The sequence below is a fragment of the Chelonia mydas genome, chromosome 6 (genome assembly GCF_015237465.2).
Source record: "Chelonia mydas isolate rCheMyd1 chromosome 6, rCheMyd1.pri.v2, whole genome shotgun sequence".
NCBI classification, from domain to species: Eukaryota; Metazoa; Chordata; order Testudines; family Cheloniidae; genus Chelonia; species Chelonia mydas.
This window is the reverse complement of record NC_051246.2, coordinates 128,719,480-128,791,568: the sequence shown is the minus strand read 5'-3', so window position 1 is coordinate 128,791,568 and position 72,089 is coordinate 128,719,480. Positions and strand designations below refer to the sequence as shown.

Sequence of the window (72,089 nt, the reverse complement as noted above, 5' to 3'; positions counted from 1 at the left end):
AACCTTCTAATGCAATGTAGACGTACACTCAGTGACTTGCCCTGATTCACACAGGAAGTCAGTGGCAGGACCACAGATTGAACCCAGATCATCTGAATCTGCCTTAACCACAAAACCGTCTTTCTCCCTCTGCTTTTTGTCCTGGGAGCTGTCTCTAAAGGGCTCAGAGTCCTTGATGACCTGGGAAATATGACCCAAACTCAGGTGCCGTAGCACAGCCCACGTTCAGGGTGGCGGAGGGACCAACACCTTTGCCAACTCTTGTCTCCTGCTTGATTCTCTTCCCTCTCTCCTTGTGTCTTCCTGATGGTAACACGGCTCCCTGGAAGACGGCACCTCTGTCCAAGCCCCTTGACCAAAATCCTATTTTACACTTCAGCACCTCTCCTTAGGGGTTATGAGGTCCTCTTTTCCTTGAGGATGCCTTCATGAAATTGCCCAGGCAGGAGTAATCTCAGTAGAAATGAGTCATTAAATTCAGAGACAATGGAACTGAAACAGAAGAATTGCTTTGCTTAAACTAGATTATCCCTTCTCATAAGCTCACCTGGATACGTCTTTCTCCTTGCAGTAACAGAGACAGAAAAGTGAATAGCTTGTGTTTCCTGAATGCAGTTCTCTCCTAGGACCACCCTTGAGCCAGTTTGTCCATAAGACTTCCTGTCCAGATACGAACTCACTCATGCTGTATCCAGCACCATTTTTAAGTCCCTCTGACTGACTCAACCAGCTCATTCTGATAGGCCCCTCCTGGGTGTCCAGGCCTTTATCACTCAGCAGAGGCCAGCCAGCCAGCAAGGTGAGGTTTCCTTCACATTTACACCAAAGTATTTGATCAGAAGACGTATTTGCAGGGAAGGCCCCATGGTTGTCTCCTAATTACCTCTGGAAGCTTTCCTCCCACCTGTCTGTTTCCAAGAGTTGCATGACAAAAGTGTCAAGGATTTCCATTTCTTTACATTAAGTCCATTGGTGGTTTAGACGCAACAAATCCTGCATCTTGGCAGGGGGTTAGACTAGATGACCCTTGTGGTCCTTTCTAACCTTGTGGTTCTCTGATCACCTCTGGATCTGCATCACGGTTCCTTTCTATTGGAGCAGTTCACACCATCTTGCTAAATGTACCCAAGGACAGAGATAGCTGAGATATGATCCATTTTAAATTTGGGTTTCAGAGTATCAGCCGTGTTAGTCTGTATTCGCAAAATGAAAAGGAGTATTTGTGGCACATTAGAGACTAACCAATTTATTTGAGCATAAGCTTTCCGATGAAGTGAGCTGTAGCTCACGAAAGCTTATGCTCAAATAAAATGGTTAGTCTCTAAGGTGCCGCAAGTACTCCTTTTCATTTTAAATTTACTTCATTCACATTTTTGATGATAAAACATAGATTAGCGACAAACCCTCGATGCTGTGTCACAGCCAGACTGGCCATTTCTTACAATAGGAACTTCACTGCAGTGGTTTCTGTTCCCTGGTGTTCTCTTCTCCTGGCCATGTGCTCTTAATTTTTCCCTTCTTATCCTCCTGGGTGAGTTTGCAATCCCTGGTTCTCTTTATTTCTGATCATGGTACATGCTAATTGAAAGGCTTTCAATTATACGATATAGCAGAGATACCTAATAACAGAACAAAGGTTTTCTTTACTCACTCAGATGTGGTTAGAGAAAGGAAATTAACAGGGGTAAGAGCACACTCCCTGGGCCTTAATTGATGCTGTCATGATAGGTAGAAAACTGGGGAGTACACACAGTAGCTAACTGGCTAAACACACATCCCACAATCACAGGATTACTTATTTTAGATGGGATCTGGGAAACAAAGACTCAAGTGTCTTCTGCAAACAGAGCTGCTCAACCAGTCTGTCAGTATGCCAAAGTCTCTGGGATAAAGTACCTAGAAAACTGGTGGGATAGAAGAAAGGAAAGGCTTTTTCTTCATCATAGAATTTAATGTGTGTGTGTGACTGTGAAAGTATTTGAAACCCTGGAAAATAAAGATGCCTTTATGTTACTGAATGTATTTTTTCATGGTTTCTGCACACCCTGGGACAGGGACTTTCCTTGTGTTCTTTGTCTATACCGCACCTAACACAAGGGGATGTTAATCTGGTTTAGTGACTATACACCACCAACAAATTTTTGACTCGAGCTGATCAAAAATTTACGCATTTTTCATAAAGATATCCTCCATAAATATCCATTTTTTTTGTCCAAACAATTCAAAGATAGAAATCTTTCAACCAGCCTTTTCCCCCCACTGTTTTAGTTGGAAAGAACAGTTTGAACTCCATGTCCCTAAGGCATCCCTCTTTGTTCACCACTAGAGATCATGCTCCTCTCATACCAAGGGCCCATATTACTCTGTAATTCTGCCTCTCACCTCCAGAGCTCCTCCATGTGTCGGGTGTGGTGTTGCAGGGATTTTTGTGGTCCAATGCCCCCATTAGTTATTCTGATGCCACAGTGCTATGTTCTTGTATGTGGCCAGATCACTTCTCAGTCCAGTCCCCTTCTGGGGTTAACAGAAAGGTCCCAAATTGGAAAGCCCGGAGGCTTTTAAGTCTGGGCCCATGATACTTGGCCTCTTCTCCTTCTGATGCCTATACATTTCCTCTTGGTCTGGGGAAGGGTGAGGGAACCCAGGCCTACTGGTTCCTCTGGGTTCTAGCCCAGCAACCTTGTCCCAGGTGGATAAGGACTGCTTCCTCCATTTCTCTGTCCTTTCCCTGGAGTGCTCCTACTTTTGCCAAGCCTGTTGACATCTTCCCCAGGTCTCTGGATTCTGCTCTCCCTGCTTGGGATCCCTGCTTCTTTGCTAGCTGCAGAGGTACCTCCTCGAAGCAGCTCTCAGCCCTTCTCACAGCCGTTGGGGTGCGACCAGTAACTTCTGTCTCTTGCTTTAGATTAATCTGTGTATACTCACCACAAGGCAGGAGATTCCCCCGGCAGCCCTCTTCCTGAAGCTGGGGCTGTGCCTTAAGTCAGCTGCAAGCCTTTGGCAAGTTTCCTTCAGTTTAGCACCCTGCCCAATTAGCCTCCCATTGTGGATGGTTCAGTCGGCCAGTCCTGTCCCATCTGTGTCCACCTGGTGTGAGGGAGGGGGCAGCCTTTATGCTGGTCCCTTTCTCCCAGCTCCTTCCCAGTTGGTTGGCTGAGAGAGGAGCCTTGACCCACCTCCTCTGCAAAGCTTCAGGCCCTTAAAGGTACAGTGCCATAATTCATTCCCCAAGCGTGCCCTTAGGTGTTTCTCTACAATCTATTGGAGCCTTTCAAAGCCTTAAAGGGCCATGCAGCTGATGGGGTGGGCTGACCTATATGTGCTACTGCCCTGATGACTGCCCTGTCACACATCCCATCTGTTTATCTTTACCTCTCTGAGTGCAGACCTCTCGACTCTGGCACCCACTTCCTCGACAGGCCTGACAGAACCCAGGTTTGTTGACCCCCCCTAGGGCATCGCCTAAGCCTTGTGCTTCTGCCTGGCTAATTGTATTGGAGGTGTCTTTTTTCATTCATCTCTTTAATATCAAAAACAATTTTATTCTACATGTATCAAGAGACTCTCGTAAAGGGCATCAGTTTTAAACTGCAAAATATCAGCCATATCAGAGCCTCCATCGTTCCCGCTACAGAAGACTGGGGTGAGTGTGTCATTGTTGATCCACAATCAGCTGTTCTCATTCCAGCTCTTAAATGTTGTGGGAGGAAAATTCTGCCACTCCCAATATGTCTTGTGAGGTGTCTTCTATGGCTGGCCTGCAAATGAAGTTACCCTTTCCCCTTGGTATTCTCTCTTCTGAGTAGTGAAAACAAGCCATGACAGGATAGAAAAAAAACAGCTCAGTTAATTAGGTTAATTTTGATCTGTAAATTAAATGAAAAACTATTCAGATGATCAGATTTCGTCACAACGTTCTGTATTTCGTCACAACGTTGTGTATAAGAGAATTAACATTCAATACAAATCTTATCCATCTCTAATGCAATCCTAATCCACTAAAATTGATAGCCCCAGGGAGACCATTCTAAAAAGAGCATAGGCGAGCACTTCAAAACTGAATTCATGCATCGAGAGAAGTCAAGCTAGCCGCAGAATCTGGGTGGGGTGGGGGAAGCAAAACCTGCGTCCTCAGTAAGGGAGGGATCACGATGAATGGAGCTTTGGGTTAGATATGTTGTGGGCAGGGTTAGAAGATTACAGCAAAGAGGGTATGCTGATGCTTCGTATTCTTCTGCCGAAACAGGTGAAGGGGGTTGGTGACGCTGGGTAAAATCACATGCCTCCATGACCAGCAAAAAGTATTTCTGAACCCCAAATTAAAAATTAAGGTGCATGGTACTGTAAAAAGATGGTCCTTCCCCTTTAAGGGCTAGGACTCCTGAGGCTAGCCTGCCCAGTTCAATCAAACCCACCTATGCCATAATTAATGGCATCTTAGCCAGAGGGGGCTGGACTAATTGGGGTTAGCCTCAGAAAAGGGCTGAAAAATCTCCATTTTGTGGAGGAATCATAGGAAGCGAGATGGGGTCTTCGCAGGAGAGACTGTGAGGGGCCTCTAGGGCAGGAGACAAGGAGTCAGGGCCCTATTCCACAGCCAAAGAGAGACTCAAAAGTAGCCCAGAAGGGGCTAGGAGGTGAGCCAGAGGACGGCTGAAGAGGAGGCCATGCCTTTTTGTCTATGTGAACTTTTGTTGGGCTTTTGTTACCAGGAGGGGTTTGGATGAGGTGGGACTTAGCTGGAGGGCTAAGTTGTGGACAGCAACAGCCCATTGCAGGGCCAAGGAGGTGATCAACAGGGGGTGCTAGAGGTATGGACCCCTGCAAGGCCACGCGATGTTATACTGGCACGTGGAGATGATTACAAGCACTTTGTGGAACAACCTAAATATTACGTTGTGCAAATGGAACTGACCCCATCCAAGCAGTCAGCTGGGTTTGAACCCAGGACCTTCGGCATTAAAAGCTGGAGTCTTCAGGATTTGAACTATAGGACTAAATGTGCTATCTAGCAGATTTGGAAATATCTTACCTGGACCAGCCACTAGAGGGATGCAGAGACCCCTCTCTCTTCCTACGGGGTGCGCATTGGGTAATACTTTGTAGATACTTCCTTGGCAAAGTAGTGAGTCAAATATAGGGCCCCTTGATGGGGAGAGAGCTGGCCCTAGGAAACCTTGAACTCTGGAAGCACATTCCCAGAGCAGAAGTTTGGGAATGAATTTGTCAAGCTCCGTCGTCAGTAGAATCTGAGCTTCTCTGTGTTTACCAGTCCCCTCAGCCATTGCGTAAAAAAGTACAGTCAGAGCTTCAGAAAGGTGTGGTGAGGAGAGACAGGCTGTATGGAGATTCTAGTACCACAATCATCAACCTTCCCTTAGTTTGCAACTTTGTCTAGGGTTTCTCTTTGCAAGAAGGACAGTCCGGACCCAGCAAATTGTTTCTAAAAGCTCCCCCACTGAGGCCTGCATGTATAGTTTGCTAACGCCGTGATTTGATTTCTCTGTAATTTAACCCTTCCTAGAACTCAGCTAATTCACCTTGGAATAAATCTTTGACTCTAGTGACGTCACTGGGAGCTTTGCCATTGATTCCAGCAAGGCTAGGATTTCACCCCTTTTTAAACAACTGAAGTAGGAGTAAATGCTCTGGAACAGATTCACTTTTGTCCTGTGCCTTGTGGAGTTGCTTCCTCCGGGGCCAGCGGGGCGTGAAATGCGCCCAGCCTGCTCTAATAGTGCTGTGCACACATTTTGCACTGGTGAAAATGATGATACAAGGTGCCTGGTGATGGTGAATCCAGGCAGATGTTTTATCTGTTTCAGGCTCTTCTGAAAACAAGAAATCTTTCCTTGTGATTACGCTTTCCAACATCACACACCGGACTGACTGGTTTAATAAGGACCAGCTCATGGACGTGTCAACAAGATTACATTTGTATGAAATTGTTCACTGATTAGGGGCATAAACATTTTCAAAATCCTATCCAGTTGTCCAGGGATATAGTTAAAGCCTTTGCTGGGATCCATGTATTTGCTATCAACTTTGTAAGGCAGTTTTGTGTTTCCTTTTAAAAAAGAAAAGGCAAGAAACCCCCCAAACAAACAAAAGCTCATTAGACTTAGGAAATGAATAAACAGCTGAGACGATTCTGCCGACCAACCTTCCTCTGAGTTTAAAGAATTCTGCCTGGCCAGAGGGGATCTCCGACAGAAAGGACACATCACGTTTCTGATCTTCCTTTCAAGTAGGTTAAGATTTCTTAGTGCCCAAGAAGGCGCAAGAGGCATCCCAAATACCATGAAAGAGGTGAAAAAAGAAAAGGAGTACTTGTGGCACCTTAGAGACTAACAAATTTATTTGAGCAGAAGCTTTTGTGAGCTACAGCTCACTTCATCGGATGCATTGAGTGGAAAATACAGTGGGGAGATTTATATACACAGAGAACATGAAACAATGGGTATTACCATACACACTGTAAGGAGAGTGATAACTTAAGGTGAGCTATTACCAGCAGGAGAGCGGGCGGGGGAGGGGGGGGGGACCTTTTGTAGTGATCATCAAGGTGGGCCATTTCCAGCAGTTGACAAGAACGTCTGAGGAACAGTGGGGGGGAGGGGGGGAGGGAGGATAAACATGGGAAAATAGTTTTACTTTGTGTAATGACCCATCCACTCCCAGTCTCTATTCAAGCCTAAATTAATTGTATCCAGTTTGCAAATTAATTCCAATTCAGCAGTCTCTCGTTGGAGTCTGTTTTTGAAGTTTTTTTGTTGAAGTATTGCCACTTTTAGGTCTATAATCGAGTGACCAAAGAGATTGAAGTGTTCTCCAACTGGTTTTTGAATGTTACAATTCTTGACGTCTGATTTGTGTCCATTTATTCTTTTACGTAGAGACTGTCCAGTTTGACCAATGTACATGGCAGAGGGGCATTGCTGGCACATGATGGCATATGTCACATTGGTGGATGTGCAGGTGAACGAGCCTCTGATAGTGTGGCTGATGTGATTAGCCCTATCGATGGTGTCCCCTGAATAGATATGTGGACACAGTTGGCAATGGGCTTTGTTGCAAGGATAGGTTCCTGGGTTAGTGGTTCTGTTGTGTGGTGTGTGGTTGCTGGTGAGTATTTGCTTCAGGTTGGGGGGCTGTCTGTAAGCAAGGACTGGCCTGTCTCCCAAGATCTGTGAGAGTGATGGGTCGTCCTTCAAGATAGGTTGTAGATCCTTGATGATGCGTTGGAGAGGTTTTAGTTGGGGGCTGAATGTGATGGCTAGTGGCATTCTGTTATTTTCTTTTTTGGGCCTGTCCTGTAGTAGGTGACTTCTGGGTACTCTTCTGGCTCTATCAATCTGTTTCTTCACTTCAGCAGGTGGGTATTGTAGTTGTAAGAATGATAATCCTATTGCCCCAGCATATCACAGAGCACCAAAGGTTTGCCTCTAAAATGGCCACATTCGAGACAGTCTTTAAACAAGAAACATTCTGAGCTAGATTGCAGAATTCGCCGCACGACCATGCAGGGAGGTGAGGGGAAGTAACCAGTGATGAGCTGCCAAAATCTTAACAACTGGTTCCCTCCTCACCCCACGAGGGGATCGTTGCCCACCCCCGCCCCCTGGGACTCCTGCCCCATCCAACCCCCCGCGTTCCTTGAGGCCCCCCCAGGACCGCTGCCCCATCCACCCCCCTCCCCGTCCCCTGACTGCCCCCAGAATCGGGCAGAAGGGTCTCGTGGGCCACCGTAGTGGGTGCCCACCCCAACCCTAAGAGCCAGAGGGACCTGCTGGGGGGCAAGGTAGGGAGTCCCGGCGGTGCTTACCTGGGGCAGCTCCCAGAAAGCATCCGGCAGGTCCCTCTGGCTCCTAGGGGCAGGGCAGTGTAGCTGGGGGGCGAGCAGGGGGAGCGGCTGCTCCCCCACTGATCACATCAAAAGTGGCACCTTAGGCACCGACTCCAGGGGTGCTCCGGGGCTGGAGCCCCCACAGGGAGAATTTGGTGGGTGCAGAGCCCCCACCGGCAACTCCCCACCCTGCGCCTGGCCCCAGCTCACCTCCGCTCCGCCTCCTCCCCTGAACCCACCGCCCCGCTCTGCTTCCCTGCATGCCCCCACCCCAGCTTCCCGCGAATCAGCTGTTCGGCGGGAAGCTGGGGAGGGCTGAGAAGCAGGCGGCAGCTTCCCGCTCAGGCCGAGGGTGGCGGAGGTGAGCTGGGGCAGGGAGCGGTTCCCCGGTGCTCCCCGACCCCCGGGTTACCTGCTGTGGCGCGGGTGGCCCTCCTCGCGCCCCCCCCCCCACCGCCTCAGCTCACCTCCGCCTCCCTGGGCCTGAGCGGGAAGCCGCCACCTGCTTCTCAGCCCGCCCCAGCTTCCCGCACAAACAGCTGATTCGCGGGAAGCCTGGGGCGGGGGGGCGGAGAAGCAGAGCGGGGCGGCGCGTTCAGGGGAGAAAGCGGAGGCGGAGTGGAGGTGACCTGGGGCCGGGGATGGGCTGGGGAGCTGCTGGTGGTTCTCTGCACCCACCAAATTTTCCCCTTGCGTGCTCCAGGGCTGGAGCACCCATGGAGACGGCGCCTAAGGTGCCACTTTTGGCCAGTTAAATTTAGAAGCCCTTTTAGAACTGGTTCTCCCTCACGGAACAACCGGTTTTAAAAGGGCTTCTAAATTTAACAACCGGTTCTAGCGAACCGGTGCGAACGGGCTCCAGCTCACCACTGGAAGTAACACAGGCTTGTACACTCACACGAACAATGGAATTGTGACTGGAGCAGAGGGAGAACAGAGGCTGTTTGCCAGATATTCCCCAGCCCATGAGCAGGTGGGCAAAGACTGGGCACAGCTGACTGGGCATGGGCAGGATATGCTCTGGGCTCAGAGCACAGGAGGTAATTTTGCCTGTCTGAGGTACGATTCCTCCCCTTGAAGCGGGCACAGTTTGCACATTGTCTTTTCCTGCGCTGAGCTTAGTCCTTTATGTGCAGTGACTTGTACTGCGTGAAGTACGTAGAGTAGTCATGCAATGATGGGCCTACGAGCCTAGACAGACAGTCTTTTTTTAACAGTAGCTTTTAAACCTGAAATAAGTTAATTTCAGGAGAAAATGGAAGATCTTTCAAGAAGAAAAAAACCCATTGCTGATAAAACCATAAGGAGCACAGTAGCAAGTAAATTAAAATAGATAATCTGACATAAACCATAGTGATAAGACCTGCTAGAAAGATTCATTATTACTACTGGGGTTCCTCCATAATGGAAGATAAGGGGCTCTGAGCATGGAGGCTTCAGACTATAATAAATCCATTTTAATGTCAGAGCCAACATTCTGGGAGATGAAACGAAGGGCGGGAAAAACCTAAATGACACTTAAAGGAAGCCTACAGATTAATTTATTGGTTTAGTTATGGCAGCTTTGACTTCAGTAATGAATAGCAGGATACTAATCACTAGCAAAGCATAAATTCTCTATGTTCGGTCATTTTCAATAGCTAACCCCAACTGCTCACCTTTTGTGAGGCACTCCACTGATTAATGACCCAGGCATGTGCTTGCCTTGAATAGGACTTCAGCGAGACAATTCATGTCCTTAAACTAATACGTCTTTAAGTGGCCTGCTAGATTGGGGACCTAGTTGTTTACCAAGCTGAAGTCATAAACCTCAGAGTAGCAAAGTACTTAAGCATACGTTCACTTCCCAGATCAGCCTTGACATTTATTTCTTGTTGCCTAGGACATAATCAGTTCCTACTTTCTAATTACAAATATCAAAATATTCATAAAGGTGCAGTCTTGAGTGGGATAACCTTTTCCTACATAAGTACAGTTGCTCTGCTTTCCTCTTTGTCTTCCAATGCCCTATTATGCAGTCTAATTAGGAGGATTATGGGGCAATCAATCTGGGACCTACTTTTGCCATAATTAAATGATGACTCCTCACCTGCATCAACCCTGGCTCTTCAGTAAATGGATCCTGGTTTAATTTTTGACACAGCCTATCCAGTCATCTAGACATCTGTTTTGCTTTCAGGTCACAAATCATGCTTCATCCTCAGCTCGTTTCTGGGTCGGTAGAGATACTCTATCTCACATTAAATAATGGAAATCCCTTGTCTCCTGGTCTTAATTCCTCTGTCCGGAGTGACCAGATGTGGAGGCGAGAGATGGCTGTAATTTCAGAGCTAGTGCTCCAGGGACCTTTTCAGAAATGTCTTGAGCGGCAGGACTTTTTTTCCCTTTAGGGAGGGGATTTCAGACATTTTTTCCCAAGGTGCAGAAAGATGCCAAAGACAGAGCCAACGTTAGACTTATTGACATTATTAAGAGGACAAGAGTGGTGTGGGGGGGGGCATGTCAGCAGAGAGGGTTAATGAGATAAAAGTTGAACCCTATACACTCCCATGCGGGCTGATAGCAGCATCCATTGGGCTTCTTGTTGGCAGGTGGGAGTGGGTAGTGGGAAAAACGTTAGCTCCACCCCCTCACTTCATGAGCAGCATGGAACTAACATGATGTGTGCCACCATCACATTGTTCGCTTTGCTTGTGTGTTTGACCGCTTCCCCCACTCTGTGTTTGTCCAGTCTATTTAGACTGTAAGCTCTTCAGGGCAGGGACCATCTACTACTCTGTGTCTGGGACGCACCTAGCACAGTGGAGCCCCACTCTCGGTTTGCCCTGAGGCACTACCCTAATAATTAGAATAAGAGCTAAAAAGGATAATATACTTTTTTGGCCTCATTTGAGAAATGCAGAGTTCAATAGTTGAGTTATAAACTCCTACAGAATAAAAGGAATGGTGTGGTTTAAGGCTAAGAATGGTTTAAATCACAGAAAGCTACAAAAAACATAAATTCCCAGTTTACAGACGTTACATAGCATCACAGTGAGAATAAGAAAGAAATACTGGTATTCTAGTTATTAGAAGCTAATTGTGTATAATTAACCTAATTATTAGAATAAAATCCAACTATTTGCATAATAGTAACTAGCAAATTTCTATTTTTCTCTGCTCCACAGAACAAACCACATTTATATTTTGAGACATTTCCTAGATAACATAATGAAGCTGTCATTAGCATGTATGTGTTGATTTCCTTGTGGAAATAAATATAGGGACAAATTTCATTCTCATTTGATTCTGTGAAGTTCATTTAGTGTTACTTTGATGTAACAAAGACCAATGGAGTCAGGAAAATGAACAGCAGTGGTCTGCACCTGCTCAATTTTCAGGCGACCCAACAAATACAAAACATCTTGGATGCATCTGAGATCAAAGCACTGGCCCTTGATTCTCTATGTCATTATACGGCAAAGGCACATCAAGGTCATAGAATCATAGAATCATAGAATATCAGGGTTGGAAGGGACCCCAGAAGGTCATCTAGTCCAACCCCCTGCTCAAAGCAGGACCAAGTCCCAGTTAAATCATCCCAGCCAGGGCTTTGTCAAGCCTGACCTTAAAAACCTGTAAGGAAGGAGATTCTACCACCTCCCTAGGTAACGCATTCCAGTGTTTCACCACCCTCTTAGTGAAAAAGTTTTTCCTAATATCCAATCTAAACCTCCCCCATTGCAACTTGAGACCATTACTCCTCGTTCTGTCATCTGCTACCATTGAGAACAGTCTAGAGCCATCCTCTTTGGAACCCCCTTTCAGGTAGTTGAAAGCAGCTATCAAATCCCCCCTCATTCTTCTCTTCTGCAGACTAAACAATCCCAGCTCCCTCAGCCTCTCTTCATAAGTCATGTGCTCTAGACCCCTAATCATTTTTGTTGCCCTTCGCTGGACTCTTTCCAATTTATCCACATCCTTCTTGTAGTGTGGGGCCCAAAACTGGACACAGTACTCCAGATGAGGCCTCACCAGTGTCGAATAGAGGGGAACGATCACGTCCCTCGATCTGCTCGCTATGCCCCTACTTATACATCCCAAAATGCCATTGGCCTTCTTGGCAACAAGGGCACACTGCTGACTCATATCCAGCTTCTCGTCCACTGTCACCCCTAGGTCCTTTTCCGCAGAACTGCTGCCTAGCCATTCGGTCCCTAGTCTGTAGCTGTGCATTGGGTTCTTCCGTCCTAAGTGCAGGACCCTGCACTTATCCTTATTGAACCTCATCAGATTTCTTTTGGCCCAATCCTCCAATTTGTCTAGGTCCTTCTGTATCCTATCCCTCCCCTCCAGCGTATCTACCACTCCTCCCAGTTTAGTATCATCCGCAAATTTGCTGAGAGTGCAATCCACACCATCCTCCAGATCATTTATGAAGATATTGAACAAAACCGGCCCCAGGACCGACCCCTGGGGCACTCCACTTGACACCGGCTGCCAACTAGACATGGAGCCATTGATCACTACCCGTTGAGCCCGACAATCTAGCCAGCTTTCTACCCACCTTATAGTGCATTCATCCAGCCCATACTTCCTTAACTTGCTGACAAGAATGCTGTGGGAGACCGTGTCAAAAGCTTTGCTAAAGTCAAGAAACAATACATCCACTGCTTTCCCTTCATCCACAGAACCAGTAATCTCATCATAAAAGGCGATTAGATTAGTCAGGCATGACCTTCCCTTGGTGAATCCATGCTGACTGTTCCTGATCACTTTCCTCTCCTCTAAGTGCTTCAGGATTGATTCTTTGAGGACCTGCTCCATGATTTTTCCAGGGACTGAGGTGAGGCTGACTGGCCTGTAGTTCCCAGGATCCTCCTTCTTCCCTTTTTTAAAGATGGGCACTACATTAGCCTTTTTCCAGTCATCCGGGACTTCCCCCGTTCGCCACGAGTTTTCAAAGATAATGGCCAAGGGCTCTGCAATCACAGCCGCCAATTCCTTCAGCACTCTCGGATGCAATTCGTCCGGCCCCATGGACTTGTGCACGTCCAGCTTTTCTAAATAGTCCCTAACCACCTCTATCTCTACAGAGGGCTGGCCATCTCTTCCCCATTTTGTGATGCCCAGCGCAGCAGTCTGGGAGCTGACCTTGTTAGTGAAAACAGAGGCAAAAAAAGCATTGAGTACATTAGCTTTTTCCACATCCTCTGTCACTAGGTTGCCTCCCTCATTCAGTAAGGGGCCCACACTTTCCTTGGCTTTCTTCTTGTTGCCAACATACCTGAAGAAACCCTTCTTGTTACTCTTGACATCTCTTGCTAGCTGCAGCTCCAGGTGCGATTTGGCCCTCCTGATATCTTTCCTACATGCCCGAGCAATATTTTTATACTCTTCCCTGGTCATATGTCCAACCTTCCACTTCTTGTAAGCTTCTTTTTTATGTTTAAGATCCGCTAGGATTTCACCATTAAGCCAAGCCGGTCGCCTGCCATATTTACTATTCTTTCGACTCATCGGGATGGTTTGTCCCTGTAACCTCAACAGGGATTCCTTGAAATACAGCCAGCTCTCCTGGACTCCCTTCCCCTTCATGTTAGTCCCCCAGGGGATCCTGGCCATCTGTTCCCTGAGGGAGTCGAAGTCTGCTTTCCTGAAGTCCAGGGTCCGTATCCTGCTGCTTACCTTCCTTCCCTGCGTCAGGATCCTGAACTCAACCAACTCATGGTCACTGCCTCCCAGATTCCCATCCACTTTTGCTTCCCCCACTAATTCTACCCGGTTTGTGAGCAGCAGGTCAAGAAAAGCGCCCCCCCTAGTTGGCTCCCCTAGCACTTGCACCAGGAAATTGTCCCCTACGCTTTCCAAAAACTTCCTGGATTGTCTATGCACCGCTGTATTGCTCTCCCAGCAGATATCAGGAAAATTAAAGTCACCCATGAGAATCAGGGCATGCGATCTAGTAGCTTCCGTGAGTTGCCGGAAGAAAGCCTCATCCACCTCATCCCCCTGGTCCGGTGAGGTCACCAAAGTAATGCACGCTGCAAAGTGTTGGACTAATCACAGGATGATCAGAGCCATTTTTAATTTACATGCTGAACAGATTAAACCAAAACTATACATAGGGAGCCAAGACATCCATGTCTTCCAGAAAAAACGGAGACAAACGCTAGATGAAGAAATTGACAGCATTACACTATCCGCCAATGATGCATTTGAAAAGTTGCACGTATTTAAGGTGGTCATTTTTCGAGCCTCAGAAGAAACTCTAGTCAAAAATCGAAGACGGCACTGGGGTTGGCTTGATGAAAATGACAATGAAATCAAAGATCCTCAAGGAAAAGAATGATACATTTATGTCTTGGCAAAATGACAAATAATCAACATCAAAGAAAGATACATTCAAGTATTTACAAGCCAAAGCTCATTATGCCTTTGTGTCCTACAGGATAACCGGTAGGAAAAGAGAGCAGAAGAACTAAAGTATTTACGCTCATACTAATAACACAGATGTTTTATGGTTCCCTGAAGGCCATTTATGGCCCATCAAAATCAGGACCAGCTCCACTAATGGGGGCAGATCGATTTGCCCTAATCAAGGATAAGAGAGGCATCTCTTAATGATGGGGGAAGCCCTTTACGGGGCTACTCAACCATCCCTCTACAGTCTACACAGAGGCACTAGAGGAATTGATACAGCACCCTATATCTGAAACAATTGCCCAGCTACCTAGCACTGAGGAAGTGCAAAAAAGCTATTGAACAAATGAAGTCAAGCAAACCACCTGGCAAAAACAGTTATCAGCTGAAATCTTCAAACCTGCAGGCCCCCTGACTGTTATCTATAAGCAATCATTAAGGGTATCTGGGAAGCTGAAGAAATTCCTCAGGACTTCAATCATAGTTACACTACACAAAAATAAAGGGAGGGACATCTCCTTACTATCTGTCAGTGGTAAAATCCTCACCTGTATTTTTGCTCAATTGGCTTGTCAAAACAATACTGGAGATGTTTTTACTAGAGGTTCAATGTGGATTTAAATCAGTTCAGTGTACCACGAACGTGACTTTTGTTGTGACACAGATGCCAGAAAAAATTACTGAACAAAACACGGAACTGTACGCTGTCTGCATTTATCTTTAAAAGCATACAACACTCTGGTCAGAAATAGCCTCTGAAAATTCTAGAACAATCTGATTGCCCCATCAAATTCACTAACATCATGTGTTGATTCCACGAAGGCAAATACTCTCAGATGATGGCCTTTGTTTAACCATTTCCCTAACTCGTGGGGTGAAACTAGGCCAGTGGTCCTCAGCCAGAGGTACGCATATCGTGGGGGTACGCAGAGGTCTTCCGTCAACTCGTCTAGATATATTTGCCTAGTTTTACAACAGGCTACATAAGAAGCACTAGCAAAGTCAGTACAAACTAAAATTTCATACAAACAATTACTTGTTTATATTGCTCTATATACCATAATCAGCGGTTCTCAAACTGTGGTCATGAGTTCATTTCAATGGGGTCGTGAGGGCCAGCATTTGACTCGCTGGGGCCCAGGGCAGAAAGCCAAACCCAAGCTGCTTAGTTTCATGAGGCCCCCTATGGCGTGAGGCCCTGGGCAATCGCCCTCCTTGCCACCCGCTAACACAGCCATGAGTACAGAAAGAATACACTGACCTTGGAAACCAGGCTTTGAATGGTGTGTGACCTTTTGGGTCAATGTATCTTTGTGAAGACTCACTTTCTGCTATGACTGTCGTCAAGACAAAGAGTAGAAATAGACTCATCGTGTAGAAAAACGTAATTGTTGCTGTCACTTCACTGCCTCCCAGGATGACAAGGCTCACAAGTGAAAAACGGGCTCAGGTATCACACAGAAATGGAAGCACAATATTTACATTCCAATCAATTTATTTGATAATTATGTGGTAAAAATTAGAAAGTCACCAATTGTTCAGTAACAGTGAGCTGTGGCAGTTTTGTATTTTTATGTCTGAGATTGTAAGCTGGTAGTTTTTCAGTGAGGTGAAGCGCGGGATGCACAAGACAAATCAGACTCCAGAAAGGAGTACAGTAGCATGGAAAAGCTGAGAACCATTGAACTGGGCCATGTGCTGACACCAGCCCTTTTTGGTTTCTTCTTGGCAGCCGTTCTGAATTATGCAATGGACAACCTTCAAAAGAACATCTACATAAGGTACAGAACTGATGGAAAACTCTTCCATCTCCAAAGGCTTACTTCAGAGACAAACGTTCTTGAACAACTCTTACGTGAAGCCCTTTTTGCACATCCTTGCACTGTACTTAGTCACAGTGAAAGTGACCTACCGCTTATCTTTCACAGGTTCTCAGTGGCAACTAGCCAGTTTGGACTCATCATCACCCTGGAAAAAACTGATTTCCTCAATCGACCAGCTTCATCAACGCTACCGATGAGCCAAACATCACCATCAATGGTACAAAACGAAAGAACGTCACTCTGATTACACACCTTGGCAGCACCATCTCAAGTGACAGTTCCCTGGATCATAAAGTATCCAATAAAACACAAAAGGCCAAGCACTCAGAAGACTTCCCCATGGATACTTAACCAAGACACCATCAAACAGTAAAAAAAAACAAAACAAAAAAACCCCCACTGATTTACAATGCAGCACTGATCGCATCTCTTTCATAGGAGTGTGAAACAAGGACGGTTTACAAAAGACACATTAACCAGTTTGAAAAATTCCACATGTGCTGTCTCTGCTCTATTCTTAAAGTCCTTGAAAGAGCAAAACTAACCAGCATCAAGGGAATGATCATCAGTGCTCAGCTTCGATGAACTGGTCGTGTTATCATAATGGGCAGTGATAGACTCCCAAAAAAGGTTATTTGTGGTGAGCTGAAACTTGGAAAGCACAAGAGGAATGGCCAGTGAAAACACTTCAAAGGCCAGCTGTGATAAATGAAGGGGGGAGGAAGTAGCTCCCTTTTATGGACACCCAGCCAGCCAGGTAGCTATGAAAATTCCTCTTAATAGTTGTTCTCTACTTGCTTTACCTGTAAAGGGTTAACAAGCCACAGGTGAAAGGAAAGGAGTGGGCACCTGACCAAAAGAGCCAATGGAGGGCTAGAACTTTTTAAAATTGGGAAAAAACTTCCCTTTGTCTGTGTGTTGTGGCTCTCTAGGGAAGCGGGAACAGGGCAGCAGTTATGCTGTGAGAAGCTTTAAACCAGGTATGAAAAACCATCGGATCATACCTAGAGATTGCTTATCTCAAACGCCAGATACGTAAGTAAATCAGGGAATGTCTAGGAAGACGCGATTAGGTTTATTTCTGTTTATTTCTTATTGGCTTGTGCACTCCTCCGCGCTAACCCCAAATGCTTTTTGTTTTGCTTGTAACCTTTAAGCTGAACCTCATGAAGGTTATTCTTGATGTTTAATTTTTGTAAGTGGGTTTTTTTAATCTAGCAAAAGCCTAAGTTCCAGATGTATTTTCTTTCTTTTTGTTTTTAATCAAATTTACCTTTCTTAAGAACAGGATTGGATTCTTGGTGTCCTAAGAGGTTTGTGCAGATGTTGTTTAATTAGCTGGTGGCAACAGCTGATTCCCTTTGTTTACTTCCTCAGCTGTTCCCCGGAGAGGGTGTGAAAGGGCTTAAGGATACCCCACAGGGAGGAATTCCCAGTGCTCCTTTCTGGTTTCAAGGGGGTTTTTTGCACTTGGGTGGTGGCAGCATCTACCCATCCAAGGTCAGAGAGAAGCTGTAACCTTGGGAATTTAATACAAGCCTGGAGTGGCCAGTATTAATTTTTAGAATCCTTGTAGGCCCCCACCTTCTGCACTCGAAGTGCCAGAATGGGGAATCAGCCTTTACAACACCCTTAAGTAGAATCTCACATCAAAGATTAGTCTTCCAGGTATCTGACCAAAACCAAGTAAATTCCCGAATTGGAAAGTTCACCAGCGCTACTTCTGCAGGTGTTTCCGCAACCTGGTACCATTGAAGATGAAGGTTCTTCTATCGCAAGCTTTATTGTTGCTCTGTCCAGTTTTACTGAGAATTTAATTCCTCAGAAACTCCCCCAATTTCTGCAGAACAGTGCAGTCTCAGCACTAGCTGGCTTGAGGGTAAAAAGTCAAACCAATACAATGGGTCCACTTATTCTTTCTCCTCTGCTATAAAAGAAGAAACAATCAACCAAAACCATTACCAAGTTAACTAGGCCAGGCAGATGATACACAGGTAGACAATTAATACAATGATAATCGTTTTGCTCATTATGTTCCAGCTAAAAATTAACCTAGTGATGGCAAAAGGCAGGGATTCTGCCTGGGAAGGAATGTGAGTTAGTTGTTAGTAGCCACTGAGGGAATTCAGACTCTTGTAGGTTCATGCGTCTCTGATTTACACATGGTGAATGGAAGGCACCCCTGTGTTAAGGGTCAGAACAAGGATTATGCACCATTTATGTCCCACTAAACCCAGTTTTGAAGCCTTGGTGATACAGAGACCTCAGCCACTCTGAATTTGGCCCTTGTCCAGGACGGGGAGGATGGAATTTTGACTGGGTAAATTGCTCTTAACAAAGGAGACTACATCGATTGTAAATTCTCTGGGGCAGGACACTTTTTTTGTCATGGCTCAATACAGTGCCTAGCACAATGGAGCCCTGACTTCTGATTGGGATCCCTAGTGCTTCCACAATATTACTACCACTAATTAATAATAACCCTAATGAAGGAGGAGTCTAAAGGCTAGATTTTGGCAAGATCTCAGAAAGAGCCTTATTTTATAGTCCTCAAAAGCCTCCTTAATTCTAAGTTAAAGTTGCTTGCCCCAACCACATTCCAGGAAGTAAAACAATCTTGGAAAATGTTTCTCCTAATTGACCCAGTGTGCTCCATGGCCTCTATCATTTTAAATGAAGGAAAAAGAGCTCCAGACGTTTCTCTTCTAGTATCAAAGTCTAGCACTGTGGGTACCAAACATGTGACATCATTCACTCTTCATTGACCAGTCACATATAAGCTTCTGGAGGAGAGACCCAGAGTAAATCACGTGTAATGAGAATCATGCCACACCTTTCAATAAATCTAAGGAAAGAAGCTGGTGTTCAGATCTCCTGAGCATAAATATATATGTTAGGTCATTATCCAGCTAATTGTTGTAATTAGTACACCAATAAGTAGAACTAACCCACAATTAATATAGACAATAGCCAGAAAGATGTATTGATTTTTATTTATTTTTTTCTCTCCCTGAAAGAAGATGAAATCTTATATGGAAAACTCTACTGCAAACTTGCACATCATTTGGAAGCATAGAAGACTTTTAACCATCCCCTTTAGGGGTGGAAAATATTCTTCCTTGTCATTTTCCAACTCAGTTTTGCAAATGCCTGGCTCCAGATGTCACTATAGTTCTTAGAATGCAGAACTGTGGAGACATTTGTCTGGGGGCAGTTGAGCTGCTCCAGAGGGACAGAAGTAGGTATCTGTTTCAGATGCCGTTTGACTTTTGTTAGGCTCAACGGGTTTAAACAACAGCAGATTTTTGGCCCTAATGCACCTAAAATGAACATTTCTGAACTCCTGCCTTTAAGATGCACCCCATTTCTTTGGTAGAAACTAGCATTGTCTTTGCACGTGTGAAAAAACAGTGACACCTAGTGGCTAGTCTGGACTAATTCTGGGAGTATTTCCTCTGGCTATCTCCAGGTGGTAGTTAGAATTCAAACCCACCAACCCCACCTGCAAAGTTTCCGTGCTACGACGACATATCTCTCTGACTGAAATGCAATAGAAGCTGCTTGTCTTTTTATACGAGAAAGACCGAGCTACATAGTAACAACTGAAAGCAACCCCTGAACAATGCATAATTATTCCACGCAGATGAAAATACCAGACACCTACTGATAAATTACTGTGCTAGTTACTACACAGAGGCGGTCTCCTTGCTGTAATGGGAACACTGAGCCAGCTGCTGAGTCACTTGAACCTGCACTGTGCTCTGTTGTTATCCTTAAACCTTAAATTTCTAGCCAAGAACTCATTCTTACTTCCCTCCCGTTGTTATTATTATCAGTGACTCATCTAGTTGTCATTGCTGATGCTGAATCTCAGTTGTACAGACCATTGAAAACAGTGAACTTATGCACTGGAAAAAGTAGAGGAAGAATTGAAAATATAACCTTCCCGAAACAGGCCAAAAGGAACAAGGGAGTAAGCAACAGAGAAGCCAGCTTATTGGAGACGGGGCAGAATTCCATTGTGATGTAACTGGAAATCTGAGCTCACCAATTCTCTGAACACCACCAAATGAAAAATCCTTTTTAGCTGTTGTGACGTGCTGTGGTTTAAATAGGCTCATTCTCATGAAACTATGTTTTCTGACTTTATGCTCCAAATTGTATCTTGCGTTTGGGATTGAAGTCTCTTCTACTTTTGGGGCTGAAGCAAATGTAGCTTTCTGCTGTCACCAGGCATCAGGTTATGCTATGGTTGACGGTCCCCTACAGGAAGACTGCTGCATTGGATAGGAGAGAGAAATTGCTTGTAATTGCTGTGTGCAAACAAAAGATGTCTTCAGCTGGGCGTGTGCAGTGTGACACAGAAGATCAACTCCATCAATGGCATATCTCTTTGCTTCTTCAGTAGACGTGTGTCTCCTCTAGGCAAGTCATTTAGCTGATTACATTGTGCTTGGATGCCAACAAACCTTCAACATTGAGTTGGACAACTCTTGAAGCCAGACTGATGACTAAAAAGCCAGGGGACGGCATCACATTGGGGATGATGGCTGGCAAGTGACCGGAATTCATTGAATTCGGTCTGCTAGGTTGGATCATTAGCTTCCAGGGGTTAACCGGGTACCGATGCAGGATACTCTGTGAATGCTGATCCAATGCCCCCCTGTCTTCAGTGAGCAATGAGGTCTGCATTTGCAGCACTTATGTAAAGGGTAGCGGTATAGCATAGTATAATATAGGATAGCATAGGGCTTTTCGTTTACCCATTGCTAAGACTCAGCTAAAGAAACCATTTTTCCGTAGTGAGTTGGAGAGTGGAGGGCAGGAGAAATGAAGGAAGAGTGGTTAGTTAGAAGAAGACATGGGTAAAAATGGATGAAAAAGAAATGAAGCTACAGGAGCTGTGACTCTCTGGTGTGTGTTGTCTGTGATTTGCATAATCCTGTATTTAGGGCCAGCTTGTTAAACCCTTCCTTATATTAGGCCCTGATTCAGCAAAGCAGTCCACATCTCCGGAACTGAAGCTTGTGCTTAAATGCTTTGCTGAAGAGGGATGACATTACTCACGTGCTTAAAGTTAAGCATGTGCTTTGCTGACTCAGCAGTTATTCATCCGCGTCTACTGCCATGGAGCTGTTTGGGTGGATATCGGCGCAGTGGCGTGAGAGGGGTTTACAAGCTGGCCCTAAATACACCCTGGTCCCCATGCAGCTGCACTCCCATTCCCTGCATTGCAGCTGGAGCACAAAGGGTCGGGCAATGAGCTGCATTCCCGGCATTCTCCCTGGCTCCAGCTAGTGAGTGGGGAAAGAGAGGAGAAGGTCAGGAAAAGAGTGGAGACTTTGCTTTGCCCCCCCCGCACAAAACACTGGCAATGGTTCACGCCACCCCATGAGTGTGTGTTTGTGTCAAAGTGACAATGAATTTCACCACTATGGGGACCTGAAAAACATGATGAAGAGAGACGTAGAATAAGAAAAGATATTTCCCACTAGCTTTCTCAACTTTAGCTGGTTTTGTGGTCGGCAGGCCATGCAGTTAGGAAAGAGAATAAAAATCAATTCAGTGGCTTTGCTAGGCAGAAGGCAATACTGGGATGATAGGACATACTGTGGGCAAATGTCTCATTTATTTATTTTGTGTGTGTGTGGGGGGGGGAAATAAGTCATTTTAGTGCATCCCTAGCAGGACTTTCACTTCAGATTAAATTAAATAAAAAACCAGTCAGGCCAATAAAACAAAACCCTCTGGCTCTTGCATCATTTGAAAGAATGCATACACATAGATCTGCAATGATGTGCTGCTCCTGCTTTTGGTATTCGGGGTACGTGGCTTCTTTTAATTTTCAGAAGCCATAATTTTCAAATGTGTAGAACTGATTTTCTGAATGTGCAGGGCACTTGCCTTAAGCTTTTCGCATTCCATTAGGTGCCTCTCCAAAGCTTTGAGCACCTGAAGACCTTTGAAAATCTGTCCCTAAACTCCTAGACCCAGTTCCTTAAAGGCATTTGGGCTTCGAACGCCCAGTGATTTCAGTTGGGCTCCTGTGTTGTGTCACCACAATTGTGCCTGCTCTGAGGGCAAAGCCCACGTGCATGGGCACTGAGGACCTGATTCTGCTTTAACTAAAGTCAGTGGGAGCTCTGCCATTTGCTGAATGGGGCCAGGATCAAGCCTAATGTGGGCAACTGCATAAGTACCTGCTGTGTGAATCTAGAGGAACCAAGTCAGGTGCTGTTTAGATGTCTCATACAATGAAGCTGCTGCCTCACTGAAAACATTCCATTTAGAAATAGTTCTGCTTATATATTAGTCTCATGCTTCGTCTCCCTCCTCTCCCCTCTACCAAGATCTCCCCAAGCTCTGGATAGCCACGCCCTTCATTCTTTTATTTCCAAAGACTGTGGGTCCATTGCTCGGGAACCAGAAGACCTGCCTTCTATTCCTGAAGAGACCTTTCCCTCATTGCATGACCGTGGGGGGAGTCACTGAACACTTCTGTTGTTCTGGACATGCTCTGTACATGTGTGTGCTAGAGGAAAGGAGGTGGGGAGGTTGGCTTTATCAAGCCAACTCTATGGTGACCTATTCCTGGCACCAGATCTGTTTTGGGGAAGTGTGGGTGGAAGGAGAGGTGGGTGGTCAGCGCAGTACAGAGTGGGGAGCTTTGTTTTGGATGCAACTTTGGTGCATGACCCTTGTTGGGCTCAAGGACTCTGGCTGAGGGGAGAGGATGGGTAATATCAGAGAAGTGAGAGCTGGAATAAACTGCTTAGACCATGTAGTTCATCTCCCTGCCAGTGCACGGCTATTCCCTAGTGTAAGGTACATCCACTTGAGTGCTGTCAGGTCTGCATTTAAATGTCTCCCACCACTTCCCTTGAGAGACTACTCCAGCACCTAATAGATCCCACTTGTCATGTAGATGTGCATGTCCAGCTTGAATTTACCTTTTACCTCTCCTCATTGCTTACACCTGATTCCACTGTATCTCCACTTCCTCTTGCTCGTACACTCTGTCAGTACTTGCAGACTGTTATCGTGTCCTGGTCAGAGCATAGCTCTTTCAAATCAGTCTCATTAACCATTTTGAAGGGGCCTGTCCCAGAGTAACTGGGCCCTTGAAGGGAAATGAGTCCAGTAGGTGCCTCCCAGGTGGGTGTGATGAGGGTCACCTGATTCTAATAAAGTCAGGCAGGGCATTTAAGAAAGAGGGGGAGGCCAGAAGGAGCTAGAGAAAGAAGTCTGGTAATGCAAACAAGGGGTTGGGTGAGAGCCCCAGGATGGGCTGGTGAAAAGAGACTGCAGGGAGCCCATAGGTCTCTGCAGGGATCCCTGGGTCTAGAAAGAAAATAAAATAGGAACTTTATGAGTCTGGGGAAAGCTATGGTGTGTGGACTAAGAGTAACCTGTGGACCAGTGGTTCCTGGCTGAAGGCCCTGGATCTAGGGGAATGACTCGGAAAGGTCTGTATCTCAAGGTAAGACCTGTGAAGAGCTATTGAAAACCAACTGTACTGGGGGCTCTTAATGGAGGGAAATTTGGGGGTGAAGATGGTATATGTGGGGCCAAAGAAAAGTTGTGTATCTTTGGTTTCAAGAAGGGCAATGATCACCTGAGGAAAAGGCATCAGCCTGGATTTGAGGCTGGTTGTCCGTCCTTCTGGGTCTGTGGTAAGAGGAGAAACTGAGACAGGCTAGACTTGCAAGGTCTTGACTCGCAGAAAAGGGGTGCTTTGGGGTGCTGAGCCATCAAGGGAGTCCACAACATTGTTTCCATTTTCATTGAAAAATAATGTAGACGTTTTTGTACATTTTGCTCTCCGAAAAGAAGACTGGCAAAACACTAAGAAGTTTGCCCAGGGTGGCTGTTCTGGTTTAATGTCTTCTTGAAACTTTCTGGGACCAGGATAATAACAGAACAGTTCCTTGGGAAGAATGTAAAGGATGACCCAAGAACATTTACCTTGGGACTCGGACCAGCTGATTTATTACCCTTGATGCTGTTATTTATTAGAGCTGGGTGGAGAAGCTAATTCCATTTGGTTGAAGATTTTGACATTTGGTTTTGTTCCAATCTGGCATGAAAATCAAAATGTTCGAAATAATCCATGAATGGGAATGGGTCCCAGCCTAAGGGGAGCTGTCCAAGAACTGCTGACCATGCAGCCCAAGTTGCTGTGGAACCATGAGCTTGACAAGGCTCCCAGGGCTTCCAGGGTCCTGGGTCCCTGTCAACCCACCAGGTTGAAAATCCCACTAGCTGCCTGTCTGCATCCTTAGGTGCCTAAATACCTTTGTAAATCTGCCTCTTTCAGCCTAAGTAGTTCATTCACAAAATAGGATAAGGGCTGGTCTTCACTACCTGGGAGATCGACGTTGGTACAATTTGATGCAGTGGGTGTCCATTTAGTGGGTCTAGTGAAGATCCGTTAAATCAATGGCAGAGAGCTCTCTGGTCGACCCCGGTACTCCAGCTCTCTGAGAAGAGTAAAGTAAGTCGACTGGAGAGTGTCTCCCATCGATGCAGCGAAGTGAAGACACCAGTGTAAGTTGACCTCAACTACATCAACTCCAGCTATGTTATTCACCTAGCTGGAATAGTGTAACATAGTGTTAGAGAGCTTATTCCTTCACTCTCCCACTTCCCTGGTCCTTCTCGCATGAACAGAGAGCAACAATACCTGAAGTCCGAAGGTGCAAACAATTCGATGTTTATTGGGGTGAACTTCCAGCAAGCTTAAATACAAGTTCCTTTTTCCTTATTTTCGAATCCCAACTTACTTCCTGTTTGCCCCTAATTTATATAGTAATATTCTTAGCTATACCTTAACCAATCATTCTATTGAAATTTAACTAACCAGTCCTAACATATTGTAACATGATTAGCTAACCAATTATATCCCACCACCTTAATTAGATTACACCCAGCAAAATTAATTATACAGCAGACAGAAACAATCACACAACCAGCCAGAGATTATACAGACAAACAATAGCAAAGTGGGAACTATAATGACAAAACAATACAGAAGTGAGGATTTCACATCCCAGCTATTGATAAGTGAGTTCTTGCCAGACAGGATGCTATCAAACTAAGTTTCCTTTTACATTTTCTAGGCACTTCCCTTTCTCTGGAGGTGATAGGAATACAATCCTGTCCTGATAGTGCCTGACAGCCCAATAGCACCTTATTTCAATGTGACTAGTTTGGAATGTGAGGATGTGACTGTTCGCTTCCTAGCTTATGGCTGCCTCTGCTGCTTAGCCAAAGGCCTTAGCCTAAGAACAGGGCCTCAGACTGTCACAGTAAGAGAAGGCCCTTACACCAGCAGACAGTGATTTTGATTCTTTCTTTTATACCTCTAACTAGCCAAGTAATAAGAATACCCCTAAATTCTTAAAGTACAGGCCTTTACAGACAGGCCTGAATATCTATATCCTAACACATAGGTCCACTTACCGCAGTAGTGAAGGCAAGCCCTAATTGAAATATCATGGATTTACCTAGTTCCAAAGGATCATTCTCGGGTTTTAGAGATGTACCCGTGCATGCCATTCATCCGCTGTCAGGTTTCTTTGCCGCAGATCTAAATCGGACTGTGTTTGAAAGACCCAAACCGTGGGCCACACAGGCAAACTATTCATACAGGAAACTCAGAAGGCAGTCAGATTCCTTCTGTTAGTGTCAATGACTTTTTATAACATAGGCTTGGTGAGGAGTACACAGGAGAGTAGATCTGTATGTGTGTGTGGTGGGGAGGGGGTGAGAGAACCTGGATTTGTGCTGGAAATGGCCCAACTTGACTATCATACACATTGTAAGGAGAGTGATCACTTTAGATAAGCTATTACCAGCAGGAGAGTGGGGTGGGGGGAGGTATTTTTTCATGCTTTGTGTGTATAAAAAGATCTTCTACACTTTCCACAGTATGCATCTGATGAAGTGAGCTGTAGCTCACGAAAGCTCATGCTCAAATAAATTGGTTAGTCTCTAAGGTGCCACAAGTCCTCCTTTTCTTTTTACAGTAGAAATAGAAACCAGTGTCAAAGGGTGATGCTTCCTGCTGAACATTACAGAGATTTTATCTTTCCCCCTGATTTTAATTTCTGAGACTACATGATCAGCAAATGCCATGCCCGTTCTACTGGCAGGAAGCCTAAGATAGCAGCATTCTCATATGTGCTGCTACATTTATTACATAGACCACATTTCCCATCTGCTAGAAAGAAATGAAACCAAGCAGGATAAGTGAACAACAATTGAAAAGTAACTCAATGTAAAACTATAATTATAATCTTTAACATCTCTATAATGTTTAGTGGGGTATATTTTTCAGTCACTAAAAATCTGCAGAACAGAGTTCCAGACAGGGTTGGGTAAACAAGGCAGACAAAGGAGGAACTCAAGCTGTGTGGAAGTCTCTTTGTTTCTGTTTATAGTTGTAGTTGTTTTCTTAAATAAACACCAGTTTAAGACAGACTTAATTCCATATAGCACTGGAGTGGATTGCCAAGCTTTTAACAACAAAAAGCTTGAGTTTGGATCAAAGCAGATTTCTTTGATGGTCTCAGATTGACAACTTTCTCTTCAATAATTATTTTTGTTTTCAGCTTGAAAAGCACAGTGAAAAGAGAAACAAGTGATGGCCTTGGCCTACAATCCAGGATTTTTTCCCACCTCAGGCTAGTTCTTTGGCATTCATTTCCATCTTTGAGTTTATTGGTTGGGAGACAGAATTAAGCACCTAAAACAGAATACAACACGAATGACACGGGCATGTGTTTGATAGATGAATAATCAAGGATCCCCCCTCCCCCCAAAAATATTTGCAATAGTTACTAGTATCGTTCTGAAGGAAAGGAAGAAAAATAAGCCTGACTGCTGAATCAGACATATCCACAACCTCCACTTTATGTGTACCCCAATAAAGAAAGCTGACAGTGCTGGGAGTTTACATAAGTAATCAGCGTTAATGAATTCCAGCTCTTCTTGTGCCATTGAAACAAACATTTATTATTTAATCAATAGTGGTTTTTGTTGAATAGCTTTGAAATGTTTGAGAATGTTCTTCATACGCCCCTCTCAAAAACACACACGTCCCTGTTGTAAGTTGAATTTCCTAAGCATTGTTCATGCCCTTCAGGCTATGCCAATTCATACCTTTTCTGAGGTCTTTATAATGTCAGGGAATGAAGAAAATAAATCATACAGCCTTGGTATTGCATCAGAGTTTTACGCAGTTGAGTCACTTGTCTCAGCCGGTAAGCAGCGTACTGGGAAATGCACAGGGCCAAAACTGCAGAGGGCAAACAGGGCTGGGATATAACTGGAATGAACACGGAAACCAGGATGTCTCATTATCAGGAGGCAGAGCCTTGCTAGAGAAGCAAGGCACAACTAGGCCCAGGCCCCCAGTGGACGTAAATCAGCATCGCTCCATTGAAATTTGGGGAGCTTTGCTGATTTGCACGCTGATGGGCCCCAGTCCTCAGGCAGCAGCCTACAGGGAGATTGTGCCTGATACCCTGGTGAGTTTAGGATATCTTTGCACGGCTCCCCTGGGACAAAGCTGCATTAATGCTGTCCCTTGGCAGATTCCCCACACAGCCCTCCATCCTTGTGCTCTGCTGGCCAGAACAGGCTGGCTAACAGCTGGCAGGGACAGCTGATGAGTTTCCTTAGCATCTACATCCCTGTGGGGTAAGGGACATAAGCTAAGGGATGGGAGCTGTAACCTGCTTGAAACCTTGAGCTTAGCCTGTAACTAAAGGACCCCTGTTCCTTTTCAGGGTGGTGAGGGTTAAGAAACTGGGGACTGGGGGTAGCTTTATTTCACTTCTGCTAGAAAGCACCAGTGTTTAAACGGTAACCAGGTTTGTTGAATCCTTCTCCTGATCAATAACTACACTGATTACCCCTGTGGGGATGAATGGGACTGGAAGCTGACATGTGGGAGGAGAAGGGGACTGGCTAGGCAAAGAGACTGGGAGGGGAAGCGGGCAGGAATCCAGTAAATGGGTGTTGTGAAAATTCGTTGTGTGCAAAGCACTCAAATCCTATTGTGATGAGCACTCTGGGAAACCCAGGAGGAACTTCCGTCTTCACGGCATGGTTTGAATAGAGTGCAGTAAAAAAGGCATAGGGCCACACTCTGAAATACCACATGGATTTACCAGTGGTAGATCTTGCCAGACTGACCTGTTTTCTTTCATGGGTCAGCTAACTGATTTTTTAGACTAGGGAAATGCATTAGATCTAACCTATGAGGGCTTCAGTAAAGTATTAAACATTGTACCACATGGGAAATTTTTAGTGAAGTGGGAGAGGATTGGGATTAGAGCAGGAATTGTACGGTGGATGAGAAACAGACTAAAGGAGAGATGACAATGGGTTGTGCTTAATGGAGAATGATTGGGACAGAGGGAGATTACTAGCAGAGTTCCTCAAGGATTGGTCTTGGGACTGACTTGAGACCATGTCTACACTACAAAATTAACTCAACCTAATTTACGTGGGTTTACAGCCACCACAGTAATTACATCGCTTGTGCATGCCTATACTTTGCTACTGTGTCCGTGGTGCGTGTCCTTACCATGAGTGTTTGTGTTGATTGTATTGTCAGTGTGGGGCATTGTTGGACAGCTTCCGAAAGCCAGTAAAACTGACACCGCGTTGACCTAACTACATCAACCTTGAATTTACGCCACTAGTGGAGGTGGAGTTATAAAGTCGGCATAGAGGGGCAGTCATATTGGTGGGAGCAAAATGTAAGTGTAGACATTCTGTAGTTAGGTCGACATAAGAGGCCTTGTGTTGACCTAACTCTGTAGTGTAGATCTGACCCTATCTAATATTTGTCATTAATGACCTTGTGTCAAGGTTCCTTCCCAACTTTGAACTCTAGGGTGAAATGAAACATGAAAACCTCCTAAGCTTACTTTTACCAGCTTAGGTTAAAACTTCCCCAAGGTACAAACTATTTTACCCTTAGCCCTTGGACTTCCACTGCCACCACCAAACTTTATCTGGGTTCCTGAGAAAACGTTGTTTGGACACGTCTTTCCCCCCCAAATCCTCCCAACCCTTGTACCCCACTTCCTGGGGAAGGTTTGGTAAAAATCCTCACCAATTTGCATAGGTGACCACAGACCCAAACCCTTGGATCTTAAGAACAATGAAAAAGCATTCCGTTTTCTTACAAGAAGACTTTTAATAGAAGTAAAAAAGAATCACCTCTGTAAAATCAGGATGGTAAATACCTTACAGGGTAATTAGATTCAAAACATAGAGAATCCCTCTAGGCAAAACCTTAAGTTACAAAAGAGACACACAGACAGGAATATTCATTCTATTCAGCACAGCTATTTTCTCAGCCATTTAAAGAAATCATAATCTAACGCATATCTAGCTAGATTACTTACTAAATTCTAAGACTCCCTTCGTGTTCTGTCCCCGGCAAAAGCATCACACAGACAGACACAGACCCTTTGTTTTTCTCCCTCCTCCCAGCTTTTAAAAGTATCTTGTCTCCTCATTGGTCATTTTGGTCAGGTGCCAGCGAGGTTACCTTTAGCTTCTTAACCCTTTACAGGTGAGAGGATTTTTCCTCTGGCCAGGAGGGATTTTAAAGGTGATTACCCTTCCCTTTATATTTATGACACCTTGACACAAAATGTAGGAGTGCACTGATGAGATTTGCTGATGACACTAAGTTGGGAGACTTCATCAATACAGAGGAGGATCAGAACATTTTACAGGAAGATCTGGATGACCTTGATGACTGGATTAAAGAAATGGGATAAATGTAACAATACAAAGTGCAAAGTCATGCACTTAGGCACTAACAACAAGGTTTTCTGCTATAAGCTGCGGGTTTATCAGTTTGAAAACACAGAAGAGGAGAAAGACCCTGGTGCATTAGGCAATCACAGGGTGATTATGAGCCTTCAGTGTGATGCGGCCATGAAAAAGGTACTTCCAGTAGAGATAGGAAAGTCTTAATGCCATTGGACAAGGCCTCATCTGGGATACTGTATACTGTTCTGATCACCTGTGTTCCAGTTTGAATGCCTCTCTTGAACAAGTGCACAAAAGGACTAGTAGGATGAGCAGGAGATGGAGAGCCTGTTTTATGTGAGCAAACTGGAAGAGCTTGTCTTGTTTAGCCTAGAAAAAGAGAAATTGAGAGGGTATCTGATTGCTCTCTATAATTGTATCGGGGGTAAACTCTAGGGAGGAGGATGAGCTATTTAAGCTACAGGACAATGGTGAGACAAGAACAATGGATATAAATTGGCCATGAATAAATACAGGCTGGAAATTAGAAGGTTTCTAACTATCAGGGGAGTGAGGTTCTAGAACAGCAGTGAGCCAAACACCCTAACTAGTTTTAGCAGGGAGCTTGGTAAGTTTATGAATAGGATTATATGATGCAGTTGACTGCGATAGCAAGGGACTGGACACAGTGACCCAGGAATTCCCTCCTAGTCCTATGTTCTATGAAGAATGAGGAGAAAACAAAATATTGAATTGTACTGCTTATTAATTGGCACTGTCCATCCTTAGCACTCAATGAGGCAGAGGTGCTGTGGAAAAAATACGATGTAATCATGTGATGAAAGACTATCATTACATACCGAAAAGAAAGGGTAGATAGGGAACCCCAGTTCTGGCATTTCTTAACTTTTGAATGTTTGGCTTTGCACCCTTATTAATGGTCTTTCAGTACATTTTGAGGAAAAATTATATTTACCTTCCTTTGGAAAGCACTTTGAGATCTATAGATGAAAGGTGCTACATGGAAGCACAGGTTTATTATTCATCGCTAATTAATTAATTATATTAAATAAGTGATACATTATTATTAATAACATCTCTGTATCATTCAGAACTGCAAGATAATACAGTCACTGTGCCTTTGTTCTCACGGATCTTCTAACACTGAGACTTTATGGATATAAAATCATAGAAATGTAGGGCTTGAAGAGACTTTTTGAGGTCATCTAGTCCAGCTGCTCCCTACCCCTGACGGAAAGACAGGAATAAGTCAATCTAAATCATCCCTGACAAGAGTTTGTTTAACCTGTTCTTAAAAATCTCCAGTGATGAGGATTCCACAACCCCCCTAGGTAAACTATTCAAGTACTTAACTACCCTTATGGTTAGATTTTTTTTTTATGAATATCCAACCTAAATCTCCCTTGGTGCAAACTAAGCTGATTACTTCTTGTCCTACTCTCAGTGGACATGTGGAACAATTGATCACCGTTCTCTTTATAACAATCTATTACATATTTAAAGCCAGATCTCATGTCGGCCCCTCACTCTTCTCTTCTCTAGATAAACCTGCCCACCTCTTTCTACTTTTCCTCATAGGTCAGGTTTTCTAAATAACATAAGAACATAAGAATGGCCATACTGGGTCAGACCAAAGGTCCATCCAGCCCAGTATTCTGTCTGCAGACAGTGGCCAATGCCAGGTGCCCCAGAGGGAGTGAACCTAACAGGTAATGATCTAGTGATCTTTCTCCTGCCATCCATCTCCACAGACAGAGGCTAGGGACACCATTCCTTACCCACCCTGGCTAATAGCCATTAATGGACTTAACCTCCATGAATTTATCCAGTTCTCTTTTAAACCCTGTTATAGTCCTAGCCTTCACAAGCTCCTCAGGCAAGGAGTTCCACAGGTTGACTGTGTGCTGAGTGAAGAAGAACTTCCTTTTATTTGTTTTAAACCTGCTGCCCATTAATTTCATTTGGTGGCCCCTAGTTCCTATATTATGGGAACAAGCAAATAACTTTTCCTTATACATTTTCTCCACACCACTCATGATTTTATAGACCTCTATCATCTCCCCCCTTAGTCGCCTCTTTTCCAAGCTGAAAAGTCCTAGCCTCTTTAATCTCTCCTCATATGGGACCCGTTCCAAACCCCGAATCAGTTTAGTTGCCCTTTTCTGAACCTTTTCTAATGCCAGTCTATCTTTTTTGAGATGAGGGGACCACATCTGTACGCAGTATTCAAGATGTGGGCATACCATGGATTTATATAAGGGCAATAAGATATTCTTCATCTTATTCTCTATCCCTTTTTTAATGATTCCTAACATCCTGTTCGCTTTTTTGACTGCCGCTGCACACTGCGTGGACATCTTCAGAGAATTATCCATGGTGACCCAAAATCTTTCTTCTGGTTAGTTGTACCTAAATTAGCCCCCATCATATTGTATGCATAGTTGAGGTTATTTTTTCCAATGTGCATTACTTTACATTTATCCACATGAAATTTCATTTGCCATTTTGTTGCCCAATCACTTAGTTTTGTTAAATCTTTTTGAAGTTCTTCACAGTCTGCTTGGTCTTAACTATCTTGAGCAGTTTAGTATCATCTGCAAACTTTGCCACCTCGCTGTTTTCCCCTTTCTCCAGATCATTTATGAATAAGTTGAATAGGATTGGTCCTAGGACTGACCCTTGGGGAACACCACTAGTTATCCCTCTCAAAAATGTCATAATGTTTTTGTTGCTCTCTGGACTCTCTCCAATTTGTCCACATCTTTCCTAAAGTGTGGTGCCCAAAATTGGAAACAATATTCCAGCTGAGGCCTCACCAGTGCTGTGTAGAGCAGAACAATCAACTTCCATATCTTACGTAGATGCTCCTGTTAATGTATCTCAGAATGAAATTTGCCTTTTTCACAACAGCATCACATTCTTTGTCATATTCAATTTGTGATCCACTATTACCCAGGACCCTTTTCTGCAGCACCGCTTCCTTGCTGGTTATTCCCCATTTTGTATTTGTGCATTTGATTTTTCCTTCCACCATGTAGCACTTTGCACTTGTCTTTATTGAATTTCATCATGTTGATTTCAGACCAATTCTCCATTTTATCAAGATGGGTTTGAATGACAGTAGTTCTGCAATGAACTTTCTTATTCATCTACTTAAAGAATCAAGGTAAACCTAGCAGACTAAAAGCTTTGACCCCCTGCAAGAGGTCAAATATTACTTTTCTAAAAATTTGGACATGTTTTATAATAACTAACGTATGGTTGATGTCAAAGGCAAGTAACATTACACATTTAAAATGTTTCCTAGTGGACCCGAGCATTTCAAGTTGTGGAGGAGATTTATGAAATCTTTTATTCCTGACATGTATGATGCCAGCAGCTAAAATAAAGGGGCTTTGACAATCACTCAGAGCCAGTGAGATCCTGAGGAACTACAATCCTGATTTTTCAGGGGACTCTGGCAATAAAAGTCAATGTTCCCTCTCGGCTGCCTGTGCTCTGTCTTCTCCTAAATAAATGTTACAACACCCTAAAACACAGATTGGCCTCTCGCTCCTCATTATTACAGACAGAGTCCCTTTGTAATGAATAATTGACTTCCCTCTCTTCCTGGCACTGCCTTTAAGTGAAGGATTCTCTGAATTTCAACAAATGAGGACTGACTCAAAGTCTCTGAGAGCAGATGTTCCCAACCTCCGGTGGTTATTGTACACCCACTTGGGTTTTTGTTTTGTTAGCTTTCCTAAGTATGATAAAAAGTTCCTTCACAGATAGTTCCTTGAAGGGATACCCTCTAGTGTAAAGATCACATTGCACATTATGTGGCAGCAAGAGATGAGGAAGGGGGTTAAATTTAATCTATGTCACATATTTATGAGCATCAAACCCATTGTGAGTCTGTTTCACTCTGTGCGCACTCAGACCACCATGGCTGACTTTTACACACTTGCATTGGCTGGGACTGAGAAAATATGCTCAACAGACATTGCAGCATGTTTCGTAGTGGCTGGAAGCCTAAGAAGTCATATCCTTAGACCAGCATCAGAGCCCCCCGAAGAATCATGTTTAGGGCTATCCTAAAATTCTGTAGGGGAACTGACCCCAGCCTGAATTACGAGCTCACTCATATGTTCTGCTACCTACAGGATATGCTGTTCATTTCGGGCCTGAGTTTTTCTTCCCCCTTGGGCCTTGCCTATCCTTCATTTAGCACTGATGGAGCCAGACCATAATTTAATTTGTTAAAGTTACTATGTGACCACAATTTTCAGATGCCAAGATTTAGCAAACCATGCCCAAAACTTAAAAGTACTTGGTCATTTTAATCAGTGTTGCTATAATGGACACTTATTCTGATATTCGTCTTCAAGACAACCTGTGTGCCACCTGGTTGCAGCCTGCATACCACCAGTGGTGTACACACGCTACTGTTTGAGAACTGCCGCCCGTCTCCTTTTGCAATTTTTAAAGAAAGTTACCATTCATTTATTGATTGCTTAGTCTTTTGCTCATTAGAAAGCTTCTCACTGTTTTGTTACATGTGAAACTCCAAGGTAGCACCCATCAACATGGTAGGTAAAGCCCAGGGGGGAGCAGATTTCCTTGACAGCATAGTCTTACTCAACATTCACACTTTTCACTGCCAAATCTATTATTCTAAGCTGAAAATAAATACCATACATTGTAAAAATGGTATAATGTCTCATCTGATTTATATAAGCTCTTAGTATTTTTACAATGGCTTTATTCCCCATACTTATGCAGAAAGCATGAAAATTATGCACCAAGGACTTGATTTAGTAATGAACTAAGCACCAGTTTAGCAATGAATATTTCTCACCTGAAGAAAAAAAGTCCCTGAGCAGAAGCCATTCTATTGGGTATGAGGTGGTCATCATATCTCTGCTGGGAAATGTATTATCTTCCACAATAATAGATCCCCTCATTGAGCAGTTTCAGCCAGTCCAAGCCAGATTATTTTAGACATTATAATGAGGGATAGCCCACTACAGGAGATTAAAAAGTGAGAGCAGACTCTCAGGAGCTACAAGAATTTTGTTCTAGGCAGGGAAAAGGGTTTGCAGCCCATTCAACCACAGTGGGTAAAATTCACCCCATGTCGACTGGCAGCACAATGCACCATGTGAGCCCCACAGCTGCCCTCAGGGGTTTAGTGGGACTGAAGTCCAGCCACTTGCTAGCACTCTGCTTTAGGGTGAAATTCAGCTGGCAGTTCTACACAATGGAGGGACACAGCTGGTACCCTGCAGCACCAAAAGGTGTCCTTACCTTGTGCAAGGTGAGGCGGTTGAGTCAGTTAAACTAGGAATCAGGAAATTGTGGTGTTTCCATTGATAGGAATACGAGCGGGAAGACAACCTTTCAGTGGTGGTTCAAAGCTCCGGCAGGGCTGCTCACTTTCCTTACTGTATTGCAGCAAGGAGAAAAGTCAGAGCTAGCCGTCTGTAGTCCCCAAGAGGGGTTTTCAGAGACAGCCTCTGGAGACGGATAGTTGCCAGCTGAGTGTTATATAATAGAATCCTCGCTGCCTTAATTGTCTTTTCAACGTACCCTCAAGATTGTTTATGAAAATTAATTATACATTTTAAAATGATTATGCTTGTTGTTATATTTTCCATTGCTGTATTACAGGAGGGACAATAAATCTCCCTGTCTGATTTCCCCAGGGTGCAAAATGGTCTTGCATTTAATTCAATTACTTGGACTTTCAAAGTTAGAGTCTTCTAAATTTCATTGTGCATGTATTAAACCTATTTCAGATGCTTATTAGTTCTATGCAAGGCCCTCATTCACTAAGGTTGTTAAGAACATAAATAGTTGTCACGGTTCGTAGCAACTACACCTGTATCTCCCTTGTGGTCCCTCAAGTGCGCTCACTCTAGGCTCCAGGCTCTTCAGCTGTTGCCTTTCTTGGGTAGAAACTCTCTCCCTCCAGGATTTTCCAGGCTGTACAGTTCCTTGCCTGCATTCAGCTGTCCCCAGGAAGCCAGTTTGCTTAAACAGGCCAGCATCTGTGGTTGGCTCTCTTATCAAAGGCTATGAACCTCACACTTGCCAGCAGTCACAAGTTACAACACAGCTCTTTCTAAGCAAGCACATTAATTCTTAAGGTTAAAGCATCACAAAGAAAACATATGAAAAACAATAAAAGTTTCTATACACATGGTAAATGCTTACCAGAGGTCACTCATCAGTCATACGGGGTCTGAGTAGGCTAACGAGTCATTCCAACTCTTCTTGGGAAGGAGTGGGTCTCCTTTGGACAAAGGGTCCTGTCCACTTGCTGGGTCAGCATGAAGGCACTGAGTCTGTTTAAACTCGGGCTATTTATCCAAAAGTCCTTTCTTTGCCTGTTGGTCCCTGGAGAATCCAGTTAGATCCAGTATATGCAGCTTCTCCAGTGGCTGGTAATTCTCTAGAGGTGTTACAACCTGAGTGAATTTGTCTAATCACCCCCTGCCACACACACACACACTGTTCTTAGTTCCTGGAGGAACTGTGGTCCCCTCTCCCATGGAATAACATACAATCCCTGGCCCACAATGATACATTAACTTAATACAATAAGATCTCCCGCAGATATTGCTGGATATTTCCATGTCTGCCACAGTAGCCAATATCACTACTCATGCACTTAAAGTTAGGCATATGGTAAGTTAACTGGCTGAATTCCGGTCTAACGTTCTTGAGGCTCAAAACATAGGTTAGAAATCGAATGGAACTGGGCTTCCATGGCAAATTCTCCATACATGCTGCTCCCAGTAGGGTCAGAGGTTCCACAAGAGCAACTTTGTCTCCTGGGATTACAGCATTTGAAAATAACAAAGGACACATGCACGCCTTCAAATCCTTCCTGAAACCATACCAGTGCCTACACATTTCTTGACAATAGCTAGGCAGTTGCAGGGCTGAAATGGTTACACGTTATGGCTTCACTGTATAACTTGTCCTCCCCTTTTTATATGTTTTAGGAACATGGGACTGGAAGCAGCCCCCTGCTCTTGTAGGTAACCTCGTCATATAATCCTGTTAACAAATGTATCAAGCTCCATCTTCAAACTAGGTAGGTGTTCCACTAGGGAAGCTGTGTCTCGTTGTACATATTGACAATACATACCTGAGCTCAGGACTTTTCTTCTTCAGAATATACAGCACCTAGCACAAATGGGCTCTCTGGTTACGAACACAATATGCGTCATGTCAGGCTTTGGAACTTTGTTTCCTGTTCGTTGGGAGTGAAAGTTTGGGTAACCTTTATTTTATCCATGCAGGTTCCTCACTCCCACCCTTTCTGCTTTTCTCACCAGCGAACTTAAAAATCAGGGAGAAAGCTCCTGGGTGATTTTATTTTATTTTATTTTGCTTTGCTTAAAGCTTGGCAAAACGAGGTCTGAGCGGAGTGTTTTAGTGACTGCGAGGCATCTGAAAAACTCAGTAGCACAGCTCATTATTCCAGTGCTTGTCTCTTCTGAGAGAATCAATTTAGTCCAAGTTTGTTTTATCATCTGTAACAGAACTATTGCATTTGTTTCCTATCCAGTGAAAGCAGGCATCTGTGTAATGGATGGAGGTTCTCAATATGTTCAAACATTGGATCTTCACTGAATGAATGTGATTTATACTAATTTATACTCCCTGCCCATTTAAAATAATGTCTGTAGATCAAATTAGGCCTGATCTCAAATATTTTATTTTTTTCTTCCAAGTAATATCCTTTTCTCCTCAGCCAAGTTCTATAACTTAAAAAAAAACAAAAAACACCTTCCATCTATCATTTGAATTCATTTGCAGTAAAGCAGGTGACATGGAGCAACATGAAGTTAACCTAATTTATTATAATACATATATTTTTAGTACATTTATTGTTTGGTTTTATAAGAAATTCCATAAAGCGCCTTTACAAAATGAGAGCTGATTTGGAATGGCCTGAGAGAGGACGTGGCTTGTCTGGGTTATCCATCCTCTCCTCCAAAAGAGATGCAAATCAAAAAAATCTGTCCTGGTGCAGAGCTCTTTCTAATGCAGTCTAGCAAATTGTTTTGACATATTATTTCTTGCATGCTTTTAAAGTATAATTGGATTTAATCAACAACAAAATGGACAAATGCTGTAAAAACCCTTCATGATAATACCCTGGGTTATAAAACCGGTGATACTAGGCAATGCAGTGTTAGCTTCCCAGATTTGTTAAATGCTTTCATAATTAGCCTGTTTATAATCTACACGTCATTCTGCACATCAGGCTCTGCACATGCCCTCTGGCTAAAGTTTACCTTCATATATTACAAGGTTTTTGACATGAAGGAAACAGACAACGGATTTGAAATTAAACCAGCATTTTTAATCATTTATTGATCTCTTCTTGTAATGAAGTGAAGTTACCATCTTAAACCACGGCCATCTGTAGCTTGCAGTTTAGAAATCCAAAATCATTTCAACTGTGAATTCTTTTGAACACATAATTACAGCTGGAACAAAAAAAGCTTTTTGTCATTTTCTTGTTGTTTAATAATAAAAACAGATGTAGAGCTAAAGAGGAACATGATTATGCCACATGACTAAAGTCACTCAAGTAATTTATCTAGTGTTTTTGGATTTTGTACCTGTAGCGGATTTGGCTGCAGGAGAGGAAGACTGGGTTAATGTCATCAGCTAGGAAGTGATAGTCTGAAATCTAGACCTGATCCACTTCAGGGATGCTGGAGGGGACATTTGGCCAGTTCTCTGAGTAGGTATCAATGCTTAGTGGGGGAGCTATAGCTCAGTGGTTTGAGCAGTGATCTGCTTAAACCCAGGGTTGTGAGTTCAATCCTTGAGGGGGCCATTTAGCCAAAAATTGGGTATTGGTCCTGCTTTGAGCAGGGGGTTGGACTAGATGACCTCCTGCGGTCCCTTTCAACCCTGATATTCTATGATTCTTAGGAACAGTGGTGTCTAGTTAATAACACACTGTCCTGGGACTCAGGAAACAAGGGTTCTAATCTTGGCTCTGCTACTAAAACTGCCATGTAACCATGGGCAAGTAACTATGCCTCTGTTTCCCCTCATGTCTGGCTTGTGTATTAGAACAGGAGCTTTCCTGGAGCAGGGTCTGCCTCTCCCGGGTTATCTGTTCAGCAGTCAGCCCAGAGCTCATCAGAGCTTAAGCACGACTGTAATATGATCATTGTTTCTGTTGTGTTGAAATTATGCTCTATTTTTTTCTGATATTTCCAAACTATAACCCAGCCTGGGTAACTGTGAGGACATTCTGGGTTTTATGTAAGGGCCAGAGACCAGGGTCTAAATCAACAACGAAAGTTGGGGCCAGGTTTTGGAAGCTATTTAGAGGCCTAACTCCCATTGATGTCAATGGGAGTTAGGAGTTTAAATACCTTTAAAAGCCTGGTCTTAGGGTATGTCTGCACTGGAGTGGGAAGGTGCCATTTCCAGCTTGAGGAGACATCCCCCCGCTAGCTCTGCCTAAGCAAGCATGCCAGAAATAGAAGTACAGCTGTGGTGATGGGAGGGGCTAGATATGTACTTGGGGTGGCTAGCCAGTCCCAGGTTTACAATGGCTCCACTGGCTCCATGGAGCTGGGCCCCTGCTCAGAAGGGGCCCCGGCCTGCTCCACTTGCCTTGCGCCCCGAGACGCCTCTGGCTCCCCCCACCCACCACTTGCTCGTCTTGGCCTGCCCGCCTCCTGCCTCCTCGGCCCCACCCCCCTGCTCCTCTCTGCCCCCTGGCCGGACCCCAGTGCACTTCCGGCTCCGGGCAGTCTCCGCTTCCCACCACCTGTGGGCCCCACCTGTCTCCCCGGAGCTGAGCTGCCTGGGAATGGTGCAGAAGCCTGGCCCGTCTCAGCCGGGGGGAGGGAGGGCGAAGGGGACAGCGCGGGGAGCTTGGCTGGGCCCCTCCAGGGGAAATGCGTCTTGAGGGAGCCCGGCCGGGGCAGACCCTGGCCTGGCTGATTGCGCCTCTCCTGAGGGACTGGCGCGATTCCCCGGCCCGGGACCAGCTCTGGCTGCACTCCCGGCTCAGCCTGGCAGACCCAGCTGCCTCCCAGCAGGGCCAGTGAGTGCGGATGGGAGGCAGGGTGTGGGGGAGAGGGTTTCTTATGGGGGCAGTGCTGGGCTGCGAGAGGGCAGGGAAGATGTGTATGTCGGGGCACTAGGGAGTGGGGGTTCTGTGTGGGGTGCTGGGCAGTTGTGGTGGGGCTGTGGGCAGGGGGGCGCTGGGGAGGGGTGGTGTTGTGCAGGGCGCTGGGCATTTGTGTGGAGGGGGCTAGGGGGCGCTGGGCATAGTGGGGCTGGGGGGGGGGGCTCTGGCCATAGGGAGTTGGGGAGCATAGGGAGGGGGCTGCGTCACATGGCATGGGCCTGCCCCTCGAGGGGAAGGGGCATGTTGGCAGCACAGGGCCGGGCAGGCCACTGTGTGGCTGGCAACTGCCAGTTTGCAAATAGTGCCCTCGCACTGGGCTGGGCAGAGCTGGGCGGCCCCTGCCATGCCATGCCCCATGGCCCCTGGCTGGCCCCTCGCTCCGGGGACTGACCTCCCCGCGCCATGCTCCATTGCCTCAATGGGGGTCCACAAATAAGTTTGGCGCCGGGCCCACAAAAGGTTCATCTGGCCCTTTGGCTAGCCCATCCTGCCATGGCCACACTCGTATTTTTAGCTTGATCAGAGTTAGCATGGGTATGTCTCCTCAAGCTCGAAATAATACCTTCCAGCATCAGTGTAGACAGATCCCTAGATTGAGAAGCCCAGTGTCGGTCCCACGGATTGCAATGGACAGCAGATTGATCCCCGCAGGAGACTCAACTCAGGGACTTGCTTAAATATTGAATTTCATTCCACCTACCCTAGAGTTAGCAATAAGCAGACACTTTAGTAAATATCCACTTCTTGCATTCACCCAGAGAACTTTCCCTAATGAAGGATCATTAGCACATGGTTATTGTTTGTATTGCAGTGGTGCCTATGTACCCCACTGTCAGGGATCAGAGGCCCACTGTGTTAGCTGCTGGCAAACACAAGGAGGTGGTCCTGTCCCGAAGGGCTTACAACTGAGACAAGAGACAACAGAGGGACAGGGAAGCACATGGTAGTCAGGCTGATAAACACTGGTCACTGTGAACAGCAAAATGCCTGCAGGAGGGCATTTCTTTCACTTGCGGTAGTTCAAATGTTAGGCTCACCCGGGATATCTCTAGCTCACTGTTAGCATATTAAGCCATGAAGTTTTAAATACTGTATTTATTGGCACATTTGATTTTATGGTAGGAAATAAGCTGGAAAGTGTAAAGAAAGAATAAAACTGCTTTATATTCTCACTAACACAAGCTACCATGGGATCACACAGTGAAGCTGATATGAAAGCCTCATTACCTTCCTTCTCTTGCCACAGGTATTTTACTGACAATTAGCACTTAGTTGATTGGTTCCTGTGGCCTGCTCCAGATTTTTCGTTTCCTAGTCCTTCCTCTCTCATTTTAGAAGTGAGGGGCACAATCTGTATCCTGGCCAGGGTTTCTTCTTGGGGAGGACTGTGTGGGAGTCATTCAGGCAAGAGAAGGTTTTGGGAAATAAGAGACCAGCATGACCCTGTTCGCACTGAACAATGTACAATTAAACATGCTCATGCTATAGAGTGTCGTGTCAGGTGCAGGATTATAATGGATTAAATCATTAATTTCTAAAGAGGCATTAAGAGGATGTCACCCTTCTGATCACACATGCCAGCATCTTCAAAATCCACACATAGAGGTGCAATGCACCCCGTGAACAGGGCATGGAGCAGGTCTATGCACTACTTATGACCCCTATAACCATGTGACCACTTAATGAGCATCCCTGCATGGCCAGAGGTCACTTTACAGCACCCTGCCTCTGTTCCCCCGCCTGTCTTCGGGGCCCTTTAAGAACTCACAGCTTAAAAGGGTTTCAAACAATGCTCACAGCAGGTCCCATTTCTTTACATACTGCTACATACTGGCCCTCTAGGCTCAAGCTCAGTTCAGTGTCTCTCTCCTAATTAATCCAAAAATAAACACAAAATACAAACTCACACAGTCTTCACCCCAGCTGGCCTTTGGGGTCTCGTCCAAGCCTCCCTGCCTGGAGAAGTTTCTCCCACTCTCTCCTGCTTCTTCAGCTTTTTCCCTCCTGACTCAGGGCCCTGCCTCAGCCTTCTTGCTCCATGAAGTATCTACAGATATAGCAGCAATCTCCTGAGCTTCCCCATTCACTTTATTGCAACTTCCATCCCTCTTTATCCTGGGATCACATGATTCAACCCAACTGTGGCTCATTCTGTAGTCAGGGTTGGGTTAGTCCCAGGCTCTCCAGGCCAGGAGCAAGCCAGCCTGTTATATCCCACAAATTGGGCTTAAATGAAATTTAAGTGGTAGATAGACATTGTGCTGGCCCACTGGGGATGGGATTTTCCAAATGGTCAGTGCTGGCCTCTCTGTGGTCCCACTGAAGTTGAAAGGAGTTTGATTAGGGGAAAAGTCTGGAAAGTTTCTGTAAGGAAGAAGCACAAACACCATCCCTGTTCCAAACACTGCAAAACCTGCTGCCGTTTTCACATCTGGTTGAGCCAGAATTGGATCCTCCACGTGCTCATGGAGTCCCATTTCTTCAGAACTACTGATCTAGCACCAGTCTGACGCTTACAGTTCAGTGCTGATCACCCTGATCCATGGCACGCTTCACTGCGCACAACACTCAACCGCTGTGGGGTAAATTCAGCCGTGGAGTAAACGGGCACAGAGCCACTGACTCATGATGTTGAAACCCGGCTTACCGCAGGGCTGAATACAGCCACAGGTGTCTGCTGGTGATGAATGGGGGACACAGAATGTGGCAATGTCAGCTTTGTTGGGAAGACAGGATGAATCTCTCAATCTAATAGGTCGAGTACAGTGGTCTAACCCAAGAGTGCATTTTCCAATTGTTGTTCCCTGCTTTAGCTACGCAACCCAATTGACTTTAATGGTAGACGAGCAACTCAAAGTCTGTGCAACTTGGAAATTCTATCCTCTGATGTCAAAAAGAATGTATCAGATTGAAAGCAAATTAGGAACCCAGCCAGCTCTCCTGAAATAAGAAAACATATATAAGAGGAAAAACATTTTTGATCTTTCTTTCGCAGGAAACTACAGAGCAAAGCAGAAGAGCAGAGCTGGCTTTCATCAGGGTAGACCATTGTAGCTTTCCCCAAATAGAAAAGGAGTACTCGTAGCACCTTAGAGTCTAACAATGTGTTTATTAATGAGTTCATCAAAATCACAACCTTTGGTTACATCTAAATGGTAGATTTGTTTGTGCAGCTGCTGCTGAGACATTTAATCAATGGAAGTCAACTGAGGAGAATCGCAATTCTTATGGGTCACCACCAATGGCAGAGGCATCTCAGATTGGTTCAGTATCTAGCAGGACAAGCCACTCAAGTCAATTTGGAACCAGCCTTTACTTTCTGGCTTTAATGTTTATTCATAAAACTGGATATTGGAAAGGTCTGGTAATACCAACCCATCCTTGGAATAGTTGGTGCAGAAAAATATAATTCTGGTCTAACATGTCGAATGTGTCAGGAGTGAGGGTGTGATCTACAGCCCATTGAAGTTGAAAGGAGTTATTTTCTCCTGAGTGAGTGATGAAAGAATTGCAGTGTAGCGGGGGAGAGTGGCGATAAGAGAAAGAAGCAGAGTAGAAGGGTCAGAAATAATGGGGTTGAACTCAGCAGGAATCACAGAGAGAGCAAGAATTGAATGATAGGAAGGGAAATCTCAAAGGAGAGAGAGTGAGGAATTGGGCCAAAGGAGGAGACTCTGAAGAAGGAAGTAATAGCCATGAAGTACCTAAGAGATGTGTCTAAACAAGCAGTACTATAAACATATAGCTTGCTGGTTCTCCTGTGTATTACTCAGTTATACAGCAGTGTAGCTATGTGGGAGTGAATGTACTTGGACCAGTATGAAACTAATGTAAACCAAGCCCAGAGCTTATCTTGCCACAAGATATAAAGTCCATAATTTATCAGCACTGATCTGTGCCGTCAGTTTCTGTCAGGGTTCCCTCCCCACTCTGAACTCTGGGGTACAGATGTGGGGACCCACATGAATGACCCCCTAAGCTTATTTCTACCAGCTTAGGTTAAAAATTCGCCAAGGCACAAATCATTTTTGTCCTTGGACAATATGCTGCCACCGCCAAGTGATTTAAACAAACATTCAGGGATGGCCACTTGGAGCCCTATCTCCCCCAAAATATCCCCCCAAGCCCTTATTCCCTCTTTCCTGGGGAGGCTTGAGAATAATATCCTAACCAATTGGTTGCAAAGTGAGCACAGATCAACCACCTCCCCACCCCCGGTCTTAGGACACTGAAAATCAATCAGGTTCTTAAAAGAAGAATTTTATTTAAGGAAAAGGTAAAAGAATCACATCTGTAAAATCAGGATGGAAGATAACTTTACAGGATAACAAAATATTCACAAACACAGAGGAACTCCCTCTAGGCTTGGTTCAAAGTTACAAAAAACAGGAATAAACCTCCCTCTAGCAAAGGGAAAATTCACAAGCTAAAACAAAAGATAATCTAACACGACTTGCCTGGCTTTACTTACTAGTTTTGTAATATAAGAGAATGGTTGAGGATTGGCTGGAGGAGATGGGTTTCAGCCTGGCTCTCTCAGTCCCAGGAGAGAGAACACCCAAGAAAAAGCACAAACAAAGCCTCCGCCCCCCAGATTTGAACGTATCTTCTTTCCCCATTGGTCCTTTTGGTCAGGTGCCAACCAGGTTATCTGAACTTCTTAACCCCTTACAGGTAAGGAGGAATTCTAGGCTACCCTTAGCTGTATGGTTATGACAGTTTCAATCTGAGCAATTTTCCTGACAAAGAATATTTGTTCAGAAATGTTCCTCTATTTTTCCTACCTAGAAGCAAAGGCCAAATTCAGTCCATCTGTGGAGCTGGGCCAGGGATACATTTAATCCCACAACTTTTGGACAATATCGAAGGCACCTTAGAATGTATGTTTCAATGTGCCCTGAAAAGGTGCTAAGATGCTTACAGCTGCAAATGGGAAACCTTCGAGCCAGACCCTCATCTGTTAGAAACTGGAATGGCCCCATTGAAGTCAATGCCAATTTATACCCCCTGCAGGTCTGAACCTATATGGGTATAGTCTGGTTTAGATGAATGAAATATCTCCATAGTTTCTCAGCTGCAGATTTCACCTCAGTCGTGTTTGACACCGAATGGATTCCCTAGGCAATCCAGTCAGCAGTCTGTCTGACCGAGAAAGGTTAGATGCGTGTATCTTGAGGATCATGGAGGTGAAACTCTCGTTCAGTATTTTATCAGTTTCACTATCTTTAGATTCGCAGAGGGCAGGGGAGAGGTGCCCCACTCTTATATCTTTTTATTTACTATCAAAGCTTCCTTGTCTGGCAGATCATCATGGGCTAGGAACAGATCATTCTGACCAAGTGAAATGAGCCATTTTGGATGGATAGATGGATGGATGGATGGATGGAAGGGATTAGAGAGGAACTGTGTGCGTCCTGCACTCAAGAACCTGCTGCTGCAAATATTCTAGGACAATAAAGTAAATGTAAAAAATAGCACAATGCAAAAGAATAATTAAGATAGAAGAATTTGTTAAATCCACCTGGGCAATACGCAGATAGGCAAAGATTAAAGGCTAGGCCATGGAGTTATCACTAGCCCTGTGTAGGTGGCCACCACACAAGCAGACCTGGAGTTGACATGTTACTACTCAGAGAGTCACGGTTCAGTCCCTGCCCTCTCCTTGCTCCTGGGAGAAGCAAGCTGCATCAGCCCTACGGCTGGTGCAACTCACTTCCCCAGTGAGCTGGCTGGAATATGGGGTTAGGGTTGGGTTGAAGGTTTTCCCACATTCCACCCACCCACCCACCCATTCCCCACCATCCTTCAGAGGAAGGGGAGTAGTGGCCTTACAGCCACCGCTTCCCCGCCCCTCACCCATGCTATGGCCCAGGGGAATAAAGGACTCTGGGACTCACATTTCTGTCCTTGCTTTACTCTTGATCAGTGCAGCTAGGCACCGTGCCTTACCCAGAGTGGGTTACAAAGTGTCAGTCTAGCCCTACGGAAGGACTTTGTTAACTATATTTTTTACAATGAGAAATGAGACCCCATTTTTGTTTGTAGTTTCTTATGCACGTTGCTCAATATGCAGTGGTTTTCTTTGGACTTCCATGCTTTGGATTAGGCGCACATCGGATAGGGCAATTCTGGCTGGCAGGATTTTCGGAATAGTACCTGGATTTCTCTGTCAGAGCATTTCAAACCCTAAACAACAGTTGTTCAGAACAAGCTCATTAGCACTGGGCGCACACGAGACAAATTAGCAAGAATTCTTTGAGAGAATTCGATCGGCTTCTGATTTCATTGCATAATCTTGACGTTTGATCACTCGCATTAGCATACAATCACCTAGACTGATACATCATCAGTGCTTCTATTGCAGGTTCTGTCTATCTGAAAGAGCACACTGAGATAGGCCCAGACTGTGCCTTTCTTACTCACTCTAGATTGGCTTGCCACAGCCCTTACTCATCTGAGCAAAAGAAATGAAAGCCATCCACTTTTTTTCCCCTGCCTGGCCTTGGTCAGATTGTGACTCCAGCCATGGGAGGAGGGGAGAATTGCAACTTCTTTGACTGTGAGTAAGTGAGAAAGAGGTGGGAGGATCCCTGTCTTTGTCCCTCTTTACGGGCCTGGTAGGGGACATAGTGGAGAGTAATCTGCTCCATGACAAAGAATGAAGGAACAATCTGCTCCATGACAAAGAGTGAAGTAATTCCCTTCTTAGGGGCAGCAGGGGAGGAGCTGTGACTTTAGTTGGCTAATGCAAAAGCAGCCGCCCCTTCCTCAGAGTAGCCTGGAGACTTACATCTAACCTGTTGAGTTGATTCTTGCTTTAGGAATAACCCCAGCCCCCCCCGCCCCCCCCGAGGAACTACCTGCAGAGTAGATTACTCAGTGGGAATAAAGGAGGCAGGATCTGTAATTAGCAGAACACAAAAAGGCAGGGCCCGACTATGCATATTGGTAAGCATTTACTCACTTGCGGTGTTACCCGCACAATTTTTGGGGCTCCCACCCCCTTCCCAGGGCCCAATGGCCCTCTACAGGTTAGCAGGACCTTTTCCCAGTAAAGGAGCCTTTATCACACAGTAAATATTCTTAAACAAGTACATGTATTTATTAGCAATTAACAATCAATTAACAGAATACACACGCTAAGCATCTAATGCTCCCACTCCCAATAAAGCAGACAGACGTCTCCCAGTGGCCAGTCAGGACCTGATCTTCCCCACAGCCTAGTCATGCAGAGGTTAAAAATCCCAGCAGCTTTGATCTTGAGCTGCATCCCAGAGTTAAGTTCTAATGAGCTCGTTTCCTTACCCTCATTATATAATTAAAATGAGAGTTCTTCTTATCAATACCTTAACCAATTATTTTCCTCAAAGCATAGCTGTGCAATAACACTAACCAATCATTTTCATACACAGGGGTTCACATGCCTAAGCTTGCCTCCTCATTAACTTCCGTATTTTTCAAAGTTAGTAAAAACTTCACAAGGTCACTTATGTTTGTGCTTTGTTAGTGGGAGACACTTGACACAGCAAAACCTCAGACTTTTTATTATCAGGAAGAAGCTGCAGGAACTCAAGGCTAGCTTGTCCATTCTCTCCCCAATCTCATGACTTTGAATATATATGTAAGCAGAGTCAGGATGAACTCTACCCTGACATCTGGTGGTGAGTCATGGTGGGTTGTGGAAAAGAACTTCAGGGGCTGATCTCATTTGCATAGGCACACCCACCCTGCCGAGATGGTCACTTTGGCTGCTGTAGGAGCCCCAGTTTCTCTGCTATTGGGGCAGGAATAGACTGTTATTATCCTGATTATGTGACTCAAGGACAGTGGAACTGTACTTGGCCTTTTGTTATGATGGAAGGACTCACCATCAACTAAGCAGCACTCGCTAGGCAAGGGTCATGGGTTCCAAAACCCAGTGAATAGAGAGAGGCTGGGAACAGGTATTAATATCTTGTGGTATGGACCCCTTATGTGCTAATTGTACTTCCTCCTCTCTCCACTGTGGAATATCAGAGCTAATTTTGATTCCATTAGGAGTCTAGTTACAGGCTGCTGAGCTGAATTCACTTTGGGCTAATGGTACACCAGCACTGAGGCTCCCCTACTACAAGCTGAAATCACTGAGTGTTGTGTTAAGTAGTGGGGGAGCCTGAAGATATATTGCGGAGCAGTTTGTGGGGATGGCTGGCAGAGCTGAGTGGCTGATGGAGCAGGGCAGTTTGTCGGATGCCTGGAGCAGCTCATGGGGGCAGCTGGCAGAGCAGAGCCCCATGGAGAGGTGGGGCAATCAGCTTTGGACCACGTAAGGTGCCCCTTAACCCCCCACCCCAATCTCCACCCAGGTTGGGCAATAAAACTCTGCAGATAAACTTTCGAACTCTGGGGCTGCACTGACCAGGGACAGAGACTTTTGGGATGTTGGACTTTTGGGACTTTGGGTGATTTTGGGTTGCTGGACTCAAGAACCAAAGGGAAAGGACACGCCCCAATTTGCTTGGGGTGGGTTTTTTGCTCATGGGTTGTGTTAGGAATCCTGTTGGTGGTGTTTCCCCAACATAATGCCACGTTGTTTCTCTCTGTTATTAAAAGGCTTTTTGCTACACTCAGATTCTGTGCTTGCGAGATACTGAGCCCAGCCCTTGTTGCTGCCAACTCTGACGGGCAGAAAGGTTACATATATCTGACCCTGTTAGTAATGCTGCACCTCCAGCAGATACTTTTCTATGTGTCTGCCTATGTCAAGGCCGAATGCTCCTGACTCGATAGTTTTTGGTTTCAGCGTACGGTGGCTGAGCATACAGGATGGCCGCGGGTTATGCTAAGCCCATACACAAGATGGCCGTGAGTCCAGGCCTCTCCTTACAGCAGCAAAGGGATTCTGCATGAATCAGTGCTCACCAGCCTGAGGAAAAGTTGCACGGTCAGGCCCTAGATTAGCCAGGCTGTTGAAGGGACAGATTGTGACTGTGACACACATTGAATAGCAATGACTTCTGTGGTGCAATGTGCTACTCAATGTGAGTAAGGGTAAGACAAGCTGGTTCCAGCTGGTTATATTTAACCTGTACAGGAAAGAGAACAATTAATGACAGAGGTCCAATGACCACCATTAAAATGTCAAAAGCTTTGCCAGCAGATACCATATAGGATCAGATGGTGATTCCTTTATTCATGCTGAATAGTACCAGAGGCCACGAGGAGTCTCACCGAGGTTACTGAGGCTACTTCTGCAGTAAGGTGTTAACACCTGTTGTAAAGAGCTGCAAAGAAGAAGCCGTTTGCAATGCACAAATTGGTCTTGCGCAAATCAGGATCTATGCCATGAATTCGTGAGCGCCAAGCCAGTAATTGGCTATTTACTTATATAGAGACATAGAGCATGCTCGTGAGTAACATAAGGTATTATAAGCTTGAATGGCCCAGGGGATGATGACTTCTGAGGTTTTGTTGCCACATAAGGTCTAAGAGCTCCCAGAATCAAAGGAACTGAAAGGTCTCTTTGATTTTAAGCATATGGGCACATTGAATTAATGTTTAAAAAAATGCTACTGGTGAGCTCTAATTGCAAAGGATGCGATGAAGTGACTGGCTGAGATGTCTGTTTTAAACCCAGGCGAAAGTAGGTCAAAGCTGTTTCGGTTCTTCGTAGTTGGAGATTTGGAAGGTAATGGAATATGTAACTGTCTACATCAATTGACCACAAGGGTGACATTGGCTGGTAATGGGCTGATGCTAAGCCATATAGCTAACCACAAATTGTAATGTGTGCTAAACAAGGGGCCTTTAAAAGCTGTATCCCATCTTTGGACAGGGTGAGTGGCAGAGTGAACCCCAGGACTGATGAGTATCACATGTATGTTCTGTGTACGTTGTTTGATCTTATATGCCTAATCTATGATTAATAAACCAATTTGAGCTTGATCATATGATTAATAAACCAATTTGAGCTTGATCATATGATGTCTCATTAATCAATAATCAGAATGAACCCTATTTACAGTTTCCAAAAACATTCTTTTGCAGTGGAGGAAAAACAATCTAATGTTTCTAAAGTTTTCATGAAATGGAACTGCGTCAAAAATGTCTTGTGGTCCCTTATCTCTCCGGAGGTGATCGGAGAGAGAGAGAACCTCCACCTTGGACCTCAGGAACCTTCCCATCAAAAAGGTTGTCAAAATAATACATCTCTACAAATCGTTTCAGCTTCAACAGAAGGGCATAGTTCGCCAAAAAACCCAATGTTCTGACACAAAAGTTCCCCGTCTTTCCCATTAGTGATTGTTACAGTCTTGCAATCCACCCCAGAGTGACCATGATTGCTTCTTCTTTTTCTAAACAGAGGGAAATTATTGTAGTGCCAGTATCTCAGTATGTTTGTGTGCTGTGGAATTGGCACCTGTGGATATAGCAACCAGTGTAAGGGTCTGACTCCCCCTGCTTATAGCACCAGGTTCTTTCTCTCCTTACTCACACAGGGGAGCAGTTACTCGGAGGAGCAGTGTCGTGGAAGTCAAGGTGACTGTTGGTGCAGATAACTGCTCCCCAGTGTCGGTAAGGAATGCACAATCTGCCTGTAATTAATAGGTACAATACACTAAAGGGCAGCTCCTGAACCTGCTCAAATGACACTGACTTCAATGGGAGCTGGAGCTGGCTCTGGTGCGTTTTGACATCTTAAGCCCCTCCCAAAGCATGTGTACAATAGTTTGGTGCTTGGAAACAATTCTGAAGTCTCCAGGCCAGATTCTGCTGGCTTTGCTGATGCAGTGCAGTACCTTACTACATGAGTAGGTACCTGAGATCCATGGAACGGCTTGCCACCTAAGCTGCTATTCACCATGAATGAGGGTAGAAAAAAACAGTCCTTAGCTCTCAAAGCACTGTCTGAGCCTAGGAAAGGACTGGCGGTGGGCGGAAATAACTGTATTGTACAGTATCCAGACAAATGAAACAAACGGGTCAGCTGGTGAGATAAAGGGCTGTTTTATGATGGTTGAAAGCAAGCTGAGTAAAGCTTTAAGGAAGCCATAAAATATTTAATTACTCCAGATTTTCATTTTAGACAGAGGAGAGTTATGTTTTCAAGTCCATCTGCCCATATTTCCATTAATAAAATAATTCAAAACTCATCTGAGAGAAAATCCAGTGTAAAGCCTGAACTAAAGAGGATGGCTCACAAGTGCCCCCATAATTAATTTCCCTCCCACCTCCCTTAAGTAAACGATCGCTAAAGATCAAATTGCATCGGGCTAAGTACCTCCATTGACAGTGTAGGAAAGGGCTGCAGAGACTGGATGGATGTGCTGCTCAGATGTGATTCGTACAGGAGGAACGCCATGTTTCAGCGATTCTCACATATCCTAAAAATACCAGAACAAAATACATTACCTCAAACGGCTCGGGCTCGGTGGCGGCTTCCATTTTTGGCCTGTGGCAGCCACGCAGAGTCATTTTTTAAAAAGATCTAGGACATATCTTTAAAATAGATTTCTATGAGCTGTATTGTAGCACCAGTGCCGGGGGATAAGAATCCGTGTGACTTCCCTACGTGGGATACCCAGCTCTCGGGTCCATTGATTGGGAGTAAGTGACACTTACTCCCTCCTGGAAGGAGGTGGGTGGGGAATAGGAAGAACCTTTGCTCCCCCTACTGCTTGTTGATCATAGAGGCTAAGCCAATTGGGGGTGGGCATGGACCAGAGCAAATTACTAGCCCCCAGGAGCAAAGAGAAATTGTGACTCAAAGGCATGTCCTTGAGTTTGCGCTATCTGGCTGGTTTTAGAACAATTACTTGTAGCTCATATTCAGTGAAGAAGAATAATCTCTGCTTAATATACGTGACAGTAGCAAAATTGACTGTCCCATGTCAGCACAGAAATTCTGCCTGGTGGAAAACTGGCTGGCAATGTTTTCATGTTCTAATTGCTCAGTGAGTCCAGCATTGGAGAAACAGCGCAAGAAATCATTCATGGGATGCAAATTGGGAAGAATTTACCCTAAAACTTGGAAACTCTATGTACTACAGACAGTACTATTTGCCTCAAACAGATTTCATTGTGTGATGAAAGAAAAGGAGTACTTGTGGCACCTTAGAGACTAACCAATTTATTTGAGCATGAGCTTTCGTGAGCTACAGCTCACTTCATCAGATGCATACTGTGGAAAGTATAGAAGATCTTTTTATACACACAAAGCATGAAAAAATGGGTGTTTACCACTACAAAAGGTTTTCTCTCCCCCCACCCCACTCTCCTGCTGGTAATAGCTTATCTAAAGTGATCACTCTCCTTACAATGTGTATGATAATCAAGTTGGGCCATTTCCAGCACAAATCCAGGTTTTCTCCCCCCCCAGCACACAAACCCACTCTCCTGTTGGTAATAGCTTATCTAAAGTGATCACTCTCCTTCCACAGTATGCATCCGATGAAGTGAGCTGTAGCTCACGAAAGCTTATGCTCAGATAAATTGGTTAGTCTCTAAGGTGCCGCAAGTACTCCTTTTCTTTTTGCGAATACAGACTAACACGGCTATTACTCTGATTGTGTGATGAGTTAGAATTTGCAAGATGGCTTGCTTTGTATTGTATGACAGCAGTCTTTAAACTCCACTGTTGTGCAATGTGCTTTACCTATTACATGTGAGTAAACAAAACATTTGATTTCATCATCTGGGCCAGCTTATTTCATTCCAGCCGAGTAGGAACCATGTGGGGAAAGTGTAATGCTTACTTTCAGTAGTGTTGTCCTATGAATTGACATGTAAGTGCCAGAAAAATCATTTTCCGATGAGGTAAAGCACACAGTCATTTCATTTCATTTCCAATGTTTATTATAATGTCACAGATGCTAGCAGCAGAATATGTTGTTGCTTTCGGTCTTTGAATTGAAGCCTAACAGGTACTTTCCTCCAAGAATTTCCAACTTCTGCACATTTCAGAAGATGTCATGCTGCTTTAAAGTTCCCAGATGTCATATGGTGTCAGTTTCTTAAAATGTAGACTGCTTTTAAGTGTGTCAGTGTAGCTGCAGCTAAGAAAATAAATCTAATTATAAACGTATTCACATTTGAACTATCCTTTTAACTGTGAACATTAAATCAGGATAGCTATATAAATCTCTTAAAATAATCCAGGAAAAGATTTACAGCAGTTCTAAAGTTTTGATCTTCTACAAATTATCTCTAAGTCCTGCCGGTGATTTTCATTTTTGGGTCAGTCTTTTAACTGTAGTGATTTTGCTGTCACGTGGCTGTTTTAAAATGAATCGGGAGACCATATTACCCAGAACAGGTGGACAGGGAAAAAAGGGTTATTTAAAAAAAACGGCATCGTTGAAAAAGATGAAATTCACTGAGAAACGCAGCCTCTGACAGACTAACTCCCAAAAGCTTTAGCCTTTGAGTGCAATCTGAACAGTTCACTTTCAGCACACAGAATTTTTCAAATTTCAAAATGTCAACCACATTGCAAATGTTGAAAGTTCAAATTTTGAAGAAAAGGCCATTTTTTAACTATACCTGTTGCTACTATCCTCTCCCTTTTTTGGATCAACCGTAGCACTGGTGATTCTGTTTGTTGGCTTGTTTCTTTCAAATTTAAAACATTGAAAATTTTCCGAGAAAAAAATTAGGGGATTATTCACCCTTTTCTTTCCCCCAGTCAGCTCCAGGAACACTAGAGGCCTGGAATAAAAGATGGAATATTTTATTTAAGAATAAAATATTCAATATCCTTCAAGATACTGCAAAAAAAATTCAGCCTTGGGGGGAAAATGCTGGAGCTTTTATGCGCTGACCTTTTGCTTTGAGTTTTCTTGCCTCTGTGTTATTTCCCAAAAATGTTCATGAATCAATCCTTGTGGGGGGTGGGGGGGGAGTCTTTTTACTATCGACAAAAATAATTGTTAGGTGGGAAAATGTTGTTGATGCTGTTAAAATATGATTCTGGTTCCTAAAAGACTCATACACACACACAGAAAAGGGGAGAGATGAAAGAGCAACCAAAATAGAAAAATGCAGATTCTGTCTGATGCTGACTCTTACTTGCATTCTCGCTGCTGGAAAAACACAGGCCTGGCACACGGTCTTATCAGTCCCTTCAAAAGCAGGCACACTTGTACCAGCATCAGATTGTTTAGGTCAGTGCATTTAGCTGCCTCTCTGGTCACAGGCACACAGCACTGTTGCAAAATATACAGTATTGGCCAGCTAAGCCAAACTTTCGTTAGACAGAGGGCATAAGAAGAAAAATAGAAAAGAAATACTGTGGGGAAGGAAAAGGATACATGGGGGAAGGACTGACAGCAGGAACCAAGTCTAACATCCCAAGTGGTGGCTAGGATTTAGATGACACCGGTGGAGGTGACAATGTCATTTGGGTTCCTTTCTTTGGCCTGGTCTGGTCAGGGCCTCGCTCAGTCAGGGTGACAAAGGCCCGGTAGTGCACGAGTGAATTGCAGGTCCCAGGAGACAATAAGGATGGAAGCCATGATGGTAAATCTTGCTTCTTTCCTGTTCTTCCATCTTTTAGTCCGCAGTTGATGTCAGACAGCCTGGTTCTCCCCTCAAAGTCTTTTTTAAGGACCCTAAAAGGGAGTGAAGGGTGGACTAGCCCATCCCCTCATTATTGTGTCCATCAATTAGGCCTAATTTCCAACACACACCGATTTGGATCCATTGATTTCCAGTCCCACACTTCTCTTGTTTACCAGGCATGATTTTAACACAGTCCTGGAGCTATAGTCATAGATCTTTTTGTTTGGATTAATTAGTCTTTCTGTCTCCCTTTTGCACTCTTCCCTGTAGGTTATTGCAACATTTTGTGAACTTTCATTTACTTCTTACAGCTGAATTTACAATTAGAGTACATTTGTAGGCCCGATTATTACACCCACTCGCAGGTCACTTAGGATCCGATCCACAAAGGGACATGCGTATTGTGATCCCTAACTTTTAGGCACTTAATCACTAGACCAACACTCCCATCCACAAAAGCCTAATTAGAGGCCTGGGCTCCTTTATATAACAAACAGGGAGAAACAGGCATCTAAGAGTCCACACAAGCAAGCTCAGCAGGGAGCTAGATATACTAGCCGAGGGGATATACCAATAAGAGGGGTGTGTCCTAAACTCCATCCCCTCAGAGAGTTAGGTCCCTAAATCCAGCTGAAAGGGAGTGCCCATCTCTGCTAGTGATCCACAGCCAGGGACCCTGTCTCCAGAACTCAGGTGGATACGTCATTTCTTGTGAGATTTAGCCGAGCGGGTGCCTAACTCCACACAAAGCATCAGCAGGAGGAGGTGGTGGTGCTGCCTGGCTTATAACTTTTAGCCCAGCGGTCAGAACGCTCACCTGGGGTGTGGGAGACCCACACTGAAGTCCCCCTTCTGCCTGAGAGGGGAGAGGATTTGAAGAGGGTTCTCCCACCTTTTGCAAGGATGCTCTAACCACTGAGCTATGGGGTATTCGGCCATATGATTCCCTCGGGCTCTCCTGCTCTTTGGTGGATAAATAATGAAAGCCCAGGTGGTGCCCAAACCACCAGAAGACAGAGTCAGTCTCACATTTTCTCTCTCCCTCTTTGGCCCAGTGACTCTTTCATTATTTATCCACCGTGGAATAGTTTCAACAGGAGAGACTGAGGAGCTCCCCCATCAGACTATCCCATAGCTCAACGGTTAAAGCGCTCTCCTGAGGGGTGGATGAGCCCCCTTCAAATCCTTTCTCCCGTTCTAGCAGAGCGGGGATTGAACTTGGATCTCTCACATCCCAGGAGAGCCCACTAACCACTGAGCTAGAAGTTATGAGGTGAGTGGCGGCAACTGCTTCTCCAGATCGATGTGGCCTAATCCAATAGGCAGCTTCTGAGCATACCTACCAGATTGGGCCCTAGAAGTGAGATAATTGCTCCTCCACCCTTCTTCCCTGGTTTGGAATCACTCTTGGGCTTAGGCGAGGGATAGGCATCCAGCCGGCCGGAGGGATGCAGCTGTGCACATGCCCAGAGGCAGCAACTTAGGCACCAAGGGAACTTTGACAGTGAAAATGTAGGTGCCAAGTGAGTTTAGGTACCTTCACATTTAGCGACAGGTGAGAGGGTATTTGGATTGCAAAGGTGCCTAAAATTGGGACTTAGGCACCTAAATATCTCTGGTTTCAGAGTAGCAGCTGTGTTAGTCTGTATTTGTAAAAAGAAAAGGAGTACTGAATGCATCCGATGAAGTGAGCTGTAGCTCACGAAAGCTTATGCTCAAATAAATTGGTTAGTCTCTAAGGTGCCACAAGTCCTCCTTTTCTTTTTGCTGAATATCTCTGTGCCTCTGGGCCTGAGACACGTTTGTAAATTTTATCCATAATATTTACCTTTGTTCCTATATTAATTATTTTACAAGTTTCCTAAATGGAGTAGCCAAGTTTAAAATGCTGGCCGTCATTCCCCAGAGAGTTAATCTATGTTAACCGCAGGGTTTTACTGGACCTCGGTAAATAGGAGAAAATAAAATAGTTAAATATGAACATCATTTTCTGATATTTGCTAAAAGGCTAAACTAGTCTCTGAGATGTCTGCGAGAGAGATAAATGTTCCCTCCTCCATTTGAATTATTAGGGTTATTAGGAGATCTGTGGTTTCACATGAGGTCTTTAACGACTTCCTTCAGGGAGAAAAGAACACATTTATAGTACACTTCTCGTATGTGTCAGCATTGACTAGGTGTAATAAGGATTCTGTTGTTCGCAACTAGGTTGCTTTGTTATTACTGCCTTGTTCCTCTTTTAATAAGACCTTTGGGGGTTTAGAAGAGCAAGTCCATCACCGGTAGGTTTAAGCAAAATGAAATTCTAGTGGTAAAAAGCCGAAGGAAGGGTTCTTACCACAGTTCTCACACATGGACTGCATGCTTCTGGAGTTGTTATTTCTTTGCTTTTCCAGCAGTAGCTTAATGCAAAGCCCCTTGCAATGGACATTGTAGGAAAATGATGAAGACATAAAAATAAATAAATCTGGAAAATGTTCTACTAAGGGCCAGAAAATAGGAGCTGAAAGAAAAGCAGCCAGTAAAGTGAAGGTTTATGAGTCCCCGAAGGATATTAGAGGTTTGTTGTAAAAGAGTTACCATTTTCAACTTTAAGTGTACTACTCCATGGAACAATTAGTTCGAGCCTGGCTAGTAATTCACACAGAGTCTTAACACAGTACCTTTAAGCTCTGTCTGAGGCACCTGAAAAAATAGAATGCAGCCCAGATTTGCTTAGACCATGGACAAAAGTTTGAGTGGGCAGGAGGTTGCATGCTAACGTGAATATCAGCTGAGCAAAACACCAAGGTTGCAAACGGTCACCTCCAAATGGGCCTGAAATAGTCCATTAACCTAAGAGGAGAGGGAAGTGTCTCAGAGACATTCTGTAACTCTGCCCTTCAATCCAGAAGCATGTGCAAGGTCTGAGATTCCTGCATAATGTATAACTGGAGAACATTGGGGGCTGATTTGGGCTACATCCAATATTCATGCAAGAAGATGTTTTTGTCCCAAGGCTTATTGAGAAACACAGGGTTGCGGTTTTTTTCTTCACTGCTCTCGAACTTCACCTCCCTAAAACCAGAGAAATAAAGAATTGCTAGCACATCAGCTGAAACTGGGCAGTAGTTTGCTAACCCCCAATTGCCTCTGTTTATTGCACTCCAACTGCTGCTGTTTAGACTGAGTCAAATCATCATTCCGGGTGATAATCAGTTCTTATCTAATGTTTGCACATAAAGTTGATATACTCTAAGCTACTGCCACGGTATCTACATAAATAAGACTTCGAAAATCATTCCCAGCCCTAACAACAGGGCATGTCTGCTGAGAACAGCCCAGATACAATGGAGAAAGCCCAGATAATATGTGTGTCTCCTGCCAGGACTGCTGATTTCCTGGCTCACCCTTGGCCATCAAGAACCCCAAATGACCCTGAGTTACCCCCCCAAGTGTTTTTCAATATTCACAAAACTGCCACTTTGGTAAATCTGGATCCAGATCCTTTACATGGAAATGCCACTTATTTGGTAAACATTTAACAAAAGTCATTTCTAACTTATATTTCTCATGAACCTAATCCTACTGCATCTGTCCAAATGCCATGTGGGCATATGTGTATGGGGAAGGGGGAGAAAATTGGGCTTGTCAAAATTAAAAGTTATGCACATGATCTTTAAATTGTTTCCCATATGCCGCATTGCACTAATGTCAATTTCCCCTTGGAATCAATATGGTATTATCGACACTATTCGGTACCCTGTGTTTTTTTTCATCCTGTAAACTCATCTACAAGAGCACATTTATGATGGCCAGCGGAGCAGGATGAATTTGTATCAAGAAGATGGATGGTCTACAGGGTTCATAAAGAAAGAGCAGTTAAAAGAAAACAATAATTTAAAATATATCGCTGATCAGAAATGAATGTGGTCTCCATTTCTGCAATGCATTTGTGAATCTCCAAGACATTGGACTGAGGACTTGAATTAGCATGCTTACAGAATGCTCCATTGCAAGTCTCTTATCTAAATGTGGAAGCTAAATTTACCCTCTGCTTTCATATACCTTGACTTTTTTGGTACTTAACCAGCAAAGGGAATCTATTTTCATCCTGTAAACAGACTGCAAAAAGTGACAGATGAAAACTTCATTTCACAGCCCCCTGCCTGATCACATGAACAATCTCCAAAAGAAGCTTGGAGAAGATCTATTTGTCTTCACCAGTTCGGGGTATATGCAGACTGTCATAAAATTAGTTATATTTATTTTTATTTGAGAGACAAGGTGGGTGAAGTAATAACTTTTATTGGACCAACTTTGGTTGGTGGAAGGTAAAGATTTTGCACTGTACAGGGCTCTCCTTCAGGTCTGGGGAAGGACGCAGACTCTTTTCATTTTTCACATCAGGAATTCCTCCCTCAAAAGTTTACTTCAAGGTTAGAGGAATAAATTCTTGACCCATAGTTTCCCCTGTAAATAAGGCAAAAATACATGCAAATAATCAGTGCACTCTAGGGCAGAGTTAAGTACAGCTGATGTTCCAGAGGGGATCTTTAGGACAAGTAACATCTAGAAGCTCTGGAGTATGGTTTCTGCAGAGTAAGTGAAGTAATCAAGTATAGGTCAGGTGCAGCCAGCTGCCTAGGTACCTAAACAAAAGCGAGAGTGGCTTACTCATCATGTGACCCTATTACACACAAATAACCACTTTGGGGCCCATTCCTGCTACTGGAGCTCTGTGGGTGAACTCTTGCAGATCCCCACTGAAGTCATTTTCCTTCCCCTCCAGGTCCCATTGTGTGGGATGCAGGGTAAGGAAGGGCCTGAACCAAGTGCCAGTGAATTCTGGTAGCCCCATGTTAGAAGTGGAGGGGCAGTCCCTGCAACATAGCTGGCATACCGAGGATACACAATGTCGCTGTGGTCGCAAGCTCTTACTGGCATCAATGTGAGAACAAGCTAGTAACACGCCCATCTCAAACTTGCACCGATGAAACAGTTAGAGCATCCCTCCCAGGCATTAGCTCTCTCTCTATACGAAGTTCTCTCTCCTTCTGTCCATCTTGCCCCTCATTTCACCCAGAGTCCTATCAGAATCAGAGTCCTATCACCCACCTAGAATCGATCCAATGAAGAGATGATTTATTGCTCATGTCGGCTCAGCACTGATCTATTTTAGGACATCCAGAGGGAGAGGAAATGGGGTGGAGAACAGCACCAATTAGGCCCACCAGTGTCGTCATGGGTACCATTTAGCATGAAAGGAAGCTCCTAATTAAACTTCTGTATGTAATTTCCCTCCTACTGTAACCTTTCATCTGATTTCCTGTCTTAAAATAAACTTTCCCAATGACTAATGGTGAGAGAAAAGGAGATTCGTCTCAAATTTGTTGTGCTTTGTTTTTAATCAAATCGTTGGACTACAATGCTATGCCTCATTTCTGTGCTATTGCGTTGGATTGTTTCTTCCTGCTATGGCAAGTACTGCAGGCAATACTGACTTTGGGGGCGGATCCTGCACTGTTAGATGAAGGGGAGTTTTTCCAATGGCTTGAATGGGAGCAGATTCAAGGCCTTGGTGAGCACAAGAGCCAGTATGTACTAGTCTAATTTCAGGGTTTGCATAGTCAAGAGGACAAAGATCTCATACAGGGAAAGAGCAATGCATGTATTGGAGAACAAACATGGTAGTTAAGTGTGGTCTAAAGGTTTTATCAGCATTAGTTATGGGATGAGCATATTATTGACAAGTAAATGGTCATTCCCATGGGAAAGCCAGTAAAAACCATTCTGTATTCTCAATATGCCATATATTTCAAAGAAAAAATGTTTTGGGAATGTTTTACATTAGGTAGTACTGTTTTTTATATTCCTCTACATATAAAAGCAGGCTACTTTATTTACCATTTGTCCAACTATACAGGACTTGGAGAGAGAGGAAAATCATACTAACAATTTTAAGGGGCCACTCCCTGTTTCAGAAATGTAATGTATCCTCTTCCGGCCCTGATAGGTCAGAAAATATCAGACCTTAAACTTGTCTCTGGCATGAGACTGAATATTGCCTGTCTGGACCTCAGGCAGTATAATAATTTGGTGGAGGTTAAGAATTCCACATTTGATGGGTGATGTGGTCCCAGTCAGGAAAGAGACAGTCAGGACCAGTCCCCACTCTTTCCCGTAGGGGGCACTACAGAGGTCTAGCCTACTACAGGTGACAAAAGGAAATATTTTTGTGGTGGATTATATTTTTTTTTAAATGGTGGCTCATAGGAGCTGCTCAGAGGAATCTTAGAGATAGTCTGAGCAGAGATGAGTTGGTGGCAGAGTGCAGGTGAGGCAGTTTAAAGTGCATGATAGATAAGGGTTATCACCAACACATCTGTGTGTGTGTGTGTGTGTGTGTGATAGTACCAGTCACCTCAAGTCTCTAACCTATAGCTGTTCCAGTTTGGTTTCTCATGAAATATGTATTTTTCTGTTCAGGAATACAGACCCCTTAAAAATTGTCAGATCCTCAAATGTATTTAGATGCCTATTGAAAGAAGTTGAAGTCGAAGCCTAAGTATCTTTGAGCCGCTGGGCCTTTGGGCTGTACACAGCAGAGAGAAACCTTTGTACCTACTGGCCTGTAGAAATTCCACATTGTTTCTTTCTTCTTCAGTCACTGCTAAGAGACATATTAGGAGAAATCTCTGTCCTCTGGCAGCTTCATTAAACTTTCAGTGCTACCCCCGTTCCAAAGCAAATCCTTAATTCCCTCCCTGCCCAGCTATGGTGCATTATATTAATGATGTCCATGTAAGTGACATTGCAGATTCCACTGAATAGGCTCAAGGAGGTCCTCAAATTCCTAATGCAGGAGTGGCATCTCCCTGACTCATCAGACATTGGGCAAGTTGGGAAGAACTTTGCTCTGCGCTGTCAAACAAACATGTAAAGGCAAATACACTTTTATCCTCACAAGCCTTTTAAGAACTTCTAGAGAAAGTCGATAATCTGCTCTATTTACTAGTGTGAACGTCTGTATTTACTACATTTTATTTGTGTGACTTCTTCTTCTTTCTGGCTCAGCATTTGGTAAATTGTACATGCAAACCAGCATTTGGTTAGATGCAAAGCAAATGTTGGTGAATTTCATGGTGATGGTGGTGGCGAGTGTAATAGGAAGAGGGCCTGAGACATAAGCCCTAGTATTAAAGGCCTGGTATGAGGCAGAACCTGCTCACAGAATCTGGCAGGAACCAGGCTAATATTGAAGAAATGCACATTCCTAAGTGCTAGTCACAGCGTATTCACACAAACACATCCCGATATCAAGGATGGTACAGAAACATTCCCCAAGGATAACAGAAACACACTGCCCTTCCTAAAAAATAAGTCCAGGATGACCATAAGTAACTTGTTTACATCAGGGTATAAAGATGTATTTCATAGGGAGTATCTTTGGCCAGCCTAGGGGGCAGTGGAAAGTCCCACCACTGACTGAGCTGCATCCATTGTTACGGGCATACATGTCTTAGCATCCTCGTAGAGTCTGCCGGGTGCTATTACTGTGCTCCGTCGACAATAAACTCGGCTGGGTGTCTTCATACCTTAACGGGTCTTGTGGTCATTGGGCAGTTCGCTTGAGGTCTGCTATGCCAGCTGTCTGCACAGAACTGGGGCAGCACACAGGGAGAACACACACACAGCCAAATATCTAACCACAGGGGGCAGATAACAAATTTAGAAATCCATTCATTTTTACTATTCTCATACTCTTGAGTATTATAATCTTATGATGCCAAATTAGGGAACTAACTTTACAAAACTATATATTTAATTATATTGTTTTTTAAATATTTACAGTAATACTGTTATTATATTCTGTTCATCTTATTTTCCATATTCAAATATCCAGTAGCATATATCAATGTAGTCTGATTAGGTAATACACAAATGCAATTTACATGAATTCTTATGGGTAGTGTGGAAGAATTCTTTTTCTGAGTGTTTTTTAATCATTTCAATGGGTAATGGAGATGTTTATTTTCAAACATTGTTTTCAATTTTTATCAATTTGAAATTTTAGTGGGAAATTATGAGGGTGTCAGGCAACAGAAGGATCAGACAATAAGCATGGAATGCATGTAATGACAGCAGATGTTGAGATTCAAAAAGTTAAAACTTCAGAACCCTTAAAAGACAAATTGAGAGAGACAAGGTAGGTGAGGTAATATCTTTTATTGTATCAGCTACTGTTGCTAGAAGGTTCAAGCTCTGAGCTACGAAAAGCTCTTCCTCAGGTCCCAAAATACAAATGATCAACATTACATGTCAAAATATACAAACTAAATATCCTTAAATCAATCTCGAAGAAGTTTTCAAGCAGCATATTTCTTACTTTGCCTATCTGTACAGTTTGATTATTATCAATGGCGATATTTTTTGTTGATGTCTGACGGCAAAATGGACATTTACCGACAAAAATCTAATTCTTCCAAGCCTACTTACTGCCAATATTATAGTCTTTTACATATTTATTTCAATCTCTGACAGGCCAAAAGAGCCACAGGAGACAGGTCCACTCATAAATACAGTCAATTTTTAATATCAAAATTGTTGGCAGTGTTATGAACAGTCACAAAACCAATCATTTTAATGATTGGAATGGTCCAAGACACTAAATTCTGAAAACTTGGATTTGAATGAAAATGGAAGCTCCGGCTTAACTCTAACACTGCCATGAGTGCTGCTGGAGAATCACATTTCCAAACTATTGCTATTATTATTATTATTCATTAATTGTGTTCATTATGGTAGGCACATGGACCAACCAAGACTGGGATCCTGTTGTGCTAGGCACAGTCCAAACCTGGAGTAGTAGACCATAGGCGTGGGAAGTAGGGATGCGGGGGCGGGGGGTGCTGCTGCAACCCCAGGTTTTATGCGGGGTCCCAGCTGCCGGCTGCACATGTGGGATCCAGCTGCAAGCCCCGCTCCTGGCCACGCACGCGGGGTCCCGCATCCTGGCTACTGGCTGCATGCCTGGGGGTCCTGGCAGGGGGGCCCCACACTTAGCCCTGCATGTGGGGCTCCGTCTGCCAGTTCCACACTCGGGGCTCTACACCTGCCTCCAGCCTTGGCCCCAGCCTCGGACCCCTTGTCCCTGTCCTTGTCTCCACTGCTGGAGACACGGCCCTGCTCCTGACCTCAGCTCTGGGTGGTGGTGGGGGGACGAGGTAAAAAGCTTGGGGATAGTTTTGCTGGCTTTCAGCACCCCCACTATAAAAAGCCTTCCAGCACCCACTGTAGTAGACAATCCCTGTCTGAAAGAACATACAATCAAAATAAGTCCTTAGTTAATTTTCCATGGAATTAAGTTTATGTCTCTAACTTTTCTTTTGAAGACTCCTCCTGCATTTGGAGTCTATGAAGTCCCAACCTGTGTTCTCTGCAAAGTCTCTGGGCAGGAACAGGAGAATTCCATTCCTGGCAATGAAGCAGAAAGACAGGGATGTATCATAGCTACAAAACTCCAACGTTGAGCAAGACTGTCTCTCCAAAACTGGCATCCAGGTAATAGGGTTGTTTCCTTTATATGATCTATCAGCAAATATGGTTTCCTTTTACCAGTAAGCTTTTTTATAAGCCTACTGTACTCTGTCTCCCAGTGCACTGTAGTCCATTATAAACTGCTCATTCAATACACCACCTCCTATCATTTACAAAATCCCTAGGAGCTCAGATCCAACATCTATATATTCACTTTCACAAATAAAGAAAACTACACCTCGCTAGAGAATTTGGGCAGAGTTCAGCCTTAGGTGCAAATCCATAAACTGAATTTGACCTTTCACATTTTCCTTTGAAAATTCCCTCATTGTTTCACGGAGGGAAACAGGAACGAGTTGAGTTGTAACAGGAGTTAGATAGAAGACATGACTGAACACTTCACTGAACACATCCCCACGACAAGGGGGCTGAGATGTATGTGGTCTGGGACTAGGTTGATTTGAGCCCTGATTCAGCAAAGCATATACACTTGTGCTCAAGTGTTTAGTTAAACTGGAGACTATATGCCATGATCTTGATGGGATATTGTGTATCCCCCTGATCCATTCCCTTTGCAGAGGTCACCAGACTCATAGAGAATCATCCATGGAGGAGCTGGAGGTGTCCTCTGTGGAAATGACTGAGTTCCCTTTTCACGCTCGGTGCGATCCAGGTCCCTTCCAAGGGCCTGATCCAAAGTTCATCACAGTCAGTGGGAGCTTTTCCCATGCGCTTTGGAATAGAGACCCAAGTGTGGTTCACGTGCGACACAATCAGCCTTTGGTTATGGTGTGAATGTTGGAGGAAATAATCTTATTTAACAATACGGATCAGATTTTCCGGTCGCATGCACTGGTTTAAATCAGGAGTTACTCCACTCCCATTTAATGGACTTCCACTAATGCAACAGAAATCCGAATAAGGCCTGTGGAGTTACCACGGTGTAAGTCTCTGTGCCTTTCATGAGAGATGCCCTAGGCATTGTGGCAGGAAACAGAATATACAAACTGTAAGAGAGAGGGCCATGCCCTCCTTTCAAAAAATTTGGGCCCCAGCTCCACAAAAGTTCCAGGGTGTTTGGATTATCAGTTTGTGCTCAGCCTCTTTTCTACCAAGAAATCGCGACGAGCATTGTGACACTGAATCTGGTTTAGCCCCTGTGCCCTTCAAAATAAAAAGAACTTTTTAAAAAAGAATGCTTAACTCTCTACTTTCTATAAACTGGTCTCAGTGAACTGTAGAAACATTTTCAGTGCGGTAATGGAGTTCCCTCTGAACTTTAAAAATAAAGTAATGTGGGATAATTCATTTATATGATCTTTATGCATCTCCACGAAGCACAATTTATTTCCCTGTGCACTTTTAAAGATATAATGCTTGCTTTCAAAATTTACTCTTAAATAATTTCTCCTGTTTAAAAAGGGGGAAGGGGCTCAGTAATTTTACTTTCACTAGCAGCACAAGTGATTGTAAATTGTAGGCTGTTCTATTTCATCTAGCCTTTTCCACTCGACCGCAAATCCATGTAGCTGGCACAATTTCGGAGCAGAAGACACTCCAGCTAATACATCAGCTCTAAGTGTCAGGTGCATTGCAAATTATGCTGCTCCTTCTTTGTCTGTAGATCATTCCCTTCTTAAACCTTTGCAATTTTTGAAGCCCTAAGACTAGAGCTGAGTGAATATTGCAAATATTATTTGTGACAATCCGTTCAGTTTTTTAAAATTGCTTTGACTGTCCTTGCCCCTTTTGTCTGTTTGCTTTCAGCTGTTAATCCAGCAAACAAATTTACTGTCAGGAAGGTTCATTCTAATAAGGAACATGAAGCAAGGATTGCTGCAAATTCTGCCTTCTCAACTGCAAGTATTTACAGAGGGAACCTGAGTCTAAGAGTTGTGCTCATCCAATCAGAGGACAGAAACAACAACGTATGACGTGTCCAAACCAAGCTGCTCATATTCTGAATTGTGACTATTGAATGCTCCAAGAATCATGTGCATCAAATGGTCTGTGATCCACAACAGGTTTAACTGTGGTCTCTTTGCACCAGTTTGGTAGACGTAGATGATGTCACACTGGGTAGCCAGCCACGGGAGGATCACCTGAGCACAGGGGAATCCTTGAGTGGCATGTCCCAGGCTCTGTGGTCAGTGTACCAGGCATGGCTTGTGGGGGCGAAAGGGTGGTTGGGTCTCTTGTAATGCTCCAGCGATCCCTGGATGCCACGATGGCCCCAGGGGTCATAAACAGCTGCAGAAGCAAGGCCAGCTGCTGTAACTTGTGCTGTGGGCCTGGTGTTGGATTGTTCCTAGGGCAGTGTTCTGTCCCTCCCTACTGGCGGCTAGGTCACATGCGGTAGTTGTTGAGCATTCATACGCTCTGTAACACTGCCGTGAGCAGCTCCTGCAGTCCAGAGCCCCGCCTTCCAAGATGGAGGATGAGCTTTGATCTCTCTGCAGCCCTGCCCCACCTCACGTAGCAACACCTGCCCCACGCAGGGAACCGGCCTTCACACAGGCTCAGTGGGACTGCAAAAGTGATTTAAAGCCTCCAGAACTGTAGCTGAGGATTAGGGCCCATAAGAATAAACAAACCTAATCCATGCGTCCAGTGGCTTTGCAAGGTGAATACATCCGTGGACCTCGGGTTCTGTTCCGAAGCCATTTCTGAATATATTAAAGGGCTGAGTCCCACGAGGATATGAGCTATTCCAGAGAGTTCACCCAGTTGTGTGCACGAGCTCCTCATTTGGAGCTTCACCTCTCTTAGTCTAACGTCACCTGCATTTGCTGCACAGTTGAGTTTTGAATAAATGATACAGACAGGGATAAAGTCTGGCCGCATTAGCAACACTCCTGAGAGGGCGTAGTCCCTTCTAGGCTCAGTCTTAGCACAGAGAGGTGCTCCAGGAATGAGCATGTACTAGGACAGGTAGGAACATCTTTGTGTGTGTCTGTACAGTAGCTAGCTTTGCTCAGCTGGGGGACTGTACATGATACGGTGACCCTAACAATAAATACTACTACAGATAGTGAGATACCGATCTGAGGTATTCCTGGAATGTCTTTAAGTGGCACCCCTGTAAATGCTACCACATGAGTCCTAATGTTGCTGAGTGCTAATGATAGGTCTTCTATCTTCAGTGTATTTGAAGCACGAGCTTATTCATGAGACTTCTCCCCCCCATGACACGTGAGTGTGGTTTACCTAATTCTCTGTGTGGGGGCATGTGGCTGTGGCTCATTACAAAGCCTCTCCAAGAGCAAAAAGGCAAGGATCCCTTTGCACATTTAACGAGCAGAGCTGAGAGATTCAAGCACAACGGCAAGTCAACAAGAAAAATTCCATTCATGCATTAGCCATTTGGGTAGCTCCCGCATACACACCTGACTGGCTCATTATCACTGAGCATGTGGCTCCACCAGTAACGGGCCCATCTGTCTTTGGAGCTGAGCTCTCAGTTCCATTCAGCTGTGCCTTTTGGGGCAGCCTCAGATGCCCTTTGGACATGGAATCTCCAAACGCTCTCTGTCCTCTTGAACTTTTCATGGCATCATTTAATTAAACGACTGACTCTCCAGGGGTGTTAACCATGCTTAATGTCCTTGCGGGCTCTTCATCTGTTCTGGACATCAATAGCGCAGGGCCTAGGAACACAAGCCACCTGAGCCGTGACAGCTGTTCCTTAGGTACTCACGTTGGCTAACCCCAGCAATCGCCCATTTCTGACAGGTTTACATGCTGTTGATTAGTGTACTCGTCTAACTGTCTGACAGTAAACTGAAACACCTTGCTAAATTGTTCAGGATATATTCCTCTTCTTCCACAGCAAATGACCATTGAATGCAATGATCTCCATGGACTTCAATGGGCATTGGGTCAGGCCTCAAATCTTCAGTCATCTCACCATTTGCTTTGCTTTAGTTGTTAAATCTGCACTAGCTGTGGGCCTAAACTGGACAGTTGCAATCTGGAGCTAAACTTTTCTAAGGGGCTAGGGTGGGAGAGGTCAGATTCTGACATTTGCTCCACCTCATTTTAGAGCTCAGGGTTATCACTGAAGTTCAAATCTGAAAATTTCCCAAACTTTGGGACAGAAGAGTGTTGGGACGAGATGACTTGGTCCTGGCCCATGTGCGGTTTGCATGCCCAGATGACCTGGTAAACAAATATAATGTTCACAAAGGTAATTGCAGCCAGGTTTGAGAGGTCATGGAATTCTCCCATGGAGCTGTGCCAACACACCTCACTTCCAACCTGATAAAGACCTACTGAAGTAACCTCACTCGTGTCCTAAAGCAGATTAGAACCTAATACAGCAGAGGTGAAAGTGTAGTACATTAACCTTCTGTGCTGTCTAGACAGTCTTTTAGCCCCAATTAAAATTACATAAGTATTCCATTATAAAAATGGAAGGAAAATGCCATTCTGAAGGCATTATCAAATAAAATTTCTTACATGCATTTTTCCCTTTATAATAAATTATATCTGAATTGCAGGGCTGGTCTATTACTATTACTCTGGCTATCCAGGCTTCTCTTGATGTCTGGAAGTCGAGACAAACCACGGGTACATTTAAGAGAGTCATAGATTCCATGACCAGAAGTGACCACTGTGATCATTGAGCCTGACTCCTGTATAATACAGGCCATGCAACTTCCCCAAAATAATTCCTAGAGCAGATCTTTTAGAAAAAACATCCTGTCTTGATTTAAACATTGTCAGTGATGGAGAATCCACCATGACCCTTGGTAAGTTGTTCCAATGTTTAATTACTCTTACAGTTAAAAATGTACACCTTCTTTCCAGTGTGAAATTGTCTAGCTTCAATTTCCTATCATTGGTTCATGCTCTACCTTTCTCTGATAAATTGAAGAACCCATTAGGGTTTTGTTCCCCGTGAAGACTGTATTCAACTCCTTCCTTAATCTTCTCTTTGTTAAGCTAGATTCATTGAGCTCTCTCAGTTTATCACTATCAGGCATGTTTTCTAATCTTTAATCATTCTTTTGGCTCTTCTCTGAACCCTCTCCAACTTATTAACATCTTTCTTGAATTATGGACATGAGAACTGGACACAGGATTCCAGCAGATGTCACACCAATGCCAAGTACTGAGGTAAAATAATCTCTCGGCTCCTACTCAAGAGTCCCCTGGTTTATGCATCTAAAGATCGAATTAGCCCTTTTGGCCACAGCGTCACACTCAGAGCTCATGTTCAGCCGATCATTCACTACGATCCCCATCTCTTTTTTAGAGTCCCGACTTCCCAGGATACAGTCCCTAATCCTATAACTATGGACTGCATTCCTTGTTCCTAGATGTATACATTTACATTTAGCCATATTTAAATGCAGGTTGTTTGCTTGTGCCCAGCTTACCAGGAGATCCTGATTGCTCTGTACCAGTGATCTGTCCTGTTCATTGTTTGACACTCTCCCAACTTTTGTGTTGTAACTTTATTAATGATGGTTTTATGTTTCCTTCCGAGTCATAAATAAAAATCTTAAATAGCATAGGGCCAAGAACTGATCCCTGCAGAACCCCACTAGAAACACACACGTTTGATGTTTCCCCATTTACAGTTACATTTTGAGACCTATCAGCCGGTTTCAATTCATTTAACATCAGCACTTTTACCTTTGTCAACCAAATTATAATCTTGTGTGGTACAACGTGGTCAGAGGGCAGCAGGAGAGTGTTAGAAGGGGACCTTATTCCCTGTAGGGGGAAGAGAGTTTGCTGTAAATTAATTAAAGCACCTGAAGCCAGTCACATGATAAAAGACCCCTACCTCAATCAGACAAGAAGAGGAGTTGAAGCAGACTGGATTGGTGTTGGAGCAGAGGGCAGTTTGGAGGAGTTGAAAGAGAGTGGACTGGTGTTGGAGCAGAGAGCAGTTTGGAGGGAAGCAGAGGAGAGTTTGGAGAAGTGCTGCGGTGGGCTAAGAAGACCAAGACCCTAAGTAACGGGACACCTGGTTTGTGCAGAGGGAGGGCAGGAAGCCCCACAAGCTGAAGGGCAGGAGAGGGAAGTAGCCCAGGGGAAGGAACTGCTAGTTCAAGTGGTTTACCGCTATCCCTAGGGCCCCTGGGCTGGGACCTGGAGTAGAGGGCAGGCCCAGGTCCCTCCCTCTCCACTCCCCTCCTCTAGGACACTAGTGGGGCAGTTAATACTCCAGTTCAGGGGCAAGAAATGGTGCCCTGAAACTCCCCCCCTCCCCCGCAGCAAGAAGAGAAAGCGCGAGATCCATCATAGTAGTGCTGGCAATTTGCCACACTCATCAAAAATATATTGAGTTAGACAGGATCTATTTTCTATAAACTCTTATTAATTGACATTAATTACACTACCCTCCTTTAATTCTTTATTAATTGAGTCCTGTAAAAGTAGCTGTAGTATCTTGCCTGGGATCGGTGTCAGACTGGCAGGTTGTCATATTCCGGGGTGCAGGCCAGACGAGTGAGGGGTTGTGTCCCTGCCTGCCCTGGAACCCTGGGGTGTCTCACAATGCTTTACTGTTGTAGCTCCCAACCTGGGCCACTCACAAGCAGCCTGCCAGCAGGCACGTCACCCCTGACTGTGTGTATATCTGCAGCCCTGGCCCAGCCGCTCTGATCCCAGCAGCCTGTCAGCAACACTCCAGTCACACTCTGGCTTCCACCAGCCTGGGTTACTACTTGCAGGGTGACCCCAACACACTCCCAGTCCTAAATTTCCCCCAAAACATGGGTTCTGCACTGTCTTGCCCTCTCTTGGGCAGTTCAGATATCAGAGGTCCGCTGTCCCTATAAGGGGTCAATATGCAAGAGTTTGCTACTTCACCTGGAGTTACAAACAGTTCAGTTGAAACACAACACTGGATTATTATTGATGAAGGAATAAAACAAATATATTTAACTACAAAGAGAGAGATTTTAAGTGAGTCCAAGTTTATGGTATTAAAGTCAGAAATGGTTACAAGAGACATAAATATAAAAAGCTTTCTAGTAGCTAAAACTTAACAAGCTAGACTGGGATTAAGTGAAAATCCTTATCACATGTTCCCAGCAACTTGGCTGACCAAATTCTCAGGTCGGGATCCCTCCCAAGTCAAAGGGCTGGTTCCTTTGTTGTCTTAGGTGAGAGAGAGATAGGGAGAGATTGGGGTGTTTTGCCCCTCACTTTTATAGTACAGGCATGCTTTGAAGTGGATTCTTCTGAGGATTATCCCTCAAAGCAAAGTTTATTCAGATACTAAAGAAGGTAACATAGAACCTGGTGGTGAAGGTGACTCCATGCTCTTCCTTCTCCCCTGTTCACAATGCAATGAAGATTTTGCTCCAACCCCTCAGACAGAGACAAATGCATATCTATTCAGGGGACACCATCATAGGGCCTAATCACATCAGCCACACTATCAGAGGCTCGTTCACCTGCACATCTACCAATGTGATATATGCCATCATGTGCCAGCAATGCCTCTCTGCCATGTACATTGGTCAAACTGGACAGTCTCTACGTAAAAGAATAAATGGACACAAATCAGATGTCAAGAATTATAACATTCATAAACCAGTCGGAGAACACTTCAATCTCTCTGGTCACTCGATTTCTGACCTAAAAGTGGCTATTCTTCAACAAAAAGACTTCAAAAACAGACTCCAATGAGAGACTGCTGAATTGGAATTAATTTGCAAATTGGATACAATTAACTTAGGCTTGAATAGAGACTGGGAGTGGTTGAGTCATTACACAAAGTAAAACTATTTCCCCTTGTTTATTCTCCCCCCCCCCCCCACTGTTCCTCAGACGTTCTTGTTAACTGCTGGAAGTGGCCCACCTTGATTATCACTACAAAAGGTTTTCTCCCCCCCCGCCCCATCCTGCTGGTAATAGCTCATCTTAAGTGATCACTCACCTTACAGTGTGCATGATAAACACCCATTTTTTCATGTTCTGTGTGTATATAAATCTCCTCACTGTATTTTCCACTGAATGCATCCGATGAAGTGAGCTG

At 44.4% G+C, this 72,089-nt stretch overlaps 1 long non-coding RNA gene across 1 annotated transcript; it reads left to right on the top strand.

Moving 5' to 3' along the window:
- The first annotated feature begins 23,459 nt into the window (after positions 1-23,459).
- On the top strand, positions 23,460-65,968 carry LOC122466269. The gene is made up of 3 exons (XR_006291660.1): positions 23,460-23,537; positions 63,946-64,114; positions 65,858-65,968. It is a non-coding gene; the product is annotated as an uncharacterized LOC122466269 (long non-coding RNA).
- The last annotated feature ends 6,121 nt before the right edge of the window (positions 65,969-72,089 follow it).